Raw genomic sequence first — 72,089 nt, 5'->3', positions numbered from 1 at the left:
TAATTACATATAGAAAGAGTTGCGGGAGACTGAACGAAGAGATGTCAAAACTATTTCTATCGGGTTTTATTTTATTTGCCCTAAAGCAAATCCAGAGGTTGCTACAGGACAGTGCACATAAAACAGGGCTGTGAAGGGAATCTCCAACGGAAAATGCTGCCTCGCTGGCTTTGCTGGCAGTTGAGTTCACAGTAGAAACACATTCAATTCCACATAGTAATAGTGCTTTAATAACAGATGAAAATATGTTTTATGGTGTGTGTTGATAACTAAATGCTTATCCTATATATAGAAATTCAAATAATTGGAATTTCTCATAGCTAGCATCCAGTTGAGACCACTGGAGAATACCTTGATACAGAAGGTTAAAATCAATAGACTGTGTTTTGGTTATTTTTCAGAAGATGTCTGCTGTATGGTTAATATACTATATTTGTATTATGGGCTCTGGTTCCTGTAAATCTGAGGTCTCTCTTTCTTGAATGAATGAGGAGATAAGCAATTGAATTTGAAAGATACTTTATGCAACAGAAAAGCAATTTTGTTCCTGGTTATCAGAGGGCAAGAAGTGAACTAGCAATTGAGTGCAAAATATTTTTAACCTTTGAGATTCTGGTTTGCTTTGGACTCACTAAAGACTGAATTTTTCAAGGCATCTTAGCCTATGCGTGGTATCAATGGAATATTTTGCTTAAATTTCAGTGTATTTGTGACAATTATATTTTATCCTTAATGGGTATAGAATATAGGAATTTATATTTGAATAACAATATGGACACATAAGTTATAGGAAAGTTATAGGATGTGGTATTGTTCTGATTTGGGGACTTTGTGATGATTTGGTGATTCATAATTGTTTATGAAGTTTACACAGCTGGCAGGAAAAGGCTGGCAACTTCTCACATTTTAAGGTGCAGCTCTGTTGTACAACTCCATTTATTCCTAAATATATTTGATAATAATCATGACTCAGGAGCTAGGCAGATGGATCAATGGGTAAAGAACTTTCCGTGCAAGAGTGAGGCCCATAAACACCTGTACAACGTGTGGAGGTCCCTTTCTCCCAGAGCTTAAGCAATGGAGAGAGGGAACTCCTAGGACAAGCTATCCTGCGAGATTGGCAGCATCAGCAAGCTCTGGGTTCAAGTAAGAGACCCCATATACACACTGGTAAGTATGTAGATAAGCACCCACACAAGGAGCATCCATACATGATGTGAACATGCCAATGCACACATGTAGATGCCACACACACACACATCTGCATGCCTAAAATATATGACTAAAAACTACTCATTTTGAATCAACGAGTCTTGAAACTCTATGAACAATGGTTGTGTATTGATTACTCAAGGGCATAACTGGCACTGTGTTTATGCAATATTTCTGAAAAATCAAAACATGATAGACTTGATTTATTAGTCTATATACCCGTTCTGTTAGCCACCCTCTAAGACAGGTGTCATTGATTTTCATAATCTGGCGTTGATGCCCTTGTGTGGTTCCTTTTCCAATGTATCAGCACTGGCTTTTGTGATGTGATAGACGGCATTCTGGAAAAGTGATGGTGTGTGAGTCCTGAGGCTTGAGCAAGTAAAAATTTGCCCCTGTTGACAATAAAACACCTGCTCTTGGGGAAGTGAAGTAAGAGAACCTGATTTTGGATACCAGCAACCATGTAAAGGGCAAGTATAGTTGTGCATCTTTGTAAGCCTAGCACTTGAGGGGTGGAGTGGACACAGGACTACTGGGGCTTGCATGTTTGGCTAATAACCAAAAATACTATGAGCTTCAGGTTCCGTGAGGCACCTTATAAAGTGGAATAAGGTGGAGAGTAATAAAGGTAGCCATATATTCTCTGACTTACACACACACACACAGACATAGATAGACAGACGGACGGTCTTTGCCATTCAGCTTTTTTTTTCTTGCTATATAGCTCTTTGCCATATTTAGTTCCTTCTGCTGTGAATTCCAATGCCTAAAAACATGGACTTGATTTTCTGACTCATACTAATCTATGAACTAAGACAAGTAGTTCTGGAGATAGATTCCTTTACTATCAACCTTAGATTTACTTCTGTCATTCACTCAGCTCTTTGATCGTTGCATTCTTCTCCCTTTGGGAAACCATGTGCTTGGAAACCTGGTCTCAGAATGTCTCCATGGTCTTCCCACAGGACTTTATCTCTAGTGCCTCTCTCTTCTGTTCCCTTGGTCCTGTCTTGTTGGAATTACCAATTATCAAGAGAAATTACTGGTTGGATTCCTTACTAATTTTTATTTTATTTATTTATTTATTTATTTATTTATTTATTTATTTATTTATTTTTGTTTTTTTGAGACAGGGTTTCTCTGTAGCTTTGGTGCCGGTCCCGGAAGTAGCTCTTGTAGACCAGGCTGGCCTCAAACTCCCAGAGATCTGCCTGCCTCTACCTCCCGAGTGCTGGGATTAAAGGCGTGCACCACCACCACCCGGCCTTACTAATTTTTATATTTATTATTTAATACATCAAAGTAAATTCTATTAATACTACAGGTTCTCTATCTTTATTGACAGATGTGAACCAGGAATGCACAGTTCTTCCGTTTTGATGCTAGCATTCCATAGACATTGATTCTTACAGGCAACTTCATTTCCTGTACTGCCAACACTGAGAACTCCTAGCTGCCTACTATGGATCCCAGGAACCCACTTTAGTTGGCTGTGCTAGTTTTCTTGTAGGTGTGATAAACTACATAACATAGACAATTGAGAGGGGCAGCTTTATGTTTTAGCTCACAGTTTCAGAGGTCTCAGTTTATAGCCTTTGGGTTCACCGAGTCTCAGCCCATGATGACATAGAAAAACACCATAGCACGAAAGCTGCTCACTGTCATGACTGACAGAAAACAGAAAGAACAAAAGACACCAGAGACCAGGTATAATTCTCAAAGGTTCACTCCAGTGACCTTTCTTCAGCTAGGCTCCACTTCCCAAAGCGTCCATCCCTTTTCCAAATAACCACACCAGCCAAGTGTCAATCATTTACCATATGAGCCTACAAGGAACAGTTCATAGCCAATCATAATCTAATACATCAGGGCCAGTTTATTCAAATTTACATTCTTAAGTTCTCATTTCTGCTTTCATTAGACTTAGAGTCAAGAAGGTAATGTTTTTTACAGGAAAATTCTGGGTGACTTTTAAACCACACCAGAACAGATCTAAGAGACGCAATGTTTTATCAGGTGACAACCTGGATACTGTGTGCAACCTGCCATTGTCTGCAGCGGAAGGCGGGACTCCTCCTCATGATGGCTCACCAAGGAAGGCATTTTAGAGACAATTGTATTTCGAGTTTGATTTTAAACACACAGTAATATTTGGATAGGCCAGTAGAGGGAAGAATTTGGACTGTGTGTGCACAAGAAGATGGGGGTGAGTTAGGGTTTGACTGGGGGACCATGATCTCAGTAAGAGAGAAGGGGGTTGAGGACAGGTGTAGGGGCAGGGTTGTGAGCATCAATTCACACAATATATTTAAAAGAATTTTGTAGTCTTCAGAATGTCCTAGCTATATGGTAAAGTATTGTTATAATTCTAGAGAATTTGGTGGTGCTGTGAAATAATATTTGATTTGGGGCTTTGTTATCGCTTTCAAAGAAAAGATTTTTGAAGATCATTGCTTTGTATAGCTCTCCTCCATGTTCCGTTGCCCGTAGCAATCTTTCTTATTGACTTCTTTGCAGCCATCTTGAGTACAGATGGGGAAACTGAAGAAAAAGGCCCCATGCTTTGCACTGCCTTGAAAGGTTCCTCATCTCTTTAAAAGTTTAGACTTTTTATAACTGTGTCAACTCAACTCCCAGCTGGCCTACCTAGCCCAGAGGTTTGTTTACCGCTCAGCAGGGATTTGTTTACCACCCAGGAAGAGAAGAGTCAAGAAGATAAAAGTCAATCATGGAAGTAAAAAGTGATACTGGATAGAGTATACAAAGAAAATAAGATTAGAAGCATCAGGGTCCAACCAGGGTTGACTTTAGCAATACCACGGTGACCCTGGGAAGCCTGCTGAACACACATGGTATATCACTTTATCGTGAAAGTTGTCAGACATATATCTCCTAATATTGCTTGTACCCGATGGACACAGAACCTTGAACTTTCAGGTTTAAAATGCCTGCTTTGACTTCAGTTGTCTCTCCCCCTAGATATGTTTTCTTTGGGCTCCCTCTTTAGGTTGGCTGCGCCGACTCAAGCTGGGGGAAATGGCTGACTTGGGCGGATTAGGAGTTAATAAAATACAATCCACCTTTCTGTGTGGATATAATGGGGTTTCTCTCCGGTGGAGTTTTTCAGTAATTTCAGCAATAGACCAAGCTGAAGGGGCTATGAAGTCATAACCCTACATCCAAGTGGATCAACTTATTTTTAGTACTATTTATTGTTTGATAATTGCTGCTCCGATGGTGGTGTGGATATTGTTATTTCTCACTAATTAGAATGGCCAAATAGCCATGAATTCTAGCCCCCCCCCCCCCAGAGCTTGAAAATGGAAGGTTTCAGTGTATGAACATTTATAGGCTGACACATATTTTGTTTATAGCTTAGGAAGATGATAAAGGTGGTTGAATTATTTTGCTCCTAAAGTCATCTAAGATTTGTTTTTAAAAGCCATTTTGGAGCCTCTATAAAGGATACTTCTGATCTTGCTAATACACCCGAGTATAGACTGAGATGAATGATTTTGGAGTATTAAAAAATTCAAATATAAACCAGCTCACAAATCACAATCCCAGAGAACCTAGACAACAATGAGGACCCTAAGAGAGACATACATAGATCTAATCTACATTACATGGGAAGTAGAAAAAGACAAGATCTCCTGAGTAAATTGGGAGCATAGGGACCTTGGGAAAGGTTTGAAGGGGAGGGGAGAGGCAGAGAGGGGAGCAGAGAAAAATGTAGAGCTCAATAAAAATCAATTACAAAAAGCAAAATTAAAAAAGATACAGAATGCTCTTTGGAGCTTACATAAAATTGTACGAAGCATTTATTTGCCAATCTGTTGAAGTTGTAAATGTGGGCATCCAGTCCTGACGCTAGCATCGTTTCAATAGCCCTTTTTGACCTGCTCACCACTAGGTACCAGATCTTGGGGTTCTTTGACTAAGGGGTGCCGATCAGGGGCAGTGTTTCCCTAGCATACATGAGGCCCTGGGTTATGGAACCTATGATTTGATTCTTGGATCAATACGATTAAATCACTGCTAAAGTTCACCAAGCATTTGTAGTGTAGTCCACGAAAGAAGAGCAGCAAGAGTTAGCATAGCTAATTCATTTATTTGAATCAGAAAGAATTTAAAGATGTGGCACCAAATATAGTAAAAGTAAGATGGGAAAAAGTAGTTAGTTAAAAAATTCAAATATATATATTTTCTATTGAGCTGGTTGTTTATGCAAGAGGCAATTACTTCCAAGTGATTAGACAGTTTGTTTATGAATTATACCAGGGACTACATAGGTGAATCCTTTGGAATATTTTAAAATGAAATTTGTGATCACTCCATATCATTAGAATATATTAGTGAATCTTTCATTCAACAGACATTTATTGACACTTACGAGTCTTTTAATAACCATGTTAGCCAGAGGTAGTTTTCAAATGCCAACATCTAGAAATTAGGTAGAGAACAGTGAATTAATTGCTACAGTTTAGCAATGGGTAGGTAATTTTTTTTTCTAGAAAACCAATGTGGTAGTTTTTTTGCACTGCTGGAGAGAAACACTTCCGTTTATTGAAAGTTCCCAATAAATACCAGTCAAGATGGAAAATCAAGAGCGGTCCCGGGAAACCATGAAGTCTGAGAACAAGAAGGGCTTTTGGTACGGGACTGTTTATGACTCTTTTATAAGCTGCGTCCCTGCTTCAAACCCTGCAAGCGTCTAGGCAGACAGCATAGGCATATCAAAGATGCCAGGAGAAACCTGCACAAAGGTGAGAGCATCCTGGGGTATTTGTGGGAGGAGGCTGGGGGATGATTAGAGTTTCTTAGCAACCTTAAAGGATTTCTTCCATATCTTTTATAGGGACCCAGTTTTGCCATTTACTCCTCACTAAGCTCTTTAACCCCCCACCTTTTCCCCCTTCCAATTAATTTTTAAAATATCTCTACAAGAAGCTGTATTACCAACCTCCTACTTGGACGAAAATATTGAAATAACTTCTCTATGCACTGCAGACTGACTTGAGGCATCTTCCCCTTTTCTCAGCTTCTGTTCGATACTTGGCTAGTGATTTGTACTCCGCCAAGTGAACAGAGCATAACCTCTCCTCTGCACACCTACTTACCTCTTGAACCTAGGGAGTCATCCATTCTCCTCACGGGAGTTGTGGTAACTTGGGTGCCTTATCAGATGTTGCTAGGACAAAAATAAAGATCTGACCCATAGAAGGAACCTAGATCCTAAGGAGTCGTCGCATATAAGGAAATACAATACAAAACCAGAATCCCTCTCAGGCAAGAATGCTACACAGTGATGTGACAGTCCAGAGGAAGGAGTTAGCAGTCTGAGGTTCTCAAAAGACTTTAAATGACAAATGATGCTGTAAGAATGTGATAAAGATGGACAGGGGACACACACACACACAAAGAAGAAGAAGTGTATTTTTGAAACTAGAAAATACCTTGATAAAGACTAGGAGCTTACAGTGAGAAATGAAACACAAGCAGAAATGGTCAAAGCATATTGAAGCATAGTTCTGAATAGAGATACATTGAGACATTCCACAGAGTCTCGACTCTAGAGTCTAGAGGATAATGGATAACAAAGAAAGCTAATAGGAGGCTCCCATTCCAAACTACCAGGAAGAGACTGCATTCAAAGTACCTTTCTGAGATCAATGAAGAGTTGTCTTCTAGGCCTAGAATGAAGGCAGTCTCCACAATGATGAAGGTACTCGAGGCCTTGTGATGAGGCTGAAGAGGACCTGAACCCAAGGACTGAAGTTGGAGCCTAAGTGACTTACCAAGGAAATGCAAACTGAGTGTGAACTTGGGAAAAATCGTATGCAAATTTTATGAGGTAAGACTACAGGAAAGTGCCATGTGACTATCCTAGGGTAAGGAATGTAAGAATCCCACAGATGTTGCTAACTTGTCGTGCCACCGCTTCCAAAATTGTCTTTATTTTTAGGTTTGATTTCTTCTTTCACCTAATGTCTGTTCGGAAAGAAGAGCTGGGCTGCTACAGAGTCAGGGTTCTCAGGGCTGTGGTAGAGCAGCATCCTATTCCTGGCCTGTGGTTGTTGCTACAGAGTTGTTTGTTTTCAGTTCACAGTCTTTGGTGCCAGGTCTCATTCTAGAGAACCACATGGGTACTGAGGGTCGGTGGAGGTGTGGTCAAGACAGAAGGTTCTGTCTTTGCCTGAATGAAGATCTAATTATTTTTCGTATCAGCCTTTTAATGGGTGATAATAACATTATACTACAGACCCAGAACATATATATATATATATATATATATATATATACACACACACACACACACATACACACATATATATACACACACATACACACACACACACACACACTGTAGCACTGTTCTCCACGTACCATCTTCTAAATGTCTACAGTTTTCTGGTCAGCTCTCACTTCTTTCTCTTCCTATGCAGTTTTTGTTGTCAATCTATTCCCCCTTCCTTCCTTCCTTCCTTCCTTCCTTCCTTCCTTCCTTCCTTCCTTCCTTCCTTCCTTTCTTTCTGTGCAAACTTTTCACCATCCTGGTTTTCTGCTCTCTTTTTTCTCCAGCCACATATCCCTTGCCTATCTAGGGCTGCTTTTAAAATATATTTTCCTATTTATCCTCTGACTCAGTTGAATTTTTTGTAAAGATAGAGGGTGGGCATATGTGTTTTGTTAGCTATGAACTATTTGTTTTATTATCTCCTTCCTACCCATTATGCCTTTATAGCACAGGAAACATTTATTAAGGTTGCTTCCCGGGCATGTATCACTAGATTTAAGTAGAGTAAGGGTAGAAACTGTTGTTTTCTGAGCTACCTGGTATTTAAGCTGGTACTAGTCCCCCGGGAATACAGTCAAAAATATCATTTTGTGTCTTTGTCTAAAAAGATTCCATCTGCCACAATGTTCCACACTCCCACCCAGTCACTTTGGTGAGATACTGCTAGGGTACCTTTACTGACCATGACTTGCAAGCAATGTTGGAGGAAGGACTTTCTTCATAGCCTAGCAGATAACTTTGATTTGTGTGTGGTTGTGTCATATAGTGTTTAAATGCCCCCTTTTCACTATTTAAGCCTCAAGTGAAACATAGAAAAGATTCAAAGACACTGCATAAGGAACTTTATTAATGGCTCTTGGGATCTGGGATCCTGGTATATGTGATTTCAAACCAAAACAAAAGAAATTGCTATAGATTGGATATGAAAAAAGCCCGTGGCAGCAGAGGAAGAGGGTGCTCAGGTTTATTAGTGACCAGATAGGGGGAAAATAGAAGGAATATGAAGTCATTTATTTTAAGAGTATCCACGTCTAGCTTCTTGCAAACCCTGAAGGGATTTAAGTCAGAAATTGCTGTCTTCTCCGCAAGTGCAGAAGCTGAGGCTTAATTGTAAGCAGGATTCCACAGGGGAGCCCTGAGCAGGAATCCACAGGAGAAACAGTGCCTAGTCTCAGTGTTCCCGTTAAGTATGAAGAAGGGAAAGCTTCCAACAGCTCCCAGTTCAAGAACAATTGCCCATGACGCCAGGGTCAGCAAGTTTTCTCATACAGCGTTCACCCACAGAGTGGTGAGATCTGCTCAGGCAAACAGAGACATTGCCCAGACTGTTCTCCTTATCTGCATACTTCTGCCTAACCTGGGAAGCTGAGAAGACAGATACGGGCACCTAAGTGCAAGATAGAACTGAGAATGATATCTGGTTCTCAGGTTTTATTGAAGTGTTAAAGAGTATAGAGGGGGAATGCTGGGGACCTGGCTGTTACTTTCCCAACTCAGAGAAAAATATGTATGATAGTCAACTCACCAGTATACCTTTCTTATTCTCATGGTTTTAATTTTTCAAAGAAACACTAACAGAAGGACAAACCCCATTCACCTTTGGGCTGATTTGCTGTCAATATCAATATATACACCCCTCTCTCTGTCATATGGTTCTTAGAGTCGATGGCATTTATAACCAACAGAATAAGTGTTCCAACCCAACTACAGCCTGTTGCCCAAACTGACTGTTTCTATTCCATTAACAGATGCTTTATCAGTCTCATTAGTTCAAGAACTTGTGCTGTTTGGTCATCTTTGTAACCTCAAAAGATAGCTGTGAAAGGAGAGATTGGAGGCCTCCGACTCAAAAGCTTTTTAATGTCTTCTGTGGTCCAACAGGTTCAACCTCATCTAGGACTCTTATCTGCTCTGATTTAGCAAATAGAAATCTAGGCCCAGGAGCCAGCCACCTACTTGCACTTCAGGAAGCCCTTGGAATGGTTCCCAAGCGTGTTAGACATGAAGAACCCAAGATGAACCAGAAAAGATGATTTTGCTATGCTGTGTATTAGCTATGCTTTCTCTTGCTGCGATAAAACACTACCACCTATGCATTTTATAAACACAAGCTTTTAACTGAGTGTCCGGTTTCAGAGGTTTTGAAGCCATGATGGAGGAGCAGAGGGATAATGGCAGGAAGCACTGAGAGCTCATATCTCCAATAGTAAGCTGGAGACATAGAGAACACAGGGAATGGTCCCTCAAAGCTTGCCTCCAGTGACATACCTTTCCAACGAGCTTACATCTCCTGATTCTTCCTAAATAGCTCCACCAATTGGAGATGAGCCTATGGGGGGCATTCTTATTCAAACCACCACAAGCTGTATTAAAACTTTGCATTCAAATACATTTTTGTTTTTGTTATTATTGTTCCTTTACGTTCTGGGAGACTTTGCTGGGTACAAAAGAAATCATTTGGGAAGAATTTATATGAGCCTGTACCCACCTTGTTTGATGTTATTAAAATGCCACATGGTATCCTTGAGAACAGATTGTTAGATATCCGTTGCTTCAGCAGAGGTGAACGCTTGGCAATTTGAACCCAGCTGAAATATTTTCTAGTGAATAACCTTGAGCCCTGGCAACAGGAAGTCCTTGTTCTGAGTTTTATTTTATGCTCTATTGGTTATATGACCTTGAAAAAAAGTTGTTTAAAATATCTAAACCTCATTTTCATTCATTTTGACACTGAGAGGACGCTAAGAAGCCTAACCTTGTGATTGTGTTGAGAGGGTTTCTAAGAGCATTAGTGCATGCCAATGTAAGCAAAGTACTCAATTTAGCATTCGGCATACATTATTTCAATAGATGGGCATTGCAATTGTGACTGGGCTGTCCCTCCACACAGCTTCACCCACAGCTCCTATGTCCTCATCTGCTTCCAGAGGAAGAAGTTCTCCAGAGACCTGCTACAAGCCAAGAACTCCTAGAGTACTGCTCTTCTTCAAGGCCATGGCTGTTTCAGGTTTCCCCAGAACTGACAAGGGTCCCCCTCAGAAGCTGACCCAGCTCTTTGTGTCACTTTTGTATTTTGTGATAGGAAATAAATCAGCCTTCAGCTAGGCCACCTTCCGGCTTTTGCCAGTAGCCGAGAGTCTTGGAGCCAGGGAGGGGTAGTATGCCCTGGGAGTCTGTGCGGACAGACGTCTCTTAAATATCTTGTCTTCTGTACCAGATTGATAACTTCCCGGTTGCTAATTTCCATCTAACAAAACATTTAGTTTATGCCATTGTACATCTGAATCTGAGTTACTAGTTAAAATACTACCACTAATAAATAGCATCTTATCCTGAGGTTCCCTAAGTAAAACATTTAGGTGATTTTTTTTTCCAAAGTAAAGGGGAGTATTTGAATTTCTTGTCTAAGAACAAATGTTCCATCAGCTGATGGTTTTTCAAGCAGGCCCATCAAGGTTGAAAACAGAACAAAGCCCGGATCACAGAGGAATTCAGAAAAGCAGCTGGAGAAGAAGCAGGGTGAACCCCAGCTCTGCTTCACCCTACTCCTGCAAGGGTGGGGTTGCTATTTATCTTTGTTAAATCTTCATTTGCCTCATATGTAAAATCAAGAGCATACAGAAAATACCATTTTTATTGTTGTGGGTGGGGGCATGAGAAACCAAAGTGTAACATTTAGTTTTGATGTCCACTAAAACAAAAGACTGAAATTTTGTTTGTTGTGTTTAATCTTTCAAGAAGGAAATCTTAGGGCAAAATTAGATGTTTGCACAGGCTTAAGTAGGGAAGATGTTTGTGAAGGACAAAGGAAGAAAGCAAGTGAAAACTGCAAGATCCATTCTCCCTCCTGAGTGTTCTGGTACCCAGGGGTGGGGCAGGAGGAAGGCTTGGACAAGACAACTCTCCCCCTCTGCTTACTGCTTCAGCTGTTTCTGTCTAGACTGTAGATGTCTTCAAGACCTAATTGTACTTTAAAACCTGGTTCCATGCCACTGCAATGGGCTTGTACTGGGACCATGATATACATACTAGCACCTAGGAGAAGTGTGATTTTTTTTTCATATTTTTTTAATGGATTTTTTGGAAATTTCACAACGTGCATATCAATCCACTCCCAATTTTAGAGTCCTTCTATGTCCACCCTCCACCCTTGTAGCCTCCCCAAAAGAGAAAAAAACTTGTTCCTCTACCTTTCCTGCCTTTCCATCACATATTCATTTGTCCTAGAGTCCTTGAGAGCTGTGATGTGCCACACAGGATACCTTTTGTCCAAACAGCTTTCCTGACAAATATTCATTGCAATGAGTAGTTGGTCTGGTTCAAGGTCTTGGGCTTCTGGTACTCCATCAGTACTGGACCGTCACTGAAACTTCTCTCAGAAATCCAGCTGTGGCCACAAGTCATAGAGTGGCTATCGTTCACACACTCTAGCAGGTCATAGATGGTGTAGATGCTGGGGCGGATCAACTCAGAGCCCTGGACATGGACCTGGGTTGTACCTGAGTTGTTTAACTCCAGCTCCATTGGAACCACCTACCTTAGCCAAAAGTCAGGGCCAGCTCTCCTGCTTGCTGGGCCAGCAGGAGATGTGATTTTAATGTAGATTCAAAGAGACAGTTACTGAGGCTGTCAGTCAATTTTACTTCCCACAGAAGAAGATCTGAACAGTTCATTTGTGTGTCCATGAGGATGGATTAGAGACGTCTTGATTTACTGTGAATTAAACTCCATTCAAGAAAAGCAATCAAGAGACAGACATGCGTGGACTCTAGTTCTGGCCTGGGTGCCAAACTATGCACCAATGGTGATGCATACTTGGAGAGGGCACCAGCTTGGTCCTCAAGAAGGTCTATTTAGATATGTCTACAGATTGGTCTACAGCCAAGGCATCTTATGCGACATGGAAGCACACTATCATTAAGCTTATATCCTATGTAGATGTGTATATGTACACACATATGCCTCAAAAAATCAATAGTAGGGTCTGTCCAGCAAAAATCCATTCAGATTGATGAGTAAAAAAATGGTAGCAATTAGCATGCATTAACTCACTCTCTGGAGGAAGAGGCAGCAACTGGGGGCTCCCATATGACTAAAACTGTGAGCTTTCATAATTTGATGTGGGAGTGTCATATGTCAATCTGTTGATTTCATTGGTTAAGTTATAATAAACCAGCTGCTTGGCCTCATGGCTTGGAACATAGATGGGAGGAGTAAACAGAATAGGATTCTGGGTGGAAGAGGAAGTGAGGTCAGACTCTGCTCTGCTTCCGGAGAGACCGGACAGCTCTGCTGGAGCACAGACGCCATGCTCAGCTCTCCCGGGTAGACGCGATAGCTCTGCTCTCTGAGGCACACGCGATGAAGATGGATGTAGGCTAGAATCTTCCCGGTAAGCGCACCTTGGGGTGCTTACACACATTATTAGAAATGGGCTAGTCCAGGTGTGAGAATTAGCCTGTAAGGGCTAGAGTTCATGAGCCAAGCAGTTCTTTAAATGAATACAGTTTGTGTGTTGTTATTTCGGGTGTGAGCTAGCCAAGCGGCCGGGGTGTTGGGGACGCAGCCCCGCCGCTCCTATTTCAACAATAATTAGTCATTTGAATATAAGAGTGTCTCTTTTATTGAAATCAGCCAAACTCATCACCTAGTAGGAAGGGTGAAGTTCTAAAGACTTAATTTCTCTCTGCTGCTTTGTACTCTGTAGTGTCTTTACAAATTGCCTATGAAGTGAAATGCAGTGAGGAAAGGCACATGGAAAGTTCCAGAGAAACCTTTGTGTTTATTCTGGGTGTGATTTTCCATTTATCAACAGAAGGAACTGTATCAAAAGTTTCTGTACTGGCAACAATGATTAAAAGCACCTTTTCCTTTGATTCTAACAAAAGGGAAAGGATATTAGTTGTTACATGCACACACACAAACATACACATGCACATGTGCACACATTCACACACAACACACACACGTGCAAATAGTATACACGCGCACACACATGCACGCACACACACATACACACATGCGCATACATGCACACACACACAAGACCAATTGTATCAGGTTGTTTAACCCTCAAACAGATGGCACAATGTGACCTGATACCGGCTGGTTTTGCAGAGCACAGACAATTGGTGCAGGTTTGTGTGGGATCCATTCACACCACGGTCATGAATTAGTTAACAGTCTACATAATCTTCATGTGCTGCTCTAAGATTTCAGGTATTTTAAATCTAAATGAAGGCACTTTGCTTATCCTGTGTAAATGGAACTTACAAACAGAACTGCAATTTCATTTAATAGCTACGAACCATTACTCTAATGGTTTGACAAATACCTATGAGGATAGACTGCAATATTTCAACCAAGAAAGGGCTGAATATTAAATAAATGTAACCTCCCAATGGGTTCTACTTTAACCCCCTACTAATTTTGGAGGGAGGACTTAAAAGCTGAAAGCATTTCAGAGTAAATGTTAGGGGTGCATGCAGCAGGTTCCGAGGTACAGATTAGCACTTTATCCCGGTAATCACCCATCCTTTCCTCATCTTCCATTATCACTTCAAGCTCATCACCACTGTAAAGTGTGGAACTTAACTCAGGAGTTGGGGGACACAATCCCTTCATGTCTGACATTCTGCCAGGGGGTTCAACTATTAGCTATTTTCTCTCTTTCTTGTTCATACTTATTACATTCCTTGGAAAAAAACAAAACTAATATTTAACATTTATAGATCTCTTCTAGGATGGCAGCGATGCATCAAAGTGCATACCTTCATAACATACAAGAGATGACGCATCCTTCTATGGTGAGAGATTCTATCCAGCACACCAGATTCAGCGACTAAAGTACCATCGAGGGATTTTTTTAAAATGACAAAGCTCATAGGTTAGAAAATGTGAAGGTTGTGTGGAACCAGAAAAAAAACGATTTCTATAATTATCTTCTGTAATTAAGGCAAATTTTGATGTTGGCTGATTATAGAGTGGTTAAAAAAAATAGGACAATGCCCCAAGGACAGACATGTTCGCGGAGATTTTTGATGAGAACGGGGACAGTGTTCATGCTCGGTACAATGTCGACTTAGTTTCATTCGATGCATGAACTTTTCCTTCCCCTGAGGACATGTCACTTGTAAGTACCACATGTGATTATTTATTCTGATGATGAGGGTGGGGACATCTGTGCAGACCTACAGAATTGATCATGTTGGTAATAACCCGAGCGAAATAACAGCAACTGCGAACCCTTTAATTATAACTGGCTTTGAAAAAAAAATCTGAAACTGCTTGTAATGGTTGCTTTCATTCTGTAGTTTTGTTTTGTGTTTGACAAGAGGGAGAAAAAAAAAAAACGTGCTGAAAGCTGCTGATTATCCAGAAGCAATTACCAGGAAACCAATCAAAAGGCAATTTGGATTTTTAGAAAAGTGTGACTTATCAATTTATCCAATGGCGTTTTTTTCTTTCCCCCCCCCCCATTTCTAGCTAATTGGATGTGGTTTAAAAAATCATTTCACAAGAACACTGTTTTTTTTTTTTAACTACTAAAACAGACCAATAAACCAGACCTGAGACATGTCTTTCGCTGTCAGAATAATTGTCCCTGCCACTCCACCTATTCATTCCCTGATCCTTTTCTGGGTTTCCAGAATTTCTTGTACTTCGTGGCTGGGCTGCATCTGCAGCAATCCAGGAAAGGCTGTGAGGGAGCCCCTCCTCCAGCAACAGACTGTGAGTCAAGTGCAGGGATGTGTTGTGCTGGAAAAAAAAATAGTATCCCTATGAAATTTCTAAATTACATAATATTTCTTCAAATGACAGGAAGAGGATATGAATGCATATAATGAACAGATCCGAGACAGAAATTAATCCCCTTTGTGGCATAATGAGGATTTAAAGAAAAATAAACAGTACATGAAGCATGGTCTTCCACCCTTTCACGTCTCTGAGCCCCACCAGACTACCCTGGATCTATAACACGTGACGTGTATATGCAGTTGGAATAGCAGTAGCTTCTAGAACCCACTCATCTCTCTGCCTGCAGATCTGTCTCTATATCTATGACATAGACATCTATCTTTGTATCTATATTTATATATGTATTAAAAATTCCATAGCACTTATGTCTTTTCCATCATGGTATCCATAGGTGAGATTTTGGAGGTTCCTTGTGTCACCTGAAAGATATTCTACATTAAGGGACAGAAAGAAAAGGGAGGAGGCAGAGAGGGGAGAGAAGGAAGGGAGCTACTGAGATAAGAAGTGAGGGACGAAAGGGAGGAAAGAAAGAGAAGAAAGGAAAGATGGATGGAATGAAGGAAGGAGAACAGAATGCAGGAAGGAAGGTGCACAGCCTTTGCAGTCCTGAAACATACCTTGCACTAAAAGGTGCTGAGGGCATGAGGGTAGAAGTGCTTGCCTTTCAATATTCTATTTGCGAGAACATCTTTTCATTGATCTCTGTCTGTGTGTCCTGGCAGTGAGCTGTGTTAATTTGTTTCTGAGATATAGATCCCATAGTGTTGTCGACACTTGTGCTTCCCATTAAGCTTCTTCGTGATGCTTCATTTCGACTTCCTTGGCAGCAGACTCACGCCCGCTACTGAAGATAGAATGCTAGATAAACCCAAACAAACAAATGAGACATAAAAAGTCTTTCCAATGAAGTTTACTTCACAAGGGAAACGTGTTTTGTTCTGACATGCGTGGGTGCTTCAGACTTACTGACAAGTTCATTGTGACAAACCCGTATGCCATTTATGATGCTTAAAAGAAAATAGGACTTTCACATTTATTTGCATTGGTAAAATTAATAATTAAAGGAATTTTTTACATTAAACAACTCTGATTTATTCAAGGATAGATCCATATATGCCATTTCCTGTTTGAACAATTCGTGAAAGAGGGGGAAGATTTGGCTTTCTCATTTATTTAAATGGAAACAAAGTATGATCAGATTTGTTTTTAAGGTTACTATTTTTCAGTACTGCTTATATGCTATCAATCTTAGTATAACTGTTGTTTCCTTATTATTTTATATATGTATGAATGAATGCTGTATGTGTGTGTTGTATGTGCATGTGTGTGGATATGTTCCTTTGAGGATTCAGAATCAAGAGGAGTAGGTGATATGACCCTTTCTCTCACCCTCCTTTTTATTACTTGGAGAGACGGTCCCTTGCTGAACCTGGAGCTAGGCTAGTGACCGGCAATCCTCCTGTGTCTACTCCCCGTATCTCCGAGGTTACAAGCACATGGTCATATTCACATTTTGTGTGGGTGCAGGGGATTTGGACTCAGGTCCAGTGCTTGCACAAGTACTTTTACACACAGAGCAACCTCATCAGTCTAAAGAAGTTCATATAAAAATTATAAATCGTATTTGGCTTATTTATGTTGTGTGTTTGTGTGTGTGAATGGGTGTGTACATGTCATGTTGCATTGTGAAGGTCAGAGGATAATTTACAGGTGTCTTTTCTCTTTTTCAACCATCTGAGTGAAGCACAATTAATAAAACTTCAGAGAGGGATATTGGGATTCAACCTGAAGACCAAAAAAGCAAAGCTGCCAGCCACTGGCTCTTACTTTGACCTCAGTCTGAAAATTGTGATCCTGCCTCCAGAAAACCTCAGAAAGAGACTGAGAGTAAGAGTTATCTTCTGTTTTATAATCCTCTCTTGTTCTTGGATTAAGGGCATGCACCACTACCGCCTGGTTTCTATGGCAAGCTAGTGTGGCTACTGGGATTAAATGTGTGTGGCATTGTGGCTTATGGAATTAAAGGAGTGTGTCACCATTGTTGGTGTGGGACAATGGTCTGTATTCCATTGCCTGATCTGTAAGGCTGACCAGTGTGTCTGTTTTACTTTTCTGATCTTCAGGTAAGCTTTATTTATTAAAATACAAATGAAATGCCATCGTATCTGTGTTCTGGGGGATCAAACTCAGGTCCTTAGACTTGGTGGAAGGCTTTTTATCCACTGATCAATCTTTCTGGACCCTGAGGCGATTTAGTAACATCACTACATGGTAACTATTTAAGGGCCACCTAGGTATCTTTTCCTCGTGTCACAGATAAGTAAGTAAGGCTCAGAGAAGCCTCTTGACCCATCCATGGAGCACAGTGCCTGTCAGCTGGTTCAGCATTCAGAATAATTCTAAATGTCCATGTAGCAGATAGTTATGATTTTAAGTCTCTCTGGGCCACATTGTACTAAGTGCTCGTTTTTACGGTCTTCCAGATGGAGCATCATATGCATAAAGTGTGACTTTCCTAATAGCTTGCTTTGTTTTTAGGGTGAATCGATTTGATCGCTGTTTATAGAGAAGAACAAAGAAATTAAGTCTTCAAAGATCCTTTATCAAAGACTAAGGAAGGTATTGTGAATTCATATGTGTGGATAAGGGAAATGTTAATTAAACCACATTTGAAATCAGAGTCAGGTCCTCCTGTTCTTCTGCCTGGGATGTTTTTCCATTACTGTGTTTTTACTGGAAGTGAGGCATTGATTTGGCTTGGTTTTTCAGTGGGTCTGAAGTACTGTTCCCATTAGGCCAGGTATGAAACAGGTAATTTATTTAGAGATGCCCAGAGAAGGCTTGATGTTAGAGAGCTTCAGAGTGCCTGATGGGTATGTGCATGTTTCAAAGACATTTTTTTTCTTTTTTTGTCTCGCCAAGTCCATCGGAGATTTTCAAAGCAAGGTGCACAGAGAAAATGGCACTATTTATAGGCAGCCTCTGCTTTCCACTCTGCCTTCATTTAGCTCTTTTGTGCCCTGTCTGCCTGCCATGATGGCTTGTGGGCACTTGAGAGACATAGAGACCCACAGCCGTGGTCCATCACCAAGTGGTTGGGATGCTGATACTGGTTTATTTTACTAGAGTGTTGTTTTCTGGAAAGCGGGTAAGTGACAACTGTAGTTGTGTTTTTTTTTTTTTAACTCTTTGGGGGGTCTACCACCCAGTTCTCAAATAAATACACAGAGACTTATTATTACTTATGAATGCCCAGCCTTAGCTTGGCTTGTTTCTAGCTTATATTATATTATTGTTTTCTAACTTATATTATTCCATTTCTTTAAACTACATTTTGGCTCTGCACTTTTTACCTTTATTCTATATATCCCTATTTCCTTCTTCATGGCTGGCTGTGTGGTGGGGTGACTGAGTGGCCCCTTCCTCCTCCTCTCCTCTTTTTTTTTTGCTTCTTTCTCTTCTAGATCTCTCCTCCTATTTGTTCTCTCTGCTTGTCAGCCCCACTTATCCTTTCTCCTTCTTAGCTATTGGCCATTCAGCTCTTTGTTAGACCAATCAGGTGTTTTAGACAGGAATACTAATACGGCCTTACAGAGCTAAACAAATGCAATATAAAAGAATTCAACACATCTTTGCATTATTAAATAAATATTCCATGGCATAAATGAATGTAGCACATCTTAAATTAATATTCCACAACATTTTCCAATTTTTGTCTAAATAAAAATAAAAGGTTTTAATGTTAACATAGTAAAACTAGATACAAAAGTTTCAAGTCCATTGTAAATTACTTCACAATATTCAGTCCTTTCACATTTAGCAAATTCAGAGAAAACTCTACATTATCTATCTTATCTTAGTGATTCCAAAGTTTTATACTTAATTTTCTTTTTATCATAACTAAGAAAACTATAACTTTATTTAGTCTTTAACTCCATCAAAAGCCACAAAAGGATGTAATATAATCTAACAACAGAGACATCTGGTTGCTTGGACAGTCATCTAAGTTTCTGCTGCAATGTTGGAACATCCATCTTTGGCATATAGGCCTAAAATATCTGGCAGTCTTCTCAGTGAAGCAGAAAATTTAAAGGACGGTCCTATCTTGTATAGGCAAAGTTTATCAGTTGCTTCCCTGTGAGTCCTACAGAGTATCTGCTGGACTCTTCTTTGAAGCAGGATTCTCAAAGGATTGTCCTACCTTGTCTTGGCTAAATTCAACAGTCTTTTTCCTGTGTCCCACTTGTCCAATCTGTGCAGCATACTCTCAGTAGTAAAGGCAAGAACTGTTTCTTGCCCCAGTGATAGCCTTGCCACATTGAAAGCAAACTCTATATGGAGTTTCTTGATGCCTATCATCCTTTTATGAAGGCAGTTGGTGCTGCTAGGAACAGATGTATCTTATAGTCATGAAAAAACCTTACGTTATTAAACATTATGATAACATATTCTGTAGATCTTTGAAGTCTTTGAAACTCATCTATCTGTCTAAAATATATCTGTTTAACCTTGAAAACATACCTAATTGACTACAAGTTTGATTTTACAGATTGACTACTAGCCTCATTTTGTAACTATTGCATTTTTAAATGAGCTGTATAAACACAATACCCCAAACAAGAGCAGAAACATATATACAGTATAACAAAAATAACTTTAAATTTTTAGCAATATATCAAAACCATGACGATGCAAAATATCTGAGAATAGTAGTTGTCTTTTATACTATATACCTATATTCCCCTAAATGATAGCTAACATCCATAACCCACTAAACAACCAATGACCACCCAGTCCGTCAATTGAGAATGTGGCCATCATCCTCTCTGGGCTGCCTCTCATTGCCTGTGGGTCCCTGAGAAAATTAAATAATGGCGAAGTCGTGTGAAAATCAGCTGTAACCGTTGTTGATATATATCACCTGTCAAAATTCAGGAGGTCCCCCACAACATTACCTGATCCACGTTAATCCTCAAAGAATTCACAGCTTCTTGTTTAAGGTAAAAATCATAATCTCTTTCCCAACATAACATATTTCTTTTTTACTTCTTTTTTAAGGTAAGATAGAGCTAGAGTATTTAGGTTGGTTCAATTTAGCAATCCAGTTTAAAATCCCATTTCTGTTATCTGTTTTTGCTTTCTCATCTGCATTCAAAAAATTCAGAACCAACACAACACTATATAGGATCCTGACTCCCTGTGTATTTTCCATTATTATGTTGCTATTGCCTTTTTATTACTTATCTCTTTAAAGATTTTATTATTTTTAAACTATTTATTTTCTTTCTATAACAGTATATATCCTTTTTCTTTTCTTTCTTAAGTCTTAAGTAACCTGTTTAGAGTTTCTTTTTTCAATCTGGATCTGTCTTTACTGGGTATCTGTATCCTTTTTTTGTACATGTGAGCCTTTAAACTGCTAATTGGCATGATTATGATTAGGACCTCTGCCATGGCTTTGGTGGCTGGCTCTACTTGCTACCTGTGTGTCCACTTGTTGCTGCTCAGTCAAAGGTGTGAAGAAGGACATTAAAAAGAAATACCACACTAGCTCATAACTGAATATAATAAAGAGTTATTTATTTAGGCGTAGACTCATAGATCACAGTCCTCTGCATGAACGGGGAAACAGGAACCAAATCCAGCAACTAGAAGAGAAAGCAAGCAGATGTTTTACATTGGTATTTATAGTATAAGAGGCCATACCCAAGTAGCCTGGTAACTGGCTGAAGGAGTTCCTACAGAACCTTCCCTTTTTGTTTAAATAAGAGAGTTTTAAGCCTAATACAAAATTATATACAATAAAACAAATATTAAATATAAAATTAGAATTATAACCAGCATAAAGAATATCAAGCAAGAAATGTGATGTTTTAATAATTATTTTATTTTAACGAGTCTAAGTTTTATATTATAAATAACTTGGCCAAGTCACGAGAGGAAAGTAACTGTGACTATCTAGTCTTTAACCCCATTGAAGACCCGAGAAAGGGAATAATATTACTTGAGTAAGCAGGAAGTGCAATCAAGCAACTTCCCAAATGTGCAACAAATGACAGAGACAACTGGCTTCCCGGGCAATCACCCAAAGTCTTATTTGTACTATTGAAGCAACCAACTTTGATTAAGGCCTAGAGTAACTGACAGATCATTTGTAGAGGCAAGACATTTTAAAAAAACTGTCTTACCCTATCTTGGCAAGATTTGACAGTCTTTTTTTTTTTTTTTTTTTTTTTTTTTTTTTTTTTTTTTTTTTTTTTTTTTTTTTTTTGTATCCTGATTGTCCTGTCCAGACATTGTGAATTTTGTCAGTGGTTGCTACGTGGGCAGTTCCTTGCCTAAAGGTCAGTTTTGCCAAGAAGAAAACAAGCTCCAAATAGAGTATCTTTGTTGCTCAACATTCTCTGGGGAATAGATCTGTGCTGCCAGGAGCAATCATGTGTCATGTCAACACAATCCTAAGTTATTTAAATGCCATATTCTACAGCTCTTTGAAGTAGTTGAAGATTACCTCTCTATGCATAATACAAAACTATGTATCTAAAAACATGATTAATATAACTATATTTATGACAAAAATGGATGACTATTGATCTATAATTCTTAAAGACTTAGACTTTATATTAGAATATTAAACAATCTTTAAACAACTATACAACAAATGAGGACAATGACCTCAAAATGTAAACAATGTATAAGTATCTTGATCTGAGGTTGAAATGTATAGTGCAAAATAATAAATATATTCTAAAATTGAATCAATATACAAAATGTCTTAAGCAGAGGTAGAAGAATGCAAACAATATGACAAAATAACTTTGCCTAGGTGTACAAATATTGTAGATAGAAATAGGAACATATTTAATAAAATTTAAATTTGTATTACTATACAAGAATCTATACCAGTATAAATTGCCTACAAATAGTAGCTCACAAGTATTTACCCTATTACTCACTATTATTATTAGTGTGAATAAGCTCATGCTGATCTATCTATTATCTCATCCAATTTGGGTTTGTGCCCCATGTTGGGCACTAATTCATTGTATGAGGCTGCTTATTTGTTTTCTGGCTGCCCAGGCTCCCAATATAATTACACAAAATCTCTATTATTTAAATCATTGCTTAGCCAACCACTTAATTGTATTTTTTGCTTACTCAATAATTTTTTTATTATTTTTATTATTTTGTATTTTTACCATGAGGCTCATGAACTACAGACAAGATTCCAGCTGGCAGTTTGTGTCTTTCTTCTCTGGTGGCTACATGGCATCTCCTTGACTCCACCTACTCACTCTCTTTCTATTTCTTCCAGCCTGGCTATATTCTGTTAAACCATTGGCCAAAAGCAGCTTCTTTATTCATTATTCAATAAAAGCAACACATATACAAAAAAAAATTTCCACACCAGAGGTGTGTTTGACCAGGAACTGCATTCAACCCCCCAGCTCTGGAATACCAGTTTCTTATACTGTTGCAGGCATCCTTTACTTCATTTTTTTTGTTTCTATTTAATATGAAAAAGTCTGTTTAAGTGCTCTGCTGTGTGACAGAGTTTCTTAAAAGGGATGTATCTTGTTTCTTTTCCCCTTTTTCCATCTTTCTCAGGCCTCACATGAAAATATGGGCCTCATGTAGGAACACCAAAATGCAGGTTTTTTTTCCTCTTTAGGAGTGTATCACCCAGCTCCCAAATAAATGCATAGAGACTTATTCTTACTTTTGAATGGCTGGCATTAGCTTGGTTTGTTTCTAGCCAGATTTTCTAACTTAAATTATCCTGTTTCTCTTTAATTACATTTTGCCTCTGGACCTTTTAACTTTCTTTATTCTATGTATCCCCGTTTTCTTATTACTTCATGGCTAGCTGGGTGGCTGGGTGGCTAGCCCCTGGTGTCTTCCTCTTCTCGTTTTCTCATTTGTCATTCTTCTAGATTTCTCCTTCTATTTATTCTCTCTGCCCGGAAGCCCTGCATATCCTTTCTCCAGGCTAGCTATTGGCTGTTGAGTTCTTTATTAGATCAATGAAGAGTTTTAGGCAGGCAAAATGACACAGCTTCACAGAGTTAAATAGATATAATAAAAAAGAATACAATACACCTTTGCATGGTTAGACAAATATTCCATGGCATAAATGAATGTAACACATTTTAAACTAACATTCCACAACAGATAACTTGATCCTTTTCCAAGTCCACATTTATAAAGTCTTCCCTTGAATTCATTTTTTTTCATTTCTTTCACACTAGTGACCCAAGATGAGAAGTATTTCTGCAGCAAAAACAGTAAACCACCTCCTTAGGTAGAGTAGCTTATGGATGCTCACATTCCATGGCAAGACATGAAATTGTGAGAAAGAAACACTGCTCTGCTCTCACTGGATTATCTGCATCTTACTAAACAATGAAAACCAGTGTCTATCATAATGTTTAGTCACATTCTGGGGTAGTCTATGTGGCTCAGTGTAAGGAAGGAACCAGCAAGAGAGACTTTATTCCTAATCTTTGTTTTTTACTAAGTATTTTGACAGTAGTTTTTGTTGCAATGGAATGAGATGGTATTTGATTGGTTATAAAATAATAACATAATTTATAGAATAATGGACACTTCAAAGGTATATTTTTTGGGTGGGATAGACGTTTAATAGCAGAGTGCTTGTCAAGAACTTGGGTTGAATCCCAGATCTCAATCTCTCTCTCTGTCTCTCTGACTCTGTCTCTCCCTGTGTCTCTGTCTGTCTCTGTCTGTCTGTCTGTCTGTCTGTCTCTCTCTCTCTCTCTCTCTCTCTCTCTCTCTCTCGTGTGTGTGTGTGTATGTGTGTGTATGTATGCATTTGTGTACTCAAGGAGACAATAAAGATTTCTTAACTACTAAAGAGAGTTACCCAAACATAAGGGAGGTTCCCTTTTTTACCTTTTTCTTATACATTCATTTCTCTGCATAACAAATAGGTAACTCTAAATGTTCAACCATTTGTATTAGACATGGGTAAAAGATCAACAATTGATATACACAAATGCCATCCAAAATTGCAGAAGAATTAAGCATATAAAAATAAGAGGTGGTCACCAAAGACTGTCTTTTGATAAGGGCAAGGATGGAGTCAAACTGACTTGACCTTAATAGATCTCTATTTATAACAACAGCAAAAAGGCCAAGATGCTAGTACGAAATGTTACAAATACCTACTTTAGGATGACATGTCTGAGATCTGACTTCAATATTGTGAAAGATAAGAAATAAAAAAGGAAACAAAACAAAGCTAAAAAAAATTAAAAATCATTAACAGAAAAACCAAGCAGAACCTACCATAGATAAGCTAGTTACTCTTCATTTTATTTGTTCACTTATTCAAACTCTATTTACTATATACGGCATATAATATTTATGATACCATACTTATCATGTGCTTGGCTTTAAGTACATGTTAAAGTTTTGGGGATCAATGTAATGGCTGCTACTCAATGCAGCTGCTTAAATTGAGATTAATTAAAACCAAATAAAATTATAAATTTTCTAGTTATATTATCTACATTTTCAGTGTTCAGTAATCACTCTGGCTAGTACTCCCTTAACAGATAGACCATCCATTAATATAAACTATATCCATGACTCTGGAATATTTTATCAGGTCACCTAGTAAAGAAAAGAAACTATGATCTTTATATTTATAATCACATATTTTATATAAATATATATAAGTTTACATTTTGAAAATAAAAAAGACATGAGTACTATATACTATATATCAATATGAATGAAATGTCTAAATATTTAAGAAATAACAACATGGTAGAGGGAAAAACCTTCAAAGAGTAATTAAGCTTAGACATGAAAGAAGATATGAGGCTAGATGAGCAAAAAGAGTTACTTCATTTAAGATGTAAGAGTTAGTTAATAAGAAGCATAAGCTAATAAGCCAAGCAGTGTTTTAATTAATACAGTTTCTGTGTGATTATTTCAGATCTGGTTAGCCGGGTAAGGAACAAGCAGCCTCTTCCTACAAAATGGCATCCACATCTGTGACATAGAGAAACATAAGATCTTTAAAAGCTTAAGAAAAAAAGAGGGATTCTAGACCCCCCAAAATAGGAGTCAATTGGAGCTTGTTGGTAGCCACATATTTTAGACAGGCTGTGTTTGTTGGTGACAAACAGAGCCATGGCTCCTTTAAGAGATTTCCTGATTCAGCTTTAGCGGCAAAAAATTGCACGACTTCTTTAAGATCTGGCTTCCTGGTTCATGCTGGCAAAATGAACTCTGGCTCTCTTGGGAAGTCCTTCATTTAAATGGGGTCTGTGAGCAGCATGTTACAAATTGCTTAATGGCGACACAAACCTGTTGCATCCCTGGAGCTCGGGCAGTGTGCATGGCTCGCAGAGGCAGTGAACATGCCTCTGTCATGTTGGACTTGGCAGAGCAAACAGACAGGGCCATGGAGTTGGTGCTAGCCATGCCAGCTTAGCATTTAATTAAAAAAAAAGTGTTTCCGGACAGAAAAATTACAGATATGCAATAGGATAGATTCAGACATAATGATTCAAATTTAAGTCATTTTGTTCTATGTATTTCTGCTCTTGTTAAAATATTGTGGCTGTGCAGTTTATTTAAAAATGTAATGTATAGCTTAGAAATACAGATTAATAGTCATTATAATAGTCAAGCTTGTAGTCATGTTAGTTAGATTTTCTATATGTAAAAAGATATATTTCAGATGGACAGGTATTCTTCAAATCTTTTAAAGACTAAAGAATACGACATTTAAAATGTTTTAAGAACTTAGACTCTTCCTGATAAGACATGCATGCTTTTAATTTAAAATAAAATAAAATTAATATAAGATAAAGTTCCAAGTGAGACCACTTCTAATGACATAAGCCATGATGTAACTGCACACTAACTGGAGTAGGATGAGAAATTTCTTTCAGTTAAGGAAAGCTTTGATGACATAATGGGTGAGGTGAGATTTAAATGAGCTCGTTAAATAACGAAGGCCAATAGCACATGAAAAGGCATGTCTGGTAGAAAGGGCTGTTGGATCAGCAGCTTCAGCATCAGGTTCACGGAAGAAACAAATGTTCCCACAGAAATATACACAATGATCATAAGAGGCACCTCAGAGGAAGATGCTGAAATCCAGAGACAGGAACCTCCTTATTTTTGTGGAAGAATTTCTCTTGAATTAAAGAGACCAAAACCCAAATGATGTAAGGCAGGCCCCTACAGATGACTGGTGCAGACTGTGGTCCTTGAAGTTGAAGATGGAAATGCTGCAAGGATGCAGCCCAAAGGTCTCTGAGGGTGATGGTGGGGGTCCATGAGACATTCCTCACTCAATCATTCATTTCTTTACTGTTAAAACATGACAAAAAAATTCAAGGTAATTTGTTAGTTCTTTGCAGTTTGAACTTTTATTATTTTCTCAGTTCTTCTTAGCATGGATATAACAGAAAGATGGACTTTATTGTATTAGTTCATAGATTCATACTATTTTACACTTCTCAAACGATATACGAGCCCTAATACTTTTAATGAATAAGTAATCGTTTGCAAACACCATCTTTTTAGTTTCAGATGTCAAAATCAGCATGTAGAGATATTTTCGCATGGTCACAAAAGATTCCTGTACACAGAAACTTCTTTAGGAAAGCAACATGGTGACAGAATGAAAATATAATTTGCTTCCATTTGAGAAATCAGGGAGATGACAAAATGCTTGCATGTCTCTTCCTTTCACCGGGGGTTATGCACATTTTTCTAATATGATGTAGTGATGAATTAGTCTCTCCCCATTATCCTGCCTTGGTCCTTCTACCAGCTCTGGCTGATGCCCTTTTACCCCACCAATGGTCCCTTTTTAAAATCTGGATTCCATGGATGAATGAAAGCCCATACTATATTTGTCTCTCCTTTTTATTACTCTCTTGTTCGCCCCACCCCATCCAGTTCTCCCTCTACTTTCCAGATACGAGAGAAAACATGAGCATGCAGTCCCCAGTTGTGAATGGGGCGAGATGGAATCTCAGCAGTTTTAACTTCTCTTTTCCTAATTCTGAAAGTGTCAAGCATTTTCTCAAGTATCCATTGGACATTAGTATTTTTTTCTGAGGTCTGTCTACTCAAACTTTTGGTCCATTTCTTGATTGTATGATTCAGTTTCTAGTTGTTGCTGTACTTTAGGAATCTTGGGTATAAATATTCTGTCAGATAAGTAGTTGACAAAGATGTTTTTCCATTTTGTGTTCATTCTTTACTGCGGTGGGAAAGACAAGAGTTCACAAGTTCATCTGGCACTTCTACACCCCTGCTTACCCTCTCGAGTATGCATGTAATTGTCAGTGTTCAATTTTCAAAGACCAAGAAAGAAGTGACGATGTTGGGGAAGAGGAACCCTTACACATAAATGACAGAGAGCATAATTTGTGTAGGATTTTCACTTGTGTAAATACTGTGGAAATTGATATTGATATTCTTCAAAAAGTGAAAAGTAGAATCACTATAGGACTTAGCTACACTACTCGTGAATATACCCAAAGGACTGCAAGTCAACACACCACAGAAATGCTTACACAGCCACTTTTTACTGCTAGAGTATTCTCAGTAATTCTGCCAGGAAACAGAAGGAGCCTAGATGCCCCTTGAAAGATGACTTGATAAAGAAAATATGATAGCCACATGTAAGGGAGTTTATTCATAAAGAAGGCTGAAATCATGATATATGCAGGGGGATGGATAGAACTGAAAATCGTTACTGTAAGTAAATAGAGTAATTATTTGTGATAGCTGTCTTGAGCTTATTATTCATGTTCAAACTTGATATCATTTGATTAATATATCTCCAATCCACCTACCTCAGACCTTGACAAGTACCATATTACTCTCTGCTTCTAAAAGGCCTTTGTTTTTAGGTTTTCAGAAAAATTGCATATGACTAAGCTCATGTGGTATGTCTTCCTTTGCCTGGCTAATGTTTTCTAGCTTCAAGTTGTAAATGACGGTATTTCCTTCATGTGTGTGTGCGCACACGTGTGCGTGCCCACATGTGTGTATGTATGGTGTATCTATTTTATTTGTGTATGGGCTTATGCCTATACATATGTATGTATGTATATAGAGAGGTCAGAGAACAATATTGGGTACTTTACTTTCTCTTTCTCCACTTTATATTTTGAAATAGGGCTTCTTATTGGAGCTTGGACTCACTGACTGGCTGGCCTGGCTGACCAGTGCACACCAGAATTCTTCCATCTCTACTCGCAAAGCACTGGGGCTGCAGACATATGTATCACCATGCCCAACTTTTATATGAATGCAGGGCTTCACACCCAGATCCTCAAGCTTGTACAGTTGACGGTTTATAAAAGGTATCATCCCAGGCCGAGGAATTCCTTCTTATTTACCACATTATCTGAACATATACACTATATTTTCTTTTATCTTTCATTGGTTGAAGGGCATTAAGGTTTATTTATTTTATTTCTTGGTGTGGTAAATAATGATGCAATGAATGGGAGCTGGAAAGGGTGCAGATGTCACATTGATATACTGAGTTCATATTCTTTTCATAGATACCAAATGTGGGTTGCTGGGTCATGGGAGGTTTTTTATTAAAGTTTCAGAATATTTCCTCTGGAATTTTTTTTCAAAGGGTGTGTATTTTTCTTGAATGGAAGTAGTCTCAAGAGCCTGAAGATGAAGCGTTCAAATTGAATTAATAATAAGTCCTTATAATTTTCAATCCAGTATTGAAAACTTAAAAGAACTAGGTGTCCTGGGTGACAAGGTATCGATTTCCTCTTGAAATACACTATTTTGTTATGAGATCTGTGAAAAAATGGTCAATTTCATGTTATATTTAATTCTCTTGACTGACATTTATATCTTTTTATCATTAGATTTACTACACATATCAGTGTTTTTAAAGCTGGTATTTGTGGAAGGGGAGTGAGAAAGTAAGTGAACACTCAGACTTCGTAACCCATTCTCTCGCATGTGGCATGCCCATAATAGATAGAGGAAGGATCCTGGTTAATTGTAGATTCATTCCGTTCTTATACATAATTTCATACATGTATATAAGATCCACACAGAAGATGGAAATTCATCTTCGATGGAAAAATATTGAAATATCCTGAATAAAAACAACTATGCTTTTTAGAGCCACTGAAGGATGCAGATATTTCCAGCTATGTGTCTTTCTTTGGGTTATGGATTCTGTAAGACCAAAAACTAAAGTTGCCTGCTCCAAATTTGGAAGCTGCTAATTGAAAGTGGATTGTAAAACCCGACTTCCTATTGACGGTTCATGTTCCTTTTGAATAGCTTCATCTATAAATCTCTGTGACGGGTTAGGAGCCTTTCCTAAATAATTCCCTATGCAGACGTGTGTATTAAAAATAGCTTGTCAAACCGCCTAAGAGGGAAGCTCAGTGTTGCCCGGTCCATCTCCCTACACAGACACATTTTGACACAGTGTATTTGAGTGCTAATAATGACATTAGAAGATGTTGGAGAGAGATCTAATTCAGCATGCAGAAGTGACTTTGCTGTCATCTCCTATTTTCTGCACAATTGACAGCAGATACTTGGGGCTGAATTTTTATTTCAGGTCAAATTTCCAAGGCATGAGGCTGTCTGTTAGGAACAGATAAGACCAAAGCCAATATGAGAGCACTTGTTGGAAAGTGTCAGTAGTGCTGAGAATTTGAAAGGGATGCTTCAGTTTTCTGTTTAGGACATGACATAACAACATATGTTTTAGCAGCAAGAAAAACCAACCAGAAGCTCCCTGTCATTTTCCTATGGTTCCTACTGGGAAGACTTCAGAAAGGAAGTCAAATTTCTTTGGAAGAAGAGATGATTTAAACACACACACACATACACACACCACACACGCATGCACACACACACACACACCCTTTTCTTTTCATTTTATTTTCCCCCTAGCCAACATTCCTTAGAATAGTCCAAATAAATGTGACTTGCAGGTAATTCTTAGATTTTTAACAGAAAGTTCAATAAGCCTCAGCATTCCACTTTCACCGGCGAGAAGCAGGTGGCTAGAACTATGCCAACGTAGCAGATGAAAAACTGTAGGAAATGAAAAGATGGTGGCTTGGAAAATTATTCAGATGGGCTGATGCACCAAATTCAATGGGAAACGAAGGTAAATCTCGAAGGTCGCTTTGTCGGTGTTCTGGGTTAGCCTCCAGGTGTCCAAAATTCACTCGACTAGCAAGCACTTACCCTCTTCCTTCAGCTCAGACATGCCAAGTTAATAGTCATAACTAAGAAGTTAGCTTGTGTTGTTAGTACTAACATTTGATTGCTCAAAGCTATGGATTTTTAAACTAAACTCATCCTTGCTACTTTAGTTATATTTTATTTATTTATTAACAGAACAAAAGCTGTACCATCAAAGAACAAATTCTGAGTATTTTGACAATCCTAACCTGAATACAGTTCTTTCCATAGCAAAATTCCCAGTGTCGACAGCCTTGGTGTACATCTGTGAGACTCTGCAGTCAGTGTGGTTCTGTTTGCCTTTCCTTCACCTGTTTTATTTTTATCACTATCGCCGTTTAAATACTTACTGTGGTGTTTGAGTTAAAGTCTGCCTTCTTAGGTTTCTCTTCAAAAAAGAGTGATTTAAAACCCAATCAAGGACCTAAAGATATTATTTGATGTCTGACTTTCAACCATGTTCCGTTATAGGTGACTCCTTCTTTGAAACACAACCCTTGGGGAATCCTAAATTCCAAACCTGAAACTACTCTTCAGCAGACCCGATTTGCAGTTTGTAATGCAAGTGAACCCATTTATCTCAGGGGACTCGTGTCTCACACTGTTCATGTTTTCTTGCAGCCTGGCTTCTGGGATGAGCACATTCCTATTTTTCTCCTCTTTATAGCTGTATTTCTTCGCGACGTTCCACATAGACAGTAGGTTTTACAATATGATTGCCACAAGGTCGTTCTATGAACACATTTTCTTTAGCATTCCATGAAAGCATTCCTGCTCTTATTTGTGTTTATTCTACTTACCTAAAGCAAAACTCAAAAAATATGGCCTTCTTCCTTCTAAATAGGCAGCTATTTTTACCGTACGTGAGCTTTGCCTTCAAGAAATATATAGTATCAAAAAAGAGGAATATATAGTATTTTTGGAAATCTATATATTAATTCCAAGAATTAATCATTGTTACAACTTTTCTAGAAACTTCTCTATTCAAATTTTCCTTGGATCCAGAATATAACTGCAAAGAAAGCACTTCATTGTTTATCTACCAGCTCACTAATTTATAATCAATCACCATTATTTGCCAACGGTGTTATTAAGTGCCATCATCACTATTATCTTTTCCTATCAATGGTCTAGTTATAAGAATTGATTTCAGTGATCTTCCAATTTTAAACAGTAAACAAAATCTGCTACAGAAGGACAGAGAGCTGAACTTGGGTCTTCCACAAGTGCAACAGGTGCTCTTTACTTCTGGACCCTTTCCCCAGCCACTGGAATTCATTTTAATCTACGATATTATTACCGGGCTAGGAGCAATGCCTCTAATGACTTTGAGGGGGGCATAAAATAATACAGACTAGATAAATTTTGTATCTTCATTCAGTAATATGAGCTGCAATTTATATGGAAGATGTTTTTTCCTCGACTGATCATTTTGATTTGTTTAACCTGTGAGTAAGCAGTGAGCATCCAGCGCTGTCAGGACGTTGCAGGTTGCTTAATTTTCTCTTTCTATTGCAAGTGTTTTCTATGACCCATTTGCTCCCTCAACAGTCCCAGATGAACATCCACACTCAGGCGTGTACACTCCCCCCCCCCCACACCTTTTGAAAACGGTTCTGTTCATTAACAAACTCATGCATTATTAGCAAATGTCTGCATATTCATGTACCTAACCCCTTGTTTCTTCTATGTAGGCTGGCCTTTCCCTGTGCTGGGAGGGAGTTTCCAAGAGTGGGGGAATGGAAGCAGCAGCCACACAGGGGATGTTTACCATCAGAGGGTAGATTGTGCATTTGGAATGGTGCCGCAAGCATTCACATGGGAAACTTTTAAGGCATTCTATTCTACGGGTACCTGGAGAGGTGGTTAACTTGAAGACAGAAAAATTGTGTTTTTGAGGGTGGATAGCAAGATGTGAGGACATTTAGTGAGACAACAGCTTGCAAAGTCCTCTCCAAATAGTTAGTAGGCTGTTCTAGGAAACAGAGTATAATACAACATGCCCTCCCTCTACCACTTCCTTCAGAGGTTGGTGAGTGAGAAAGGGCAGAGTTGTTATTCATTCTAGTCTGTTCCCCCAGTTACAAGGGGGAGCAAACAGCAGATATGCAATTTGCCAATTTGTGGGCTTCTCCAAATCATATTCTGGCTAATACCCTGGAAATTTCTGGCTCGTTCTCACATTGCTGAACCAGGAATCAAGTCTGGAGGGATTTCTGTGTGCCTCCAATTTAATTCTCAGAGACAGGGAAGGGCTAAGCCTAGTGAGAAGAGAAACACAGTCCTGTAGAGAGGTTGGGGGTCTAGGAGAAGCCCCTTACCACATACCATCTCTAGCTACAAAGACTTTGTACTGAGCAGAGTCCCTAAAACCCTCGCCCACCCCAAAACAGATCTCTGGGAAAAATAGATTTAGTTCACAAAACTCTGGCATCCAGGGACACTACGAAAGTGTGACCTTACACAACTGATGCCATTGCGATTTTTAACCAGCTAGAGTGGTTCCTTTAAAAGTTAATATTTATCTTGTCATAATATTTACCTTCACAGGGTAAGTGCTGCTATTTTCCCATGGCTGCAATGAAGAATTGTGGTAAAATAAACTCACCTCTGTCAGATAAATGTCAGATGTTTAATGAAAACCACCGGATGAACGTCCCAGGTTTACATTAAATTTGCTGAGGGTCTAGCCTTCAAGCAAAATTTAGCACACACACACACACACACACACACACACACACACTTCCAAATAAGAGTCTCTGTTCAAAACTGGGGATTACAGGAAATGAATTCTGGTACTGCACATGATTTAGGGAAAAGATGGCTGGGATGGGGGTACAGAGAATAGTTCTGTGTAGTGTTTTGATGCTGACAAGATAACTGAGGCAAGAGCTGATCCAAACTCTTCTTTGTCTTCTCTTTTTATTTTATTTTATTTTATTTTATTTTATTTTTGAGACAGGGTTTCTCTGTGTAACAACCCTAGCTTTCATGGAACTAGCTCTTGTAGACCAGGCTGGCCTCGAACTCACGGAGATCTGCCTGCCTCTGCCTCCCAAGTGCTGGGATTAAAGTCATGCGCCACCACCGCCTGGCTTGATTCAAACTCTTACAGCTAAAAGTTGGAATCTGAGGCTTATAGTCAGTAACAAACATTAGTGTGTTCATACATTATTGTAGAATCTCAGCTAGACTAGGATCTTAAGATTGCTATCTATCTATCTATCTATCTATCTATCTATCTATCTATCTATCATTTATCTATCTATCTATCTATCTATCTATCTATCTATCTATCATCTATTTATCTATCTATATCTATCTACCAATCATCCACCTATCAATCATCTATTTATCTATCACCTATATATCTCTCATTTATCTCTCATCTATGTATCTATCATCTATGTATGTATGTATGTATGTATCTATCTATCTATCTATCTATCTATCTATCATCTATGTATGTATGTATGTATGTATGTATGTATGTATCTATCTATCTATCTATCTATCTATCTATCTATCTATCTATCTATCTATCATCTATTTATTTATCAATTATCTCTCACCTATCTATCTACCATATATCTATTGATCATCTATTTCTCTATCATCTACCTATATCTGTATAGCTATATGTCTATATTTATTAAATTATATATGTATGGCATTTATATGGATGCTCAGTATTCAAAATCAGGTATTCATATTTGAGACCTACATGCTTTGTCTACTGAGCCATGTTTCCAGCTCTATTGCAATATATTTGTAATGTATAGTATAATCTTTGATATATACTTACATATAGCCTTTCATACAGATCTTTCCTGTATGGTAAAAAAAATTTAAAATCTACTTGTTCTGAAATGTACTGCTGTTTATTACAGTTCCTGTTTTCTGTAGTAGATCAGGAAAGCCTATTCCTCCTTGCCTAACTAAAATTTTGTACCCTTTCATTAATATTTCTCATGTCTTCACTTTCTATCTTTCCTCAGTCTCTGATGAGTGTCTATTTCAGTCTCTAGTTTTATGTTTTACATTTTTATTTTTTGTATATAAGTGAAGATGGTTGTGGGAATTAGGTCTGATAGTATGGGGTGGCTTGGCCCAATGGGCGTGGTCTTTTTTTGAAATACACTACCTGATGAAATCGTCATCTGGGGCCGGGGGTGGGGAGGGGATGGAAGGTGCTACAGGCTCTCTTGGACTGAGAAGGGCCCTCTGAAGTGGAGACTTGCTGACCTTGCCCAGACCTCCCATGTTGCCCTTGGAAATAGGTGGATCAAGGCTGAAACAGCAGTAGCGTTGCAACCTCCTTCTGTTCGTGAGTGAATTTTATATTTCTCACCTGTTTAATAAACCCGACTTAATCACAGAGATCCCACCCACTTTATCTGGCGTCACGTTTCTCCAGAGAAGACCACACCCATTGGGCCAAGCTGCCCCTATCCGACCGAATTTCCTCAACTGAAGATATAACATTCCTGACTTATTTCACTTAGCACAATGTCCTCCAGGCCCATCCATGTTGTCATGAATGGCAGACTTTGTTTACTAAAGTCAGGGTAATATTATATTGTGCACGTCTATCATGTTATCTTTATCTATTTCTCTAACTGCACGCAGCCAGGTTGTTCACTACTCGTGACTATTAGGAATTATGTTACAGTAAGCACTGAGATGGAGGTATGGCTTTGGCACACTGAATTACTTCCTTCAAATACACAAAGTGGATATTATTATATGGTAAGCCTCATTTTTGACTTCTACTTTTATTTTCTTATAAAATGACATTGGAATTTTAAAATGTTAAATTTTAAAATCTGCTGATTTATTTGAGCAGAATGGAAGAACACACATTCTTCCAATTCAAGGCAAATTAAAGCTTCTGTATCTTTTTGTTTGTTTGCGTGATCAATTATTTGTTTCATCATGAATTTATATTTTTAAAAAGATTGGTATCAATAGGAAGAGTCATTAGTGAGGTGACCTCCCTCTCTTCTCTCTCTGGGGGAGTGGGGATAGGAGTGGGGTGAGGGTATGGCCAAGACCTTGCTGTGAAGGCACAGTGAGAAGTCAGTCATGTACAAGCCAGAAAATGAAGCATCACCAGAAAAAGAATTGGAATGAAGCATCACCAGAAAAAGAATTGGCCGGAACCTTGATCTTGGTCTTGTCCTCTCTAAGAATGTGAACTAATTGATTTCTCTTGTCTGCATTATTTTGTTATGGCATCCCAAGCTGACTAGAATGAGGGCGCTAAACTGAACCACAGGAAGGAAAAAGCTTTCTCTTTCGATCCCTTTCTAGACATAGCTTTCTTTAGAATAATAGATTAAATATAAAGAACTGGACTACGGCAGAATGCAACATGCGGCCATCAACGATCGCCTATGTCTCTGCACATGGCTATTTAAGCTGTTGTGCTCAGCACTAGCTCACCAGGAGTTGGCTCTAGGTGCATGAACTCTGCAGATAAGAATAGCTTTACATGAAACTATGACCCCCCTGCACCCCCACCCCCGCCCCCACATTAGCTCTCCCGTGAAGCTAACCTCTGAGAATGGTACTACCTATTCGGTAGCATGTACATGCCGTGAGTGCAGAATAGAAAGGAAAAGGTGCTGAACCACAAAGTGTCGAGAGACAGGTGGCAAATATCATTATCATTTTAGAGAAGAGAAAAAGTGAGCCGTGGAAAGGTCAGATGTCTTGTTCAAAGTGACACGGAATGGAGTGGAGCCTGAAATTATTAACTTCTGTTTTCTAATCTAGTGGACTTAAGGTCATAGAATCCAACGAGGAAGGTCAAGATATCAGTTTTATGTCACAAGGCATCATTGCCTTTGCTCTTTTGTCAGCTCACCTGGGAGCCGCTTGATGACTTCAGCCTCAGCAGCTGTCCCCATCCTGGGAAACTGAAATCTGAAACTAGACACTCTATTAAAAACTAGCGCGGTGACTGACTATAAAATTCAGACCCCCATCACTCTAGGATGCTCAGGACTTTGTCGCTGAACCTCTACTTTCTTAGATGGCCTGGCGATTTCTTCAGAATAGTGAAGGACTTCTGGGGGCTCACACCTGGAAACTCGTTCCAAGACTAAATATTAAAACGACTCTCCATGGCCAACAAAGCACACAGTACATATTGGCTACTAAACTTTACACTGAGTCTATAGTTTCTCCAATACTGAGTTAATGTACTGCCCGGCACTTGAACAAGAGAACTGAGAAAAGAAAAATGGTGTCTCATGAAAAGTGCTGTGTAGTGTGACTAAGTACCCATCATTTCTGTTTGCCTCCACAGTGTCGCTGCTATTGATCTTGACTCCCTTCAGATTCTTTGCTTGGCTCATAGGACACACCCTTTCTTCTTTCATGTCTGTCCACCATTCATCAGATGTGGAGCAGATTCTGAAACACAGGGCTTTATGAAAATGGCCAAAGGATGCGAGAGCAATAAAACCCATATTCTGATTCAGGAACTTCGTCTAATTTTGTTACTGAGATAAATTAGACAGAATTTATACATAACAACCCAGAAGTCACCCATGTAATCCCAGCTCACCGGTAGGCTGCCGCAGAGCTGCCCAGGCCACCATACAGGGCCGTCTCAAAAGTAAGAGCGGAGAGGACCCCTATCACGGGTCAGTGGGTAAATGTGCTTGTGCATCACAACTGATGTCCAGGCTTCGATCTCAGGGACTGATAGAGGAGAGAGAAAGAACCAACTCCTGCAAATGGACTTATACACATGCTTCGTGGCCCATCCACATGAACCCCACTATATATACCAAATAAAATGTAAGAGGTATGACAAGTTGAAATCAATTGTGGTGGTGTTCTTTTTTAACCTTTAGTTATTTCTTCCTGGAAATGGTGAGAAACCATGATTATCTTTTTTTCTCCTATTGGTAAACATTTACATATATTGACAAAATATGTTGCTCCTCTATTTCCATGTTTTTATTCTCAAATGCTGATGAGAATAATCATCAAAACTAATTGACCATTTTCCACTATTATTCATTACTACTCTGAAGGCAGTTGTGTGTCCTGCAGCTTAATTCACATCTGACACTGTGTGAAGTCAGAGCAAGCTCTACAGGTGAAGGGGTTGGCATAACTGGGTTTTCCCCACGTCAAGTGCCAGCTGTCCAGGTATCTGCAAATCCTCTATACTTCTTCCCAGATGACTAACGATTTACTGGACCCATGATCCCTTTTCAGGTATGATCATCCACTCATATGACTTATGCAGCTCACAAAGGCATTATACAGTTAAAGCTATATGCAGGAGCTCCATTTGGAAGAGATGTGTTTGGCAAGATACGAGGTTAAAAATAAAGAGCACATAGCTTCTGTGTTCATGGCTTAAGAGTTCCCATGGAGCCCCTTTGTTTGTTTAATTAGTTAGGTTGTTAGAGAAAGAATCTCAAACATTCTTGGCTGGCATCTGTATCCAAGAATGACCGTGAACTTCTGATCTTCCTATCTTAGTTGGTGATTGGTGGATGATCTCAAACTTATTCCTTTTCTCACCAAGGGTCAGGTGGTTAAACCTATGCAGGATGTCAGTTCATTAATGCAAAAGCATTTCTATCTCTCAGGATGTCCTATGTATTTTTTTTTGAACTCTTGTACCAAGAACCTGGACTACCAACATATTTAAACATATTGTTGAATCACATTGCTAGTTGCTTTTCTTTATCGTACATACTTAGGTCATTGAGAGGTCATTTTTCCAATCTATTAACCTGAGATGCTCGATGATATACAAGTTAAGGAGGTTTGTAGCTACAAGCCAAGATACTAGAGAACTTTGGGCTACAGGTGTACTTTTATATTGTTTTTCTTAAAGCTAAGACCAGATGGCATTACCACAGGTGTAGTTTTATAAAAAAAAAAAAAAGACTAAGAATTCTATCAACTAAACCCCAGAATAATTCGGTGTTAATAGGTCAAGGATCAAAGGACGAGACCTATAGGAGACTGAGGAGAGGGACAGGTATGTGCAAGCAACACGGAGGGTCTACAGTTCGGGAGAAAAGACTGTTTTGAGAAGGAAGGGAATTATATTTTAAAGGTTGCTTTAAAGGTAGGTAGAACAAGAGAATATCAGACTTCACCATTTGATAGGAGAATGTGAATGTCACCGGTAACAAAGATGGAAGTATGTTTCATAGAGTGGCAGGGAGAAGCATCGGTTATAGAGACCTAACGAAAGACTGGGGGGAAATAGAGACATGTACACACAGTTGTTTCAGTGAATCTTTCTCACAGAGAAGTAGCTGCTAAAAAATTGAAGCAAAGAAAGGTTTTTAGAAGAAGAACTGTTTCTAATGTGAGAGAAATAGTAGAAAATATGTATTTTAAATATTATCCAAAAGAAAGAAGATAAGTGGACACTGAAGATCTTAGGCAGAATGTTTCAGCACTGCCAGAGCAGGAAGGAGGATGTGGGAACTCATACACAAGTGGAAATCGCCTGGGAGCATGGGTGTGCTGAACACGTGGATTTGCTTTTACTCTTTAGTGATGACAGACTGGTGTAATCAGAGTGAGAAGAGTAAAGGAGATGTGGAGTTTCCAGATGGAAGAGGAAGTATGAAGCCATCTGCTAAACAAGCGGAAGAGGGAATGAGCTAGGGGAGTGCCATTACAATATATGTAATAAACATTTGTAGTCTTATAGCTTGTGATGTGTTATGTAGTAAATATGTAATGCAATGTAACATATAGGATAAGGTTGCCTGGCACCATTCAACCACCACTGGTAATGCATGAGTGAATCAGCAGTGAGACCCTTTAGAGTTGCACATTTTGGCCTAGCCACAGGAATACTTGGGTATAGTAGAGGAGAGAGTCGATGTTCACCAGGATTGGTGGGAGATTATAGCAAAGAAAGGTGTCTGTGTGACTTCAGAAAGACCAGGAGACTTTTTAAAGTGGGTAAAGAGGATGTTAGAGTTGATGACCAATCAAATGTAGCTGAACTATCAGTCTTAGAGGTCCTGTTGGGGTTAAAATACTAATAGGAATGAACTAGAGGGACCAGAAGTGTCCTGACAAGGGAAGTATGGAACCGAGGTCAGAGAGGAATTTAACTGGAGAGGGACCATAGAGCAACTTCTGGGTTAGTATGGAGAACAATTATTGAAAATCCAAAACTCTAAGAGATCAATAAATTGAAAGATAATTTGCATATGACCCAAAAGACAGGCAGGATAAGTAACAGGGTGGGTGTGAGCTATGAATGAAGCTTGGAAGCAAGGAGAAATGAGTTGTCCAGTCTTGGGAGAAAGTCACCGAAATGACAGCTATAATGAAAAAGTCCTGGCATTACTGTCTCCTGAGATAGAAGATGGGAATTTCAAAAGAAAGATTTTTGGGTTTATTCATGTTTAAAATTGTATGTGAATGGATGTTTTGTTGCTTTTTTGTTTGTGCACCACATGCATGCAGTGCCCATGAAGGGCAGAAGAGGGCAGCGAAATCCCTCTGGAACTGGTGTTACACAAGTTAGCTGCCATGTGGGGTCTGGGAGGACAGTAAATGCTGAGCCATCTTTCAGGACCAAAGCAGATTTTTTTTTTCTTGAGAAGATAATAGGATGGTTTGAAAGCAGCAAAAGAACTCATGATGATCCTGAATATTTCTCCTGAATATTAAACTTCATCAGGCGATGAAAGGAGACAGAGACAGAGAACCACATTGGAGCACCGGACTGAAATCTCAAGGTCCAAATCAGGAGCAGAAGGAGAGAGAGCACAAGCAAGGAACTTAGGACTGGGAGGGGTGCACCCATACACTGAGACAATGGGGATCGGGAACTCACCAAGGCCAGCTGGCCTGGGTCTGAAAAAGCCTGGGTCAAAACTGGTCTCGCTGAACATAGCGGACAAGGAGGACTACTGAGACCTCAAGAACAATGGCAACGGGTTTTTGATTCTACTGGACCTATTGGTTTTGTGGGAGCCTAGGCAGTTTCGTGGATGCTCACCTTAATAGACCTGGATGGAGGTGGGTGGTCCTTGGACTTCCCACAGGGCAGAGAACCCTGATTGCTTTTTGGGCTGACGAGGGAGGGGGACTTGGTTGGGGGAGGGGGAGGGAAAGGGGAGGCGGCGGTGGGGAAGAGACAGAAATGTTTAATAAATAAATAAATAAATAAATAAATTAAAAAAAAAAGAACTCATGATGATCACACAGAGATGTGTGTGTGTGTGTGTGTGTGTGTGTGTGTGTGTGTGTCTAGTTGGACAAGAGCTGTGGGCAGGGAAACAATGGCTGCACTTAGGAGGGTTGTAGGAGAAGCAGATCCCCGAAAGAGCCGGATTGTAGCTAGAGGGAGGGTGGGAAGAGAAAGTTGAGAAAACAGGTTTGAATCAGCAAATGGCTTTTCTAGTGACTGTCCTGTAAGACTCCAGTAAAACAGCCAGCAGTAGCTATGCAGTTACAAGGCTATCATCCAAAAAATTGGATATTTTACTTACGATTTTGTCTATATTCATAATACAAATGTAAGACAATATCCTTGGGACATTTTCTTTTTGAGCTTTCTGGCAGAAATGGGCCGTGGAAATGCTGTTTATTTAGCAAAGAGTTTGACTGTACAAATGATCTTTAACTACTTAATTGGCTTCGACAGATCAAAAGTAGGGAGAGCAATATGCACGCTGGACTGGGATTTTATAGGTGTGTATATTTGGGAGGTGTTAGCAGGGTAGAAAACTAAAGCTTGCGGATTGTTTATTATTGCCAAGGTAAGACATGGGAATTTTGAAGGAGTAATAGTCTTCTATACCCAAGGGAGTTTCCTGAGATGTTGAAAGCGGTTTAAAATGCGTGGAACAAAAAGCAAGGCCAGTTTTGTAAATTGTGGGCATTTGTTTATTTTTGTCAATTTCCAGGGTGTAATAAAACTGCTTTCATTTTGTTAGCCAGTATTTAAAGTTTTAGCTTTCTTCCAATTGATATGCCAAGGCAATAAATTATGCATAGTACTACTAAAAACAAACCACACTTTTTTAAACGGCAATAATTACCAAAGACCACAATTACAGTCAACATTAAAACAGATAATGCTGGTCTACAACTCTGTGCCTGCCTCCCCTACTACCGAAATGCCAATTGGTGTTTATAAGCACAAAACATTGTTGGCTCCAATATGCTAAGAACCTGGAAGGACCAATGCTAGGATCCACTAGAATAATCCATCCTGCTTCTTCTTTGGTTCCCATCCATGACAGCCCAAGCTTCTGACAGCTCTACCCATGCTTCCTTTAATCTCCGGAGCTAACATCAACCTGCCAGTCTTCCATCTTCTTCCTCTGTCTAGAATATGCCTAGGTCAGTTTTCCCATGTCCCTGTCTTTCCTCTTACTTACATTCTTTATTTTGTTAGAAGTGCCAAGGGTGTGTGTGAAAGGGAAATTGGTGTAAATTTGCAGCACACTACCTTAGATATTGCATGGCACTGTTAACTCTGAATTCTTCCCTGCAGGTGGCGCTCCGTGGCAGATTCCAACTCTAACATCTTCACTTGCTAGTCTAAAACAGAGGCAGCTCTTTTGTCCAGGGTGCTTTCTTTTTCATGGCGTTTGGGGTACTGTTCTTTGACTTTCATGTATTTGCTGGATAAAGTTATTCATCTCATTGGCTCATCGTATTCTTCTAGGTATAAATACATACCCATAGAATACTATTCTTAGCATCCAAGAGTTGAAATGGCTTGAATTCATTTGGAAATATTTACAGTGAAAACTATGGGGACAGTAGTACCCTGCAGAACATATAAGACTCTTTTAAAGAGAATTGCTAAATTATCCACAACACCGCCTTTCATGTTCTCGTTATTGTACTGGGAAGGGAAACGAGGAAGCGTCATGTTAGAAGGGGTTTGTATGATCAGATTCCCTGGCACCTCAGGCTTTCAGTGGGAATGGCGAGGCGGCATCTTCTGAAGAAGTTTTGTCTTTGCAAAGTAAGGGATCTTGGATATTACAGAGAGGGCAGAACTGTGTAGGAGTCACAATTGTTACTGCAAGCTAATGGGGGTTTAAGATCAAATTAGAATCATATATCAAAACTACTTGTAAAGACTTATTTAATTTTATTTTGTGTATATGAGAGCTTTGTCTATATGTATATGTGTATACCACATGTTTATCTGGTGTCTCCGAGGCCAGAAGATGATGTTAGATTCCCTAGGATTAGCTAGTGACTGTTGTGGGCTGGGAACTGAACCTAGTCCCTCTGCAAGAGCAACATGATCTCTTAACTGGTGAGTCTTTCTCTCCAGTCCCAATAAAAACTGTTTTTGAGGTCAGTTCTAATGGTTAATTTTAGAAGAAAGTTGGCAAGGAAACTAATCACAAAACTTAACCCGTGTTAATTTTGAAAATCAACTTGGGAAGCATTGTAATGAAAATTTCAAATAAATAAGATTCTCAGAGGTCACGTGTATTCCAATTGATGGTGTCACCTGTCATCAGCCTTTTAAACAAATGGCCAGGGTCTGTGATGGCTCATCTTGGCTGTTCCGTGAACACACATATTGGCTTGTGGGCATGGTGGTGGAGCATTTTCTTGCTTGCTAATTGACGTGGAATGGCGCAGCCCACTGTGGGTGGTGTCATCTCTAGGCAGATGGGCCTGAGCTACATAGAAAGCTGGCTAATGTGAACCTGAAAGCAAGTCCTTAAGCAGCTCTTTTCCATGGTTTCTGTCCTGAATTCCCTCAGTTATGTATTGTAACCTACAGGAAAAAAAAAAAAAGTCCTTTCGTTCCCCTAGTTGTTTTTGGTCCATGTTTTATGACAGCAACAGATGCAAACCAGGACAGGGACCTACTACCCTTGAGCTCGGGGTCACAGCCTAATCTGTATCTGGTAGCTAAGTGTAGCTCCATCTCTTCAAGTTGTTATTATGGTATCTGTTCTCACAGGGATACTATAGAACTATAATGATTTACTCTTCAAATGTTGTTCACATCTTCATGGCCCTCGATTGTCAATGAATTTGGAGTATTTCTTCATAGATCAACAGCAGATATGAACCTTGTGGTGAATTCCATCGGCTATGTCCAACTCTTTACTCTCCCCTCTTCTCCTCTTCCCTAATTTATTTTTCATTTATAAAAAGCACATAACTAACTAAAATCATATCTATAATTACTTCAGATATTAATGCCTATTTCTAGATAGATTTTTCTATTTATGAACAAAGAACAGTGTTAAAGCATGACTCCAGGTAAAGGTACTCACTATCAAGCTGTTGATATGAATTCCGTCCCTGGGATCCACACGGCGGGAGGAGAGAACCGACTCCTATAACTTGTCCTTTGACCTCCAAACAGGCACAGTGGTGTGTGCAGACTTCCTATCCTCACAAAAAAGTTAAAAACAATTCTAATAAAAGGAAAGAATGGATGTAGTGTCAGATGAAAACTCTAAGTGGGAAATAATCTTATTTTTTTTTTGTTAATGTAGCTTTACGTGGCTTATCACATAGAGGGGTCAATGACGACGACAATGAACAATTTTAGTAAGTTCTTTCTTCAGTCCTCCAAACTTAATTTTGAGACACAGAACTATAAAGTACATAAATGGGCTTTAGTATGATAATTAAACTGGACTATTTTCCATTTATTTTGTTTCAATATTCTTGAACACAGACAAAATTTATCATGTGTAAGGAAAGTGGAATTATCTGTCTACATAATAAGTAATTTTTAAATTGCCAAGTACGCCATCTTATTCTCTCCTGGGCATAAATACATATAAATAGTCTTCTTGGTGCCAACGAATTAAAAAAGACTTGAATCCTTTTGGAAACAGTTATCGTGAAACACTATGTGAGTAACGGCCCATTAAGCACCTATTAAGTAAACATTTCTATCCTGAATCTGATGAGAACCATACAGCAAACATAAATCATAGTTTGTTCTAAGCATGTGCCCATGACACAGATGACCTACAACTGCAGATGCTAACAGTATGGACAGTAGAGGAATTGATCAAAATTATAAAAGTTAATTAAAACACTAATTTGAATCTGTCAGTCACGGACAGGGCTTCCATTTTCTATTTCTGACCTATGTTCAGGTAAAACAGTACATGTTTGTGGACTGCACTGTGAGTTGGAAGCACACAGACAAGCATTGTCTGGTGGAAATGCATACAAGTTGAGCCAGAAAAGTCAATCACATATGGATGTTTCAATATCCTCATGATCCTATTGCAGAGGTTAAAGGTCTATTTTTATTTACTCTAAATATTAAAAAAATCATTAACCTACAATTAATATAAAATTTTAATACATTTTATTTTTTTTTCTTATTTTGCCTTCAAAATCCAATGTGCTCTTTTAAATTTAATTTTTTTTTTTTACATGTACGAGTGCTTGCCAGTGAGTATGTCTATGTCTGATGGACAACATGCCTGGTACCCACTGAGGCTAGAAGAGGGTATTGGATCCTATGGAAATGGAGTTACAGGCAGTTGTGAGCCACCACGTGGGTGCTGAAAATTGAACCTGGGCCCTCAAAAACAGCAGTATGTGTTCTTAACTGCTGAAGCATGTCTTCAGTCCCCCATGTATGTTTCATAACCATAGATCATTCCAGTGAATGTAAAACTGACTCTTGGGGACTGGATGAAATTGACTATAGATAATATTCTCCATGGAATTGAGGATGGGAATGGAAAGATCAAAATTCATACAAGAGACATTGATGGTGAGATAATATTTTCCATGCTGGAGGTAGAATTCTATGTTGAATGATTTCGTGCACAGACAAGCTAATTGATACCCACACTTTGAAATATTAAGATGATGTAGACAAGATTTATTTCCTAACCAACACTGGGTTGAACATGTTCCTATTTTTGTTTCTAGATTGAACTGGGGAATATACAGAGAGAAAAAAAAAAAAAAGAAACGGGATCAAATCTGTTGGCGTATGAGAGGTAGACATAATGTATATATGCTGTCAGACTTTAATATGCAAACGGCAATGCTACCATACTCTGGACTGAACTGGCCCTTCACTACTTCAAGTATGTCACTGAAGTCTCTTTGGGGTTGCTCTAAACTCTACAGGTTCCTACCAGATCTGTGGAATTCTCTTCCAAGTTTTAAAGTACATATTTTGAGAAAGAAAATTTTCAGGAAAAGGATCCGATAGAGCCCCTGGCCCTATCAATGAAGATGAAGCCATTTAAATGAGGTGCCATTCTGAAAATGAGATCATACATGATAGGGGAAAGCGTCCAGCACGCAAGACCGATGGGTGGCTGTTGTTGTGACTAGGATAACCTTTACTACTCTCGATATTATCCACATCATCATGTCACTGTCCTTCAGCCTCCATCTCCACTAACTGGCACAGTGAAGGATGTAGACCTTATTCAAGGACCACAGACTCACCTGGGGAAGGCAAGTCTTCTTCCACCTTCTGCTCTCATTGAGTATTACTGAAAACTGAGTAAATGTTCTCATTACTTTAAACACATGTAAGTCTTCCTCCTCTTTTAGAAGGAGCTTAGGGATTCCAGGGGTCCCAGTCCATTTGCAAACTCTGCAGAGGGTTTTCAATAACTAAGGTCATTTGCTTGCAGGAAAAAACATGTACTAGTGGTAGTTTTGAACATATGGTGTTAGAGTTCTTACTAACTGTTGCTTCTAGGACCATGGTCCTAACGGTTTGCATGGAATATAAGTGGGTGGCGTGTTTGTCTGTTTTGTATTTTAAAATTCTATTTTATGTGTCTGAGAGTTGTGCCTGCATGTGTTTAAGTATACCATATGTACGCTTGTTGCCCACAGAGATCAGAGTAGGGCATCAGATCCCTAGAACTTGAGTTAGACATTGCTGTGAGACTGGTGTGGGTGCTGGAAACCAATCTGAGTTATCTGCAAGACCATCAAGTGCTCTTAACTACTGGGTCATTTATCCAATCCCATGCATGGATATTTTATGGACACTCTTCCTTCTTTAGGGATATTAACTCCATTACAGCCAGATTAATGCCAGTACGAGGGATTTCAGTCATACTCCCCCCCATTTTAACATAAGCATAGAATGACTTTTTCTTCTTTTTATTGATTTTTTATTTTACTTATGAACAACAGTTTTCCCTCATTCCTCTCCTCCCATTTCCTTCCCCTCCACCCCCTTTTATCCCCCACTCACTCCTCCATCTCCATTCAGAAAGGGGCAGGCCTCCCATGGGTGTCAACACAGTATGACACATCAAGTTGAGACAGTACCAAGCACAGCCCCCTATGTATCAAGGATGGACAAGGCAATTCAGCTTGGGGATTGGGTTCCCAAAAGCCAGATTAAATGCCAGGACATGTCGGTCCTGATCCCACTGCTAGGAGCCCCACAAACAGGCCAAGCTACACAGCTGTCACACACATGCAGAGGGGATCCCATGCAGGCTTCCTAGCTGTCTGTCCAGAGTTGGTGAGTTCCCACTAGCTAGGGTCAACTGTCTCCACGGGTTCCCGTGTCATGTCCTTGACTTTCTGGGTCACACAATCCCTTCTCCTTTTCTTCAGCAGGACTCCTGGAGCTAGGCCCAGTGCTTGGCTGTGGTTTTCTGCATCTGATTCCATCAGTTACTGGATAAAGGCTCTCTGATGACAATAAGGGCAGTCATCAATCTGATTACAGTAGATGCATAGTTCAGGTACCCTCTTCACTCCTGCTAGGAGTCTTAGCTGGGGTCATTCTTATGGATTCTTGGGAGTTTTCTTGGCACTAGCTTCTAACCTTGAAATGGGTCCCCAGCAAGATGTCTCCTTACTTCCCCCTCCAGTCTCTCCCACACTTCCCCCCTCTAGCCTTTTCCTCCAGTCTTTCTGCACCCACCCCGCCCAACCTGTTCCTTCAAGTTCTCATTTCCCCATCTCCTCACCTTCACCCCCCAGTTTACCTTGGGGATCTCTTCTATTTCCTCTTCCCAGGGAAATCCATAGCATGACTTTCTTATCTGACTATTCCTCTTCTCACCATCTGGGGCTGGTCTGTTTTTCTTTCAAACTCCTAACCTACAGCTTCTACCTTTCCATCCTACATTCAGAATACCTCAGTGTTTGCACCATCATGAGTCACGGAAGAGAAATTTAAGTTACCTCTTAAATCAGAGAACGACTTGGGGGGAAATAGGAATGTTATACCTCATTGAGGAACTGAGTTACACTAACATCCCTTTCAGTTTACTCTACTGAGTTACTCTAGGAAATGTCACGAGGGCGTCAGAATTTGGGCTGTGCACATGTTGGCATGGGATGAAACGCCTTTTTGTGGCGTTGTTTTTAAACTGTTTCAGGCAAGTGATCAAATGGCAACAGCTGCCACCATGTCCCTGGGATCTGGATTGTTTTAATTAACCCTTCACTGGTAGATGACGAGCCTTTCACCCACCTTCGTGTGAATTGTTTCTCTAATCGGTGATGAAATTGGCTATTTTGCTCATTGAGCAGTCAGGTCAGGGAGCGTGCTTTATAGGGTGCAGGCTGACGCCTTCCAAATGTAGCCTGAAATCTCCCCAACCCATACTCCTTACTTTTTAAAATTTTTAAATTGAAATAATGTTGTTTTCATACAATATATTCTGATTATGGTTTCCCCTCTCTCATCCTATACCCTCTCTCCATGTGCCTACCCCTCCAACTCTAGGCATTATCTCTCTCTCTTAAAAAACTAGACAGGCAAATTAAAAGGACAAACAAGACTAAAACAAATAAACTAACAAACAGAAATAAAAGGGAAACAAAAAGTATGAGAAACACATACATTTGCTCTTGTCTGGGCATGTGTGTGCACACGTGCAATCATAAAAACTCAAAATCAGAAACCATAATATACAAGCAAAAGATCAGTAAGGTTTTTTTAAGAAAAAATACCCAAACAAAGCAATATGAGATAAAAATATCTCCAAAAATATCATTGAGTTTGATTTGTGTCGTTCATCAACTATTGGGCATAGGAATTAGCCTTAAGTGTGATTGGTATGCCCAGTGGGACTCCCTTGCAGAAACTAACTTTTTCATTTGTGAGAAGTTGTTAATTAGAGATACCTTCTTGGTTAGTGATGGGAGATTGTGCTTACTTTCAGCCCAGCACTGGTACTCTGCCTGTTTTTGATCTATGCAGACACTATAAATGATGACACAGTCTCTGCAAGTTCATATGTATGTCAGTCTTGATGCGTCTGAAAGATGCTGTTTCCTTGGTGTGATCCATCCCCTCTGCATTTTATAACCTTTCAGCCTCCTCTTCTGCATAGCTCCTTGAGCCCTGAGGAGAGGATTTGATAGAGGCATCCATTCGAAACTGAGTGTGCCAAGGTTTCTCACCCTTGGCATATCGTCCTGTTGTGGGTCTCTGTGTTCTCATCTACTGCAGGATGACTCTTCTCTAACGTTGGCTGAGTGAGACACTGATCTAAGGGTATAGCAGAATGTCCCCATGGGTCATTTTGCTGCTATGTCCCTTTAGCAGAACAATAGTATTTGTCCCACCACACTCTTTATTCTTGTTAAGGATCCCACCTACCTGTCATTGATTCCCAGCTGACTCACCTCCTCTCATTTTGACTTCCTGATTTTATATGTTCTATATTCTTATGACTGTCCTGAATCATCATGACAATGACCATTTGGGCTATGTGTGCTTATTTCTGTTTACCCAGATTTTCTTGTTCTAATGTATTTTTAGATCTGTATGAAGTAATGTGGGTTAAGGTCAGTTATAAATGAAGAAGACACAAAGACAAGAATAATTTGTGTAAAATCCAGTGATTCACTTATTACTCAGTTATATAGAATTCTCCTCGACAACATGGAAGATGTAGAAGGATTAAAGATTCAGCCTTTCAGCCTTGGTTTGGTTTTAATGAGTGATGGGTCAGGTCAAAAATGGTTAAGCAATTGAGAATTAGGATAACTTGAAAGAGAGGTCAAACACTGTAAATAAGTTCCAGTTGGTTATAATTAAAATAATAATTTGTTTCATGATTTCCTATTAAATGATTAGCATGAGTGGTCAGAAGTGTGTTTAGTAGAGAGAAGAAAAAATATTATAGGATGGAATAGCACTCCAGAAGGTATTACCCAAAGCATCCCCCCCTTTTCCCTTGGTTTCTCTTCTTAATCTTACTTCTCTATTAGTATTATTTTCTCCATCTCCCCCTTACTAGGGATTGAACTTAGATTATAACCTGGTCGACAAATGTGCTACTACTGACTGAGTTGCATCTCAGTCCTACAGAAGTCTTTCTAAAATGGCATTATGATGAACCAATGATGCCATCCCACCCATCTTTACAAACACTTCCAATGACTTCTTCTTTTGGCCCTTCTTTGGCTTTGCCCCTTAAGAGGAATCTTGGTGATTATTCTAGGCATACTGTTTGTCTTAAAGTCTTACTTTGTATACTCCAGAGGTTTGTCTCTGCTTGTCCTTTCTGGAACATTTGAGTGGTTTTTTTTTTTTTTTTTTTTTTTTTTTTTTTTTTTTTTTTTTTTTTTTTTTTTTTTTTTTTTTTTTTTGCTTTGCTTATTCTCACCAACACTTAGAGATTTTCCTAAGACATTCCTTGAACCTAATACCCAGCTTCAGTGCTTCCCAGGGGCTTTTTGTGCTGACTTTATTGTAACTGCTATTATTTTCTAGTGGTTTCTCCCCAGAAGGCTTAAAGCTCCATCAGGGGTGAAGACCCCATTAGGTAGTTCACAGACTGCTCAGAACAGTGCCCAGTGTCTAATGAAGCATAGTGAGACTCTGCAACTGAAGTAGTTGGAACAGCACTAGAAGGCTTTTGTATTTCTCTGCCTCCTTTTCTAGATGCTACGGTTAGAATATGATTTGAGCATTTCCTAGGTGTCCATGTGACTGAAGTCTTGGTTCCTGGCAGTATCAGAGTTGGCAGAACCCCTCTGTGAGATCCTTAGGTCACTTAAAGCATGATGTCATTCTTGCTTGACCTGTTGGTGGTTCTGAAGAAGGAGCAAGCCTACCCTTCCTCTCATACTCACTTCTTGGCTGAAGATGCAGTTGCTGGCTCCTGTATGTGTGTCCCTCATGATGACTGCCTTGTAATCCTCACCATAGGACAAATGAGGCCACTTGATCTTGAGCTTTGAACTTCTAAATCTATGAAGTAAATAAATATAATTTCTTCATTTATACTCTGCCTTGAATGTTTCATTACCATTTCAAAAGCCTGACAAGGACACTGTCTTTGAATGAGTATCTGGAAGCAGTGCCTCTCTGTGTCGCTCTGTGACCTCTGTCAGATTAGTATTTCAACTTGTTAAGGATTGGAATGTTTATTTAACTTGAAATAAAATAGCTATCTGGGCATCATGGTTCATGCCTGTAATACCATCTGTTAAGAGTTGAACCAGAGGGATTATCATAGCTTTAGGTCAGTTTGAACTATTAAATGAGATTCTTCCTTAAAGACAAAAATGAATAAAAATTTCTGGTCAATTGAGGAAGACAAATATAAATTCATTTCTGCTTGATTTTAGAGGTATATTTTGGAGAATCTCTATATGTTTAAAAGTTTAGTAATATTTATTTCTATAGCAATTTCTAAAATTTAGGATGGTTTGTTGCTAAGTACTTTGTGTGGATTGACTCATCAATGTGTACACCAGCTCTATAAAGGACTGCAAGAAGGCACATCTCACAGATGATGAAATAGGCTCAGAGAATCCGATTGAAAATCACCTAGAATGGAGACTTTAGGGGATGACAATGAGTTTGATGTTAAGGACTTGGGCTTGATCATTATTTGTTCAACTCATAGTTCAGCTGCTAGGTTCCAGTTGTGATATTTCTACTTTGTGCATTTTCTGATAGGTCACTCTCAGGGCAGCTATGTCTGTATTTGTGGTTTTGAGGAGCAATTATACACTCTTTAATACAAGCCCTGGCATAGATGAAATACCCAGTAGGCACTGTCTGCTAATTTTCTGTTATGAATCATTGCGACTGTTAAACACTCTACTTTCTTCCACCCTCAACTCTTTGCTGCCTCTTTGACACATCATAATACTTTTCTTTTCTTGGTGGCTTTGTTATTTGATAAAATTTTAAGTGAAATTTGATGAAAAATGCTTCAAGGACTGAGAACCTGCAAGCATCATTACTCAATTTTGTGGTCAATCATATTTCAAGTGAGATTTCAGAGGCCTTGAATTTTGGTCACAGAGATGGAGAGAGAAAAACGTGTCTTTTCCAATTAGGAAATGTATCAACAAGTCTACAGGAAGTCTTAGAAAGAATCTGGACAGTAGCTGGAGGTGGAAGGACTTGAGCGAGGGCTTATGTCTTGCTTCCCCACAATTGAATTTTCACAGGTGGTAATAGAATATTCAGGTACCTTCATCATCTTGTCTGTGGCAATTTGAGCGGCAGCCTTCCTTAATTCCTAATTTAACTTAATGAGATGTGTTCTGAATCTTTCTGCTTAGTATCAGAGCTCTGCATATCACATCAATACAGACCACATAAAGCAGGAAAGTTCCAATTCAAAATTAGCTTGCGTTGTCTAAAAAACTTATAAGATAATATTAGGGCTTTTAGTGAATTTTATACTTGTTTTGTTGTAAGACATTGGAGTGTGTTGCCACATTAATTACTGAAGCCTTTTGAATTTGATACAATTAAAACATCTAGGATAGAGTGCTGTGGGGCACTGGTCTTGTACCCTGTAAAGGTTTGTCAGTTGTACTGGTTTAACAAAATGCTGACTGGCCAGTAGCCAGGCAGCAAGTATAGGTGGGGCAACCATGACAGGAGAATTCTGGGAAGAGGAAAGGCTCAGTCTGCAGTTGTCACCCAGACAAGAGGAAGCAAGATGAGAATGCCTGGCTAATAAAAGGTACCAAGCCACGTGGCTAACACAGACAAGAATTATGGGTTAATTTAAGATGTAAAAGTTAATAAGAAATCTGAGGTAACAGGCCAACCAGTTTATAACTAATGTAGACCTCTGTGTGGTTTTTGGGGACTGAATGGCTGTGGGACCAGGTAAGACAGAAACCTCTGTAAACAACATAGACCTGTGAAAGTTCTGCTTTTCTCTGATACTGTACATCTGTCTAAGTTTGTGACTATTCTGGGCATCAGTGTTCTCATGTGTAAATGAGTGATGTGGACTCCATGAGAGTCCAACAAACTAGAGTCTTTATATTAAACCCAATCCACTACCACTGGTCTAATATTGCATTACCACCATGTTGAGCTGTTCTCATTTGCTTATATATTGTCTGTGACTCTTCTTACTTACAAGAGCAAAATCAAAATGTTCCAACACAAAGCACGGTTAATTGATCAATCTCTTGTTGAAATGAATCATGGCTGGCTATAGTACCAGCACATATGGGTTTAGGCGATCACTTCTTAACCACACTAGTAACTGGATTACAGACCATATCACTGTACCAAACACAATATCAGAAGTTGTTATAAATTTCCAATTTATAGAAAACATTTGTTGATCCTTGAGCTTGATGATCTCTGAAATAATTTCTTCTTCCATGTTAGACTTACCATCTGTCTGCTGGGTGACTTTGGGCCAGTCATTTAACCATTTTGAGATCTGTGTTTTCATTTTTTCCAGGAAGGATTATACTCATTAAAGAGGCTGAAATAATCCATGTATCAACAGAGGATATAGAGTGATCAGAGGTACATGGCAGAAGCACAAAGTCATTATTTTTTGGCAGTTGAATGTGCAGTGTTGGTTTAAAGCTGGTATAATCAGAGTCTTGATCATGGGAAATGGTTGTAGTTTCTTAGACTGGATCAAAGATTTCTACAGACAAATATATTCAGGAGACCAGATCTAAAAACTTGTTGGAAATTATTGATAACCCAATTTTGCACGTGTATTCTCTCAAGCAATTCCAAAAAAGTATAGAAATCATTATCTCAATTAGAACTCATTTAACTCTACAGATAATTATAATCTCAGAGAAAACCTAAGTTGGATGGTAGCTATAATCATCTGATCAAAGACCTCAGTCCCAGGGCAAGTGTAAGATGTATCACAATGTAGGCATTGTTTTCTTCTTTGTTTTACTCTGAGTCACTGAGAAATCTGATTATTATTGCTGCTTCTGTCTGTGGAAGCTTTCTGGGGATTTGGGTGGCTCATAGTTTTCCCATCATGATACAAAGACTAAAGTACAGGTCTTTTTGAGGTTGGCCTTGCCCCCACAGTAGGCAGATCATGGTGACAATTTCATCTTCATGACCTCTGGAAGCTGCTATTAGAAACTGGTTTCTTTTACCAGTCATTTTTGTGTGTATATGATACGTGAGAGGAGATAAAGTAGGGCAATTTTTTATGATTTTTTTTTCCTTTTGTGGATTGTGACCATTAATACCTGGAGTAAATGTTACCTTATGCCCTGAGCAAATCACATCTGAACATGGTACTTGTAGCTTCCTGTCCTTTGCTGTTCATCACAGAGCAGAGCCCTGGGCCTGAGGCTAACAGGTCAACAGAAAAGAATGGATGGAATTAATCCTGAAATACCTAAATCTTCTGACACAGATATTATTTAATGTTTGAAAACTACAAGTCTCAGTATTTGCAGTTTTTGCTGAATCCATCCCTAAAATGTAGCTGGTTTGGATGGATGATTGAATTAAGCAATTGGCAATTTATTTCAAAAGTTAAAGTTCCAGGAATAAATCTCAAAGATATAAATAAAGCTAAATAAAATATATATACATAGTTGCACACACACACACACACACACACACACACATATATATTTATATCTACTTCTGTATAAGTCTCAAAATTGCCAACAAAAGATTCAATGCCTATACCTTAGTTGTATGCAAACCACAAGATTTAGTCAATCTGAGAAACTGCTTCCATTAATGACAAGAAAAAAAACTCCTGGTCCAAACATGGGGCTAGAGTGCCTTGATTTTGTTTGAAAGTATGAGTCAAAGGCCTTGAACAACAACAACAAATTCATGAGAATTTTAACCATCCAGGCATGTCTAAAGCACAAATTGGAAAAATTATAACCTTCCATGAAGTCATCATGGGACAATTGTTTGCAAATTGGTTTCTGAAGGGCCTAGAAGCGTTGTTTTCTGATTTGAGTCTTTCCTGAGAGGAGATTTTGTTAGTAATTTTGGATAATTGTGAACATGTCTCATGATACCTCCTTTAATGGGCAGATTCTGAAGGTTTACTCTAGTTATACAAACTGGACTTTGCTTAACAGGGGTCAGACTCTTCCGTGAAAGTCGGTGCTCCTCTCCGATACATGCTTCTGATTCGGTTCTATTTTCCTTTCTCTCACTCTTTGACCACTGGCCATTGCTACTAGTTTCCAAAAACTCTTCTGGTCGCCCCCATATAGGACTTCACCTTTCTTTTTTAATGGCATTTCCCTCAGTGTGTTTTCTTGATTTTCTCCCGAGGAAGGTAGCGAGTCCTGCAGTAGAAGGCCCCGGGGAGAGCGTGGGTTGGAGATGAGTGAACACAATCCCCAGGGCTGAGATGCTGTTCACGTGGCTTTGGAGAGTCGGTACAGCTGTTTGCTCGCCTGTGAAATGGAGATTTTAAAAAAGGAGGCTTCTTTCGGTGTTTTGAGGATTAAATAATATAAAAAATGCGCATAGAATTCTTGGCCCCGCGCCTGGCAAACAACCAGAATGTGAGAGAGGAGAGCTGAGATGCGGGTTGCTGCTCTCCTGCAGGACCCGCTTTGCTCCCTGACCTTCACGCTACCCATCTTGTTCCCAGCCCCGCCTTCGTTTATTCTTTAACCCCTACCCCAGACTCACAAGCTGAAGATGATCACAGGTTCTCTGGACCTGGCAACTGGAAATGAAGTTCATGTTCTTCATTTGGAAAAAAAACAAAACAAACAAACAAAACCTTAACAAAACAAAAAACAAACAAAGAAACAAACACAAAAAACCACCTTCCATCCTGAAGAAAGCTGTTAGGGAGAAAAACATGAAGCTGCTGAATCAAGAAGCAAATTCTTGATCCCTGGTGCTGGTCGTCATTCTGTCTCGTGTGTTTAATAAGTGCTTCTCTTGTGGCCCAAGCCAGTGAGAGTATACTTCCTAATGTCTAATCCCTATTCACTTCCCCAAACATTCCTACACTCTACACTCTCCCCAAGCAACTGGCACCAGATGTTTTTTTTTTCCCCCCCTCAGATTTGGGTCACAGAGAAGATAAGCTTAACATTAGAGGCCTGTGCCTAGGGGTGGGGCTAGGCAATGCCTGGCCTACTGTTCTGTGTGAGGTAGGTCGGTGAAAGCAATGATAGAATTGTTTTACAGATTTGCTAATCAATCTCTCAGCTTCACCTTCTAACATCTTTCCTCATTAACTCTACCCACGTGACTTAATTGGTGTAGTTTAAAAGGTTGAACACGTGGCAGACACGTACATAGAGGGGGGCCCTCACAAAATAAGGTTTGAACCTGTAGGGCCAACAGGAAATCTTTTTTATCTTCCAAAGGCTCACCAGGATGACAACAGATAAAGCAGGAGAAAAGACACAAATATGCCCCCGTGTGCAAGAGCACAGGACCCATGCAGTCTGAGCTTTTAAAGAAGTCAAATAGCTCAGGTTAAATACCTCTTTATATGAAAGGTAGTGAGGAGGAAGGCAATTTTTAAGAAGATAGCAAATTAATTTTAGGGAGATGTCATCATTGGCTTGGACAGAATACAATGATGTGTAACAGAAGCCGGTCTGGCTTTAGAACAGGAAACGGTTTGTAAGTTATTCTTTCTGGAATATCAAACAGGATCAAAATAGAAGGCAGCAGAGTGTGACGAGATTCTGTCCAGGTGTGTTGACAGACATCCTCTCCTCCTTGTTGGAGTTTAGTCTTGTCTGGTTAATGAAACTTTTAGAAAAAGGATGAAGGAAATCCTGTTTCTTTTTGTCAGACCTGGGAACTCCACAGAAATCTTTTCCCCTGTGTTGGGAGATGAAACAAGAGAAATTCAGAGTTGCCTTGAATTTTAGGTAGCTCTGTGTGTATCTGTACATGTGTCTGTGTGTATCTCTTTCTCTGTATGTATGTGTTTCTCTATGTGTGTATCTGTGTGTATCTGTGTATATTTCTGTGTGTGTGTGTGTATCTGTATGTGTGTCTGTGTGTATCTCTGTGTGTGAGTGTGCATTTATCTTTCAGTTTGTGTCTGTTCATGTCTCTCTTTGTGTGTCTCTGTGTGCGTATGTGTGTATGTGTACGTCTCTGTGTCTTTCTGTGTGTGAGTGTGTCTATGTGTATTTCTGTGTAAGTGTCTGTGTGTATCTGTGTTTGTGTCTTTGTGTATCTCTGTGTGTGAGTGTGCATGTGTCTGTGTATGTCTGTGTGTGCCTGTGTGTGCATTTGTGTATGTCTCTGTGTATATCTGTGTGTGTGAGTGTGCATGTGCCTGTGTGTATCTCTGTGTGTATGGGTCTGGTCAGCCAGCTTCAGGGATTCTCCTCGTCACCCCGCTTTTTGTCGTGGTGGTACTGAGGCAGCACTCAGGCCCTCATGCTTGAACAATGAGCACCTTACCAACTGAGCTATGTCCTCAGTGTCTTGGCATTCAAGGACCTTCAGCAGGCCAAAGCGTTAGTCGTTAAGAGTCATTTTCTGAGGCCTGAATGCACTCCTGACATAAAGGGAGCTCTCAACATGGTGTACCGGCAAAGCTGCCAACCTTCTAAAGTTCCAAGGCTGGATGGAGACAGAGAGGCAGGGATGACCGAGCTGTGAGATTCCTGGGCTATCCCAGGTAAGTGGCCTGCTGCAGTCACAGAAGACCTGCCCTGGACTCACACCTGTGCTATGCAGTCTTGATCTTGTGGGTGGAAACAGAGGAGTGGAGGCAGTCACAATAGCTATACAGGTAGATTTATTGGAATCTAATGGAAGCTATCCTGGAGGTCCTACCACATGATTTGGAGTAGGGAAAGGTGTGCAGAGGTTTAAAAATGAGTAATACATACATACAGAAGAAGAAGATGGCTTTCCCTGTCACATTCCAAGTCGAGCTTTGGTATGAAAACTGCCCATCCAGGGTTGAAAACCAGCATAGTACAACACATTAGAGGCCCAGGAGTGGGGGATACAGTGTGGAGGCCTGATACTCCCAGACTCAAGAAAGAGGACCTAGGGCCAGGTAGGACCCTGGGTTCATTCAGGACTAGGAATTCAATGCATATCACACTGTCTTTGCATCACGGCCAATTGTAACAGAATAAAATACAAACCATTCACATCGTCAATTGCACCCGGAGCTTCGAGAGATGTCCAGGGTTAACTTTTCATTTACTTAAACTATCACTGCGTTTTAAAATAAAAAAAAATCCTTTTGATATTGATTCTTATCATAGACAATGGTTTGAAATCAAACAGCACAGCTGGTCCTTGACCCGAATCTACTTTTGAACAGTCAAGTTAAATTCCTGAAAGTGGAGACTGAGATGCTTCCAGATTTAGCTTTTGCTCTTGAACCTGGAACAGTAAGACTTCATCATTGCTATTAATGTATACCTTCTCATGAAATGGCATTGTATCACTGTAAGGTCTTATCTAAGAAACTAAAAACCCTTTGTACCTCGCTCCTGTGCTTTTTTGGCATTCTGACATCTCCAAGAGGCACAATTGTTCAATATGTAAAGTCTAAACGACTCTCTTTATTGAATAAAGTATTGTGTTATTGAATGAATCACAAAGCAGCAGTCTCCTTTGCACATTAACTTTGAATCTGCTGCTTAGAGCAAAATCCTGATTTTTCTTTCAGATGCTAATAGCATACTGTCCGGGCTAGGCAAGGTTATTCTCTAAAAGGAATTGGTAAGAATTGGTTTGCTTTCATTATTTATCTGCTCAATAATGGTTTCTTAGAGTCACAGAATAAACTTTGTTCCTTATTGTCCATTATGGTAATTTAAATTCAGCTGGCGCCTTTCCATCTTTGGTAAATTATTGTTGGTTATATTAAGTAAGATATTATTAGTTGTTGTTATAGAACAATTAAGTGAAAAGTATACTCCTCTGATGACTCATGTTGTGTCAATTTTTAATAAAGAAAATGAATATATTATTAATGTTATTAAAATTATTAGAACATATATAATATTTTCCAAGTGATTTAATATCTTGAGAGATGATGAGACTTAGAGCACACGCAGTTAGTTACTAAGTGCTTCAGATAAGGCAATAAGGCGTTAGATCTGGCTGTCTCAGAAGGGTGGTCTTGCATGAGTTGCTCCAGTATTTGCAATCACTCTTTCCTTTTCCTCACTTGTAAAACTCCAACAGCGTCAACATCAGGAGTAGTTGCGGCATGAACGCAATGAGAACAATGTGGTGAGTGTGCACTGTTCACTCTGCAGGACCACACACACATGCAAATTAACATTGTTACACGAGCAAGTTAATTTTCAAAGTTACAACTGACAATTTCTTAAAACACAGTTTGGAGTCATTCCAATTACAGGGCCTCGAAAGAGTCCTGTATTGTTATTTTTCGTCACTACCTCCCCGGGTCGGGAGTGGGTAATTTGCCCGCCTGCTGCCTTCCTTGGATGTGGTAGCTGTTTCTCAGGCTCCCTCTCCGGAATCGAACCCTGATTCCCCGTCACCCGTGGTCACCATGGTAGGCACGGCGACTACCATCGAAAGTTGATAGGGCATACGTTCGAATGGGCATGGAATAAAACCGGACTCTTTGAATATTGCGGGCAATGAGGGCTGTTGAGAAGCCAAGGACAATGGCACTGGGTTTTGATCCTACTTCATGTTCTGGCTTTGTGGGAGCCTAGCCAGTTTGGATGTTCACCTTTCTAGACCAGGATGGAGGGGGGAGGACTTTGGACTTTCCACAGGGCAGGGAACCCTGACTGCNCTGTGGAGAATTACAGCAGATCTGCATAATGCTTTATTACTCCAAAGGGAGTTGAACTCTTCTTCTATAATGTTGCTAACAAGATCTGCTTGGCTTTTAATGGCCCCTCTGCTGTTTCTGGTGGACACCCTCATGCTCTGTACATTGGATTCTTAAGAACCCCTCCTCATATCCAAGGAAATATATGGTCACCTCTCTCTGAGGTGCTCTCTCTAGGATGTTTCTCATCTGTTCCGAGAGCTCCATGCTCCATCACAAACCATATTGGCTACTTTTTTGCCATTCGGTTCTATCCCCTTTGCCTACACAGAGCACCTTAGAAAATATCCTGAGGATGAAAAATCAGCATGAACATAAACATTATGTAAGTTTTAATAGAATGGTTATTTCATGTGTTTTTGTGGGCTTCCTTTCTTTCAAGTGTTGTAATTTCTCACACACAATTTAAAAACTGAAGTAAAAACCTTTGATTGCTCTAAAAAAAGAAAAAACAAAACACAGTTTGGAAGAGTGGAGCTAAAGTCTAGAAAGTGCAACTTAGTAATCAGATCACAAGGCTGACTTTATCCTGGCTGCATACAGTCTGAAGGGTTGGGGGAAGGGACAGGGTGACTGGAGCCCAATTATCGCCGTGACCTGTGTAGCCATGATAATGACTTTCTGTCCAATGTGTTCAGTTAAGTGTGACTCGGGCTGGAAGCTCCATATACTTAAATGTCCATTGCAAAGCCCTTTTCTGATGTCCCCTTTCCTTTCAGTATCATGATGCCACTGTATCCCTAGCCTTTCAGGAAACTGTAAGAAGATGCAAGTGGAGACCACCTTAGACATGCCTTTTCCACTTGCCTGCTTAATGTCCTGGTGTCATGCTGATGTTGCCTTGTGAGACAGAACACATGTTTCTATCAACAGTGAAACCTGGAATCCAGTCATAACTATGACAGTGGTATGCAGTTTTCCTTCTATGCCTTCAGTGAAGATGATGCTTATCCATACTGGTGGGCCCTTTGCCTCTTTACTCAATCTACTGAGTCTGCATGTTTTAGGAGCAGCAGTCACTTAACATTCTAGTCCATTTATCTTTGAAAGTCTTTCCATGTATATGTATGTATGATGTGCATATGTGTGCCCATGTGTACGTGTTCTTGTGGGCATGTGTACTACACAATGTTCAGGTGGTTATCTGATGACAACCTCAGGTGTCAGACCTTGGCATTCACATTACTTGAGATAGGGTCTCACGTTATTCACTGCTGTGTATGCCTGGCTAGCTTACCCTGAGCCTTCATGGATTCTCTTGTCTGCCTCCTATCAGGTTGTTGGAACGCTAACATTGCAGATGTATGCAACTGGGTTTGGCCATCTAAATCCAGTCCCTCACACTTGCACAGAAAGCGTGTCAACCACTGAGCCATCTCTGCAACTCCAGTATATTTATTTTAACAGCTAGAAAAATTGGAGGGGAAATGTGGAGTTTAAAGAAATTAGGTGACCCATCTAGGCATATATTTAGTAGGTTTCTGGAGTTCCTAATTCCTAGGCCGATTCATTCTAACATACTTCTCTGCCAGCTAGACTCAGATAGTTACTTCATGCATATTTGTACCCAATATGTACACAGATTGACCTTCACCATTAGAAGGAAATCACAAACAAGTACAATTATAGTATAAGAACCATGGCGATGGCTGCTATTTTTTCCCCCCAGAAAAAGACTTCAAGCCTAAACTTATCCCTTTTTGTCCTCTAATGTGTCTTCAGGCCATGCTTGTTATTGGATTCCAGTTTTCCATTGGAAATAGAACGTTTTGTTGTGTCTTACTAGCTAAGAAAGCAATGTTCATGCTACAAGAACTGAATATGAAAATATAATCTTGATAAATTTGTGCTGGCAGGCCAAACCAATTCCACTGCTGTCCAAACTATCACAAAGAATATGATTGAATGTTTTCATACTTTCAAAAGCATTGCATGAAACTTTTTCTGTGTTGATATTTTGCCTGTAGTGTTTTGTGATGTTAATTTAAAATAATTGGTTCTTCTTTTGAAGGGTTGCATAGTGTGATGATTAATTTTGTGGGCCAACTTGACTAGGCTAAATATATAAAGAAAGCTGATGGAAGATTATTCCTGGGTTTGTCTGGGAGAGTACTTGTATCAGTGGATAATAAAGAATGTAGATCCTCCAAGGGATAGGTTTTCATCTACTCCATTGAAGGCATGTGTGGAAAGGAACAAGAATGGTGATGTCTTCCTCTTCTTAGACTATTACATGTATCTGTCCTGTCCTTAAGCATCAGAGATCCTGGATTGAACTTTGGGATTTACAACATCAACTGTCCCCTGCTGCCACCATTCATTCCTCAGTTCCATGATCAGACCTCTAGCCCCATGCTAAGTGTCATCACCAGATCCTTAGCCTCTCTAATTTATAGATGACATGCCACAAGACTTCTTACCCTCCTTAATGATGTAAGGCACTTTTCATAATATGTCTCCGTTTATATAGACATATGTCAGAGTAGTTCTTTATTTTTTTGCAGAACCCTGGTTAACATACATATTTTCATAATTCTCAATAGGATTTAAAAATGCCAGGATCTTACTGCCTTAATTTCTTTGTAATTCAGCTCAATGCATTATTAATCATTTATTTTGTTACTAAAGTCTAATAATTATTAGCAAACATATTGAAATATGAACCACATTAGTCTTTTCTTGCTATATATTACAGTAATATAAGCTCAAGCATCAAGACAAGAAAAAAAGTTGGAAAGATAGAACCAGACTACACTAGAAAGGAAAACAGAGTATTCTAAACAAGTGTATAAAAGAAAGAATTGTCCATGATAATTGCTCAAGCTGTAAATAAATAAAAGGTACTGGTTAAAATAAATATTTAGATGTCAAATGACCTCATGACTATTCTTAAGAGTTATTGTTCACACAACAACGTCCAACATAGCATGATAACCTAAGGGTGCAATAACAGCAAGCATATTTTTACAGTAGACAACAACTCTCTAACTGGACATAAGACCCACTCATCCAAAGGGAATATGCCTGGTATTAGAAGCCTAGTCATCTATCTATGGCTAGTGAAGTCATGGATGTTGTAAAATAATCTTTTTGTATACTATGAAGATATGTTGCTCTCCTTGGTTTGGAAAAGAGCTAAATGGTCAATAGCTAGGCAGGAAGAGGTTAGGTGGGACCTGCAGATAGGAACAGAGTTTGGGGACAATAGTCTTGTACCCTGTCACTTATATTGTATTATTTTCATAAAATGCTGATTGGCCAGTAGCCAGGCAGGAAGTATAGGTGGGGCGACAAGGCAGAAAGTAGAGGTGGGGTGACCAGAACAAGAGAATTCTGGGAAAAGGAAAGAGTCAGTCTGCAGCTGTTGCAGAGGAAGCCAAACACAGACCAAGCAGGATGAGAATGCCTCACTGATAAAAGGTACCAAGCCATGTGGCGAACAAAGATAAGAATAATGGGCTAATTTAAGATGTAAGAATTAGTTAATAAGAAGCCTGAGCTAATTGGCCAATCAGTTTAAAATTAACGTAGACCTCTGTGTATTTCTTTGTGACTGCATAACTGTTGAACCTGGCAAGACAGAAATCTTTGTCAAGAGATCTATGGGAGGCTTTAGAGGAAAAAAAAATAGGAGAGACGGCATATTGGAATTAAAGTATAATCTCAAAAATAAAAATAATATATGTTAAAATAAGAACCATTCTTTCTCAGCAATAAAATCCCAGAAGAAAATCAAGGACAGCAATGATGTTTAACTATGGGGAACCTTAAAAATAGTGTGGAACACTGAATGCCTCAATCAATGAACCAGTGTTCTAAAAAGAAGTGTTTTGGAGATGAGAGTAAAGGCTGACACAGATCACCACCAAGAGGCCTGAGGCTGGGTGAAAAATCCCATTTTTAATAACTAAACTAGAAGGGGAAAGAGGTGTTAAATGCATGACTAGAAACAGATACTTCATGGAGACTCCACCAATAAGATTTAAGAAAATGCTTCAACACAATGCACCAAAGAAGCACACTGATAGTAATATCAGGTTTGCTGAAGCGTGACTGTCACACCCCTTTAGCTTCAAAGAAACACAAGCAGAGAAACAAACTAGGAAGGTTAAATTATTGGATTTACGAAGATAAAAGATTTTGCATATTATTGTTTATGTGTAATTTTCTTTATTATCCTTAGAGATCCTGGCTTATATTTCTAAATCAAAAGCAATCTCTAGCTCTAGTGAAAAAATGTAATTAAAATGTAATCTGCTACATGTGTCTGTTGGAGTAGATAATTTCAGGCAAGTGATTTTGATTAAAAATTTTGATGATTATAGCTATATACATTGAGGTAGAGGAAGAAACAAACTTTATAAAAAGGTAAATGACAAAGAGTTTGAGTTGGAATTACTCAGGCACAGAGAGGGTACTTTTGTAGCTAGCCGGTTTATGTCAGAAATGTTGACCAAATGTGTCCTGGAAGAGAAGAGAAAAGTATCAGTTTCACATTGTCTGTGTCATCCCAGGAAGCACTAGGGCTGTTGTTGGGTCTCGTAGGTGGCCTTAAAGCATGACGACAGGACAACCTCCTTCCAATTAATTAATCCCAATGAGCAAAATGAATACAGGGGAAGATAGTGATGAGCATAGCAATGTAAAAGGGATATGGACTATTGACATATACTTTGGCTTGTAAAGGTTTTACTTTTATAGACTGGAAAGAACCCCTATAAATAAAAATTTGAAATTTAAGAAAAAGAAGTCTGGCAAGAGAAACTCCTCCCTTGACTGTCATCTGTCTGTCTCCTATCTGCCTTCGTAGGCACATACCTGCTGTGTTCTCACGGAAAAACAGATCTTCTGAGCCACATTTTCTTTACACTTTGTACGTTGGGTTCAAAATAAAGGGAACAAAAACATAGGTGAGCGAACAGACAAGAAACAACTGTTGTGTTTTATTTTATCAAGTCTCTCATGGCCCCATGGTTTGAAGACCAATGGCCCTTCCTAGGAAACAACCTTAATTTTACATATTGAACTCAGCAATCTGGCTTTATACCTTCTTTGTTCAAAATGTAATAATCACATAATGGACATCCTCCAAACTTAAAAATCTCATGTTCTTTCAAATCGCTTTGTAATGGCATGAGAAAACAGACTTTATAGATGAATTCATGATTTATTATTAAAACACATTCTTAAAACTCATTCTTTTTGGCAGCAGTTTTATTCATTCATTCATGCATGCATTCATTCATTCTGAAATATTTTTTTTGACTGTGTACAATAAGATGTTCATTAAGACGCTAGGGAGACGGTGCTGAGTAGCACAGTAGAAGCAAAGAAAACCCTTCAGTAACAGAGCTCACATTCAACAGCTAAGGCAAGTAATACCAAATACCAATCAGCAGACAGCACAGAGGAAGGTGAGAGGTACTTTAGAAAGTAATAAAATGAATGTGGATGCTAGGGAATTGAGGGTGCCTGGACCTGGTATGGCGGGGAGTACTGATGAAAAGAAGCAGGGAGGAAATCACACAGGCATCTAACTAAGAAGAGCAAACTCTGAAGGGAATGTTTCAGTGGGTTTGAGAGACAGTGAGTAGGCTGGTGTGACTGGAACGGAGTTTAGGGCAAGTGGAAAAAGAGAAGACTAGGTGAGAAAAAGAGGCAGAGTGCGGACCTTTTTACACTGCTCATGTAAATGACAGCCGGAGACAACAATGGTATAGATAGTGATGCTAATTTGGAGGCTGTGGCAACAATCCTAATTGTTGCTTCCTAAAGTGACAGAGGATGTGATTAGCAATGGAGGTGGTGAGTTATTTGTTAAAGGGTATAATGATGAACAGTCCTTGAGAAACGTAGGATGAAATGAGGTTTCGGTACAACCAACTAGAATGATAGAGGTGACATTAACTGAAAACAAGGGAAAATGGATGAAGCTGTTCAGAAAGCAAGGCTGTATCAGGGATTATTTGGAGTTATAAGTTTAAAATTTCCTTTAAATAAACAAGTGAGGGTATAAATCACTCTTTTAATCTGTACATTTTTAGTTCAAGGGGTAGTCATATGAGCTGAGATCTTTGAATACTTGGATAATGCTTCCAATAACCATATGGGAGGCAATCTCAGATGTGAATTTAGATAAAGAAAAATAATCCAAAAACCCATATGTCTGATCACTGAGGATTAAATTGGTGTTACAAACAAAATTATGGAGAAATAGCCAGGAAAGTTGATGGGGGATTCCCCTCTATATGCTATAAATATATTTTATTAACATCTGTTAATAAAGAAGCTGCTTTGGCCAATGGCAGGGCAGAATATAGATATGTGGAAAAGATAAACTTAATGCAGAGAGAAAGAAGGCAGAGTCAGGCAGTCTCCCTGTAGCCATCCAAGAAACAAGATGTGCGGTAACAAACCATGAGCCTTATGGTAAAATATAAAACAAGAGAAAAGGGTTAATTTAAGATGTTTGGGTTTGTATATTAGTTCCTTTTCTCATTGCTTTGATAAATTACATAATATAAACAATTTCAAAAGAGAAGGGCTGATATTGACTCCCAGTTTGAGGGCATGAATCATCGTGGCAAGGATGTCATGGTGGTTGAGGCTTAAGTTGCTGATCATATTGTACCTAAACTCAGGAAAGAGAAAGGGGGAATCCTTGTTCTCAGCTTGTTTCTCCTTTTTATTTATTCCCACATTCCCAGCCCATGCATTGGTACCACTATCATTTAGGATGAGTATTCCCACCTGAGTTAACCTAACTCAAGTTAATTTATCTAACACCTCACAGACATAACAAATGGCTAACCCAATTTAGGTAATCACAGAAAAGCCAATGCTTGACTCATAGTTGATCCCGGATCCTTCAGGATTGACAGGCAATATTAACTATCATGGTTTGCACCATTTTTTGCAAGTCTGTGATCATCCTGTTTGTTGTTCTCTCCTACAGTGTCTTCTTTATCTGCTGTAACTATTTGCTTTACCACTGCATTCCAGCTATTTATTTAAGAAGTATTTGTTGAGAGTCTTTTGATATTCATCCTGCTTAATGTTCTCGGAGCTTCTCAGTTCTGTAGTTTTAAATTTATTATTAAGTTTGAAAATTTTTTTTGTCTCTTTCTCTATACTGTTTTTTTCTGACTTTGAGACTAAATATACCTATAACAAAAGCTTCTTCTTCTTCTTCTTCTTCTTCTTCTTCTTCTTCTTCTTCTTCTTCTTCTTCTTCTTCTTCTTCTTCTTCTTCTTCTTCTTCTTCTTCTTCTTCTTCTTCTTCTTCTTCTTCCTCCTCCTCCTCCTCCTCCTCCTCCTCCTCCTCCTCCTTCTCTTCCTTTTCTTTTTTAATGGTAAGAAATATTTGGTCTTTGTTTATTAAAAATAGATTGTTTTCCATACAATATATTCTGATCATGGTTTCCTCTGTCCAGCCCCTCCTGTATCCTTCCTACCTATCCACCCACCATACTTCAGTACTCCACTCCTTTCTCACTTTCAGATAACAAACATGCCAACACAAATCAAATTCCATGTAGTTTTGGAGGTTTCTTTTTCTTTTCTTTTTTCTTTTTTTGTCTCATAGTGATTTATCTGGACATTTTACTAACTTGCAGATTTTTACTTATATGTTATAGTTCCCAGTGCTGTGTTTTATGGGATTTTTTGTATAAGTAAACGTGTTTGTCTCTGCATCTGTATGTGTTTCTTCTGTTATATTTTTAGCTAGTTGAGGGCTAGGGGATTGAGACAGTGTTTCTTTGTGTAACATGCCTGGAACTTGATTTGTAGAACAGAATGTCCTTGAACTGAAAGAGATCCACCTGCCTCTGCCTCCTGTTTGCTGGCCTTTCTTGTGCTCCTAATTCTAGAACCATAGCCTGGCTCTGTCTATTGGCCAATATAGAAAATAATTGTTTCACATATTTTTTAGTTTTCTTTTTTGTTTTTTAATTTAATTTATTTTACATCCTGACCACATTTCCCCCCCTCTCCTTTCCTCCCATTCTCTTCCCCCACCCACTTCCCCTCTGTCCTTCTACCCCAATCCACTTCTGTTTCTGTTCAGAAAAGGGCAGGCCTCCCAAGGGTATTGACAAAGCATGACTTATCAAGTTGTAGTAAGCCTAAGTACTTATTCTTATATTAAGGCTGGGCAAGGCAATCCAGTATGAAGAATAGGTTCTCAAGAGCCAGTCAAACTGTCAAGGACAGCCCCTGCTCCTACTGTTAGGAGTCCTACAAGTAGACCAAGCTACACAATTGTCACCTATATGTGGACCTATGTCGGTCCCATGCAGGCTTCCTGGTGGTTGGTTCAGACTCTGTGATTTCCAATGACCCAAGACAGTTATTTCTGAGGATTTTTTTTTTTTGGTTTGTAGCAAGAAAGCATAGCCAGTAAGCCTATAAGAATGGAAATGAATATCCCAATAATAATATTAAAAATAAAATGGCTGAGATTTAAATTAAAAATTTACCACTGAAAAGGAGATACATCTCATTACCAAAGTATCACATTCTTCCTAATACGTTAGTGTAGATATCATATTTTAAATTAATGAGATTAATTTGGGGGGAGAAAGTGTAGCTTTATAGAAAAATTATTTTGTGTTTCCATGTATGAGTCATTTTGAGCTAGTGTTTTCTTGCTGGAAGGTTGATGTGTGTGTTCATGTTTTGCATGAGAATGCTCACAGTTTTAGCAGCATTTATTGGAGAGAGTCTTCCTTTTCAACTGGGTTGGCCTGGCTACATTTTCAAAGATCTACTGACTAAGGGTCTCTGACTTTGTTCTTCTCCTTCAGTACTGCCTTGCCAATTTTGTACCTTTTGTCGTTCCATGTGCATTTTAGAACCATTTTATCAAGAGGGGTGGTAAACAGAGAGGGTAATGAAGTGCATGCAATAGTGAACCAGAAGGGGGAGCAGACTGAGAGAGAAAGTGGAACCAGCTGCACAAGGTGGGAGAGTGCAGAAGAGCGAACTGGCAAAGAGAAAGGGAGAATGAGAACAAAGTATAATTACATAAGTGAATGATTATCCCACGTTGAAACCCATTACTTCATATGCTAACATAATAACATCTAATAAAAATGTTAATATCCATAAACTAATTTGTCAGGCTTTCGATGTGTTGAGCAGATAGACCAAGTTGGGAAGAACTGACAACCACGGTTTTCCTCTTAATGAACAAAGACTATCTCTTAATTTATATAAGTGATATTTATTCTGTTTTGTCGTCATCCTTATCTAGATTTTGAACCACATATTTTGGTAACTACAGACCAGAGTATTTCATTTACTTATTTATATAAGGTGAAAATATGAAAAAAAATGCATTATTATTTCAAACTCCAATTATCATTATGGAGAGATGAGAAAATATTTCTATTTCATGCTTTACCCTTTTATCATGTAACCATTTTTGATGGATCATTATTTTAAGAAAGTGTCCTTTTTAAATGAATTCTTTGGGATTTTCTATATAGAAAATTATTTTGTCTGTAAACAAAGACTGCTTTAGTTCCTTCTCAGATTTACAGATCTTCTCTTCTCGTCTCGTCTCTCCTCTCCTCTCCTCTCCTCTCCTCTCCTCTCCTCTCCTCTCCTCTCCTCTCCTCTCCTCTCCTCTTCCCTTCTCTTCTCTTTCCTTGTATTACTGCAAGAGCTTTGATTTTTAAAAGAGTGACAAGAAGGAACACCCTGTGTAATTATAAGTATGGCAATGGAAGACTCTGCTGCCCTGTCACAAGGTTAATTGTGGTTATCTGATAGACACGCCTTATTAAGTTAAGGAAGCAGCTGTATTTTTAGCTGAATTTTTTCTTATGCCTGAATAGCTGTTATATTTTTCACACGTGGTTTTCCTCTCTGATACAATCATATGGTTTTTCTTTTCTAGCCCATTAATGTGATGGATTTCACTAATTGGTTTCACAAACAAAGTCTTGACTTTTCTCAAGTTGCAGTGAAATTAATCCTTGAGTTGTTGTCAACTATCTTTCATACTTAAATTTTAAATTGCTTCCCATGTGAAAAATACTAATTTCTTGTCTTTCTTCTTCTGATGATACTTACTATGGTTTACTTGCAGACAGTTTCTCATAGTTGGGATTTTAGCATTTGTATTTGTTTTGGTTTTGAGTTTTGAAATACTATTTAGCCTAATCTCTCTATTTAGCCTCGCTTGGCCTTGAACCCTTCATCTTCCTGAGTAAGTCTCCTGAGTGCTGTATTAACGGACATTCGTCACTATGCACAATTCTGAATTTTAATCATGTTTTGTTATTTGATAAAAACATTGATCTTGAACTGGATATCTTAAATATTTGTATTTTGTCATATTCATTAATTTTTATAGAATTAACTTAAAATTTGACATCAAAACCAAAATTTGACTAAAGTGTTAGAAACTTGATTCTGGAGATGGTGAGTGAACTTGAATCATATTAGTCCGAATCTTTTACAAGGATGCTAATCATTCTAATTTTTATTTTCAATGAACCTAAACTGTGTATATCTTAGATCTTTAAGTGTCTACAATACTGCGGACATGACATGAACATTAAACCTGAATAAGAAACAATGCTTGTGTCTCTCAATGGCTTACATTCTCTTGGAACATGTGAGATAATGTGTTTGTGAATTAGCTAGCCTTAACAATTCTATGCTATATATTCAACATTATGCTATTCACAATAAAGTCTCACAATTTTATTTGTCAATTTATAAAAATGTTGAAAAAAGGAGAAGTGTGTTAACTACTGAAGAAAATGACAATTGTTCCCCAAGGAGGTAAGTGCCTCCTGTGTGGCTGTGCAACACTCTTCAGGTCTTTTGGGACCACTGACTCTAGGTTCTTCCAAGGAGATGCAGGAGGATGTTCATAATGGCTGTCTGTGCCTGGTCCAGGGCACTCAGGTTCACGCCCAGTGAATATGCAATGGGTCTGTTACATGGCAACAGCAGATGAGACATCACCATCTCCATGTTTCAAAACCAAACCTCTTGTCACTTAAGTCCCTGGAGTTGGGAAAGGGTAAAAGTCACAGTTGTGGTGGTAATATGAGAAGCATAAATTACAAACTGTACTATGGAATTACGAGTTCATAGAAAGAGTTCCAAAATGGAGAAGCAGTTCCTTGTAAATGACCCCGCCAGCACGGTCTATCAGCTTGTAGTGATAACCAGCTGTACCTAGAAACTGCAATTGCAGCACGGGAATCTCCAACCCATTGAGTTAAATGTATTTCATTTATAACTGCTCAGTGAGCCATGGCAGACCCAGGGGCATTTAGGAGTCAGAAAACTGCCTTTCTTCTAGATGTTATAATTGTAACTACAGTACAAAGAATAAATGATAAATGAGCCCATGATAGATGAGCATGGCATGAATTATATTTAGAAACTCAAATATAAACACATCAGATTATTTAGTGCTGGGATTTCTTTTTTTCCACCCCCAGCCCGAGAAGGGGGTTTGTTCTCATAAAGCAAATTGGAGAAGAAAAATGGAAGACACTCACAAATGAATAAAAATGCATGTGGAATTCCAATATGCAAATGAGAACGGTTTCTTCTGCACACGGTGCAGATGAAGAGCCGAGAGTACACGATCACAGCTGGAATTCACACTGGGATGTTAGACAATGTAACACTCGCAGCTAGCCTCGGATCAGGCACACCCCAGCTGCTCACTTCACAGAGCCTGCCTCCTCCTTCCCTCTCCTAACCCTCCACACCAGCTTCCTTCATTATTTTTTTTTTCAAAAAGGCAGAAATGAAGCCAAAACCTTTTTGTGTAAAGGGAAAAAAAGTCTCACGATAAAGAAGAGGGCGAATCCTATGCAGTTATTTTCTGAAAAAGATTTTGCTTTACAATTAGAAACTGCCTCCTAACCAGGAGCACTTCAAAACACTTACTCTACATCTCAAAGGCCTGTGCTGTGTCTGCTGCACACTAGAGCACTGAGGCGACCCTGATGTTTTACGGGATGAATAATAGGATAATTTTTTTGCATTGTTTCATCTTTTTCTCTTGTGCTTGATTTCTGCATTTTGTTTGAATAAATGTCTACCTAATTATGCTGCCGTTAGGAGCATCAGGCTTCGTAAAATATCCAGAAGTAACTCGTACAGGAACGTCTTCCCATTCCTCTCAGGTGATTGCTTTGGTATTATAAGACATATTTAGTTTTTTTTTTTTTTTTCTGGTCCAAGGACAAGTACAGAGCTCTCTCAACGGTACATCCCCATTCTGTGCTTTGGATCCCTGGGTGCTGCCTTTTAGGGTACATGATGGGATTCAGTTAACTTTCTGGGGGGAGGCAGGTTTTCTACTGGATTGTTTGGGTGACTCTTAAATGCCTTCATAAGTGTCATAGTAGGAAAGGTGAAGAGGGATTTTTGGAAGAAGAGGCAATGTGGCCATGGATGTAGAGATTGGAGAGGTGAAGCTATAGACTTCTGAGGCCAGAAGAAGCAGGGAAAGCATTTTCTCCACATCTCTATCAGGTGCTGTGGCCATATTGATTCAGTTCTGTACTTCAGAGTCAGGAAGAACAAATTTCTGCTGTGTATTGTCTTGACCTGCT

Source organism: Alexandromys fortis, unplaced genomic scaffold (assembly GCF_014885135.2).
Source record: "Alexandromys fortis isolate MF-2015 unplaced genomic scaffold, M_Fortis_MF-2015_v1.1 scaffold_19, whole genome shotgun sequence".
Lineage (NCBI taxonomy): Eukaryota > Metazoa > Chordata > Mammalia > Rodentia > Cricetidae > Alexandromys > Alexandromys fortis.
Note: the sequence above shows the minus strand (reverse complement) of the source record.